General features: G+C 47.4%; 4 protein-coding genes across 21 annotated transcripts in view; 2 read left to right on the top strand and 2 right to left on the bottom strand.

Annotated features, from left to right (window-relative positions):
* lmo7a (LIM domain 7a) overlaps positions 1 to 7,804 on the bottom strand; it is a 66,364-nt gene extending 58,560 nt beyond the window's left edge. For 2 of the 12 annotated variants that reach the window (XM_035393341.1, XM_035393340.1), the window contains exons 1-2: positions 7,494 to 7,802; positions 6,634 to 6,737 (exon numbers count right to left, since the gene is read on the bottom strand). In XM_035393341.1, the coding sequence (XP_035249232.1) occupies positions 6,634 to 6,702 (69 nt within the window). In that variant the 5' untranslated portion in view covers positions 6,703 to 6,737; positions 7,494 to 7,802. Of the gene's footprint in view, positions 1 to 6,633; positions 6,738 to 7,236; positions 7,402 to 7,493 lie in introns of those variants that run through there. The other 10 variants (XM_035393344.1, XM_035393345.1, XM_035393343.1 and 7 more) reach the window with 8 other exon arrangements.
* Positions 7,805 to 8,282: 478 nt separating this feature from the next.
* Positions 8,283 to 15,116, bottom strand: uchl3 (ubiquitin carboxyl-terminal esterase L3 (ubiquitin thiolesterase)). The gene is made up of 9 exons (XM_035393352.1): positions 14,950 to 15,116; positions 14,781 to 14,792; positions 13,815 to 13,943; positions 13,216 to 13,372; positions 12,955 to 13,040; positions 12,317 to 12,364; positions 10,141 to 10,216; positions 9,667 to 9,725; positions 8,283 to 8,949 (listed from the first exon to the last, which is right to left on the bottom strand). The coding sequence occupies exons 1-9, from the start codon at positions 14,989 to 14,991 to the stop codon at positions 8,866 to 8,868; spliced, it is 693 nt and encodes a 230-aa protein (XP_035249243.1). The 5' UTR covers positions 14,992 to 15,116; the 3' UTR covers positions 8,283 to 8,865.
* Positions 15,117 to 16,016: 900 nt separating this feature from the next.
* Positions 16,017 to 19,755, top strand: commd6 (COMM domain containing 6). The gene is made up of 7 exons (XM_035392635.1): positions 16,017 to 16,151; positions 16,583 to 16,641; positions 17,241 to 17,306; positions 17,454 to 17,530; positions 17,647 to 17,815; positions 18,533 to 18,685; positions 18,799 to 19,755. The coding sequence occupies exons 1-7, from the start codon at positions 16,127 to 16,129 to the stop codon at positions 18,847 to 18,849; spliced, it is 600 nt and encodes a 199-aa protein (XP_035248526.1). The 5' UTR covers positions 16,017 to 16,126; the 3' UTR covers positions 18,850 to 19,755.
* A 2,096-nt stretch (positions 19,756 to 21,851) lies between these two features.
* tbc1d4 (TBC1 domain family, member 4) lies at positions 21,852 to 62,867 on the top strand. Of its 7 annotated transcripts, none has more exons than XM_035393132.1 (22): positions 21,852 to 23,037; positions 39,287 to 39,723; positions 40,461 to 40,599; positions 41,786 to 41,875; positions 42,436 to 42,540; positions 43,821 to 43,953; positions 44,283 to 44,374; positions 44,587 to 44,697; positions 45,684 to 45,809; positions 46,283 to 46,333; positions 48,489 to 48,700; positions 49,557 to 49,703; positions 54,331 to 54,488; positions 55,289 to 55,498; positions 56,483 to 56,485; positions 56,879 to 57,040; positions 57,768 to 57,926; positions 58,551 to 58,795; positions 59,334 to 59,493; positions 59,987 to 60,156; positions 60,585 to 60,761; positions 62,132 to 62,867. In XM_035393132.1, the coding sequence occupies exons 1-22, from the start codon at positions 22,627 to 22,629 to the stop codon at positions 62,357 to 62,359; spliced, it is 3,726 nt and encodes a 1,241-aa protein (XP_035249023.1). In that variant the 5' UTR covers positions 21,852 to 22,626; the 3' UTR covers positions 62,360 to 62,867. The 7 variants fall into 7 exon arrangements, with proteins under 7 accessions (XP_035249023.1, XP_035249021.1, XP_035249026.1 ...); XM_035393130.1 differs by having other exon boundaries at positions 54,328 to 54,488; XM_035393135.1 differs by lacking the exon at positions 49,557 to 49,703 and having other exon boundaries at positions 21,853 to 23,037.
* Positions 62,868 to 69,683: the final 6,816 nt, after the last annotated feature.

The following is a 69,683-nucleotide window of genomic DNA, read 5'->3' as shown; positions in this document are numbered from 1 at the left end:
AGTGTACCTGTTCGGACTGCAGGTGAAGCACAACCTACTGCAGCTTCGCCCAGGGAGGGCAGCCTTTCAGTGGACCGGGAGGGAAGTGCCATGCGACCCTATTTTCAAAAATACTTTTTACAAAAAACACCCCGTTTTAAATAATCTAGCAGGAATGAGCCTAATACCAACAGGGAACCAATCCACAGTGGGAACCAGTGCATTCTTTTGGGCACGTAACCACTGTTTAGTATTATAAAAGAACCTGAATCACTCAGACTTGACCTCAGCACAATATGGGCCACAACTCACTTCTGTACAAAACATACCACAGGGATAATGGGGGGTTTCTGATTTCACGGAAACATTCCTCCTTCTCATGAGACTACATCATAGCAGCCATCAGTCCAAATTATATTTTTACATGAAACCAACTTGAATGACAAGAAGTCCATAAAACGCAATATGTTAACCATTTGCTCCTTTTACTTCAGAAAAAAAGTAATCCTTTGGTCTTTAAAAACAGACCTGAGAGAATCTAACAGACCTCATGCATCTTGGCCCGAGGCTTCGGTCTGAAAAGGTCACAGGTTAACACAACACGGCTAGGATCCAACCCCCGGCTCCTTCAATCAGGAAGAGAGAACATCCTCTCGTCTTCCGTCTGTGTGCACATTCAGAACACAGCCTGCCGCTGACTGCACCTCCAGTATGACTGAATCCATGGGGATTTTGAGGGATTGAAAAACATTCAAATTATAGTGACATATAGTAAATAAATAAATAATTCAAGTAAAAAAATAAAAACAGTAACTACTGAGTGCAGAAACCGATACCCCACAGGCTTTCCACAAATAGCCTGGAATGAAATATTTGAAAACATAAACGGTCTTGTTGCTGCCCAGGAAACGCGGTTATGATTTAGTAAGCTTTATTATAGTGCACCATATTTTTCCATGAAGCCACAGAGGACGATTTAGTCTGTTTGTTTCTGCTCTACCATGAAGACATAAAATGGATCACAGATGGAATGTTCTGATTGGTGCCTTGTTCAGTTATCCACACAGACGATGTGTAAATGCTGAATTTCCCAAATGAAACAGGCCTACAGCACATCATTACAAATTCACTCAGTTCTCAGTATGAACCCATATCAGTGTAAAAGCCAAATAAATGCTGCTTCACGTGACAGATCATGTTTAAAGCTACAGACTTATAAGAACAATAACTCACAGATCACATGATTTAATCACATGCTGTAAATAAGGTCATGGAAGACAATGAACTGACCGTTACCAAGTAAATAACCTGAAGAAAGAAAAAAAAAAAACATTTCCTCTACACTCATAACATTCCTGGGGCAAGCCACTCAGTCACACTTCCTGTTGTGTTCGTGGTCTTAAAATGATGGAACAACAGCTGACGTAGAGCGCAAGTATATTTTACATCCAACAGGGCTGATGGACACTGAACAAAATCCATACCAAATAACATTGTTGTTAAGTAACTCAAAAGATTATGTCTACCAATAATATCTCCTCCTCCCCCTCAAAGTTTCACATAAACTTTAAGAAGAGCTCTTTCCTTACCTTTGCATTCACTTGTCAGAACACCAGGCAGGCTGTTCAAGGTTATTTATTTTTGTGGTGACCAAACTCCTGTTACGTCCTTCAGCAGCAGGTAAAATGAACTACAGCATCCAGGCACAAGCCTCTCCTCAGGTTCCGGCTGCCAACCGCAAACACGTTTAAATGGCCACAGCCGGCAAATCACCCGACACATGCCTTCATGCCCTTTGGCCCGCTCGTTAAGTAGCGAGCTCGCTAATGCTCAGAGAAAGACAACAATTGTTTATCATGGTATGCTAACTATTTGAGATTAAGCGTTTCTAAATGTGCGCAGGGCCAGGGGTGGGGCGGGGCCGGAAGCCCATTAACGGGCCGTTTCCCCCCCTCTAACGCAGCCGAGCCGAATCTCAGCCCGCACCGGACGCGGGGTTTTAAAACCCCCCCCCCCCCCCGAGTCCCGTCTCCTCGTTAAGGGTAAGGAACACGACACCATCGGCGTCAGCGGAAACGAGCCCAGAGGACCTCAGTAAGCGCGATTCTGTTCCAGGCGCTGGAGCTGATGCTGATTGATCCCCTGCACCCTGAGGCAGCACCTGCCTGGAAACACTTCTGGAGCTACTGGTCCTCAAACCTTTCAACATCAAGACCCAAATTAAAAATATTTCTTAATATCGTTACCCAAATTTTTACATTTTTTTTTACCTTTCAGGAACCTATCAAATACACATACCAGCATAGCCTAGTGGACTACAGACTCACTCTGGGACCCACCTCACACACTCCCACAACCCATTGTTGGTATCAACCCAAAGTTTAAGAAACACTGCTGTACGCAATGTAAATGGACACTATCATAAGCACCAGGCCACTTCACAGACAGCACAGCAGAGCTCCTGTTAATGATCAACAGTCCGGCACCTGCCCAACACGCAGTGGCACTGAACAGAGGGGGTGCAGAGAACCAGCACCCCCAACACAAAATAAATCATTAACCCTTTCCCGGGGCCTCTCACTTCAGTGTGACTGGGGGGCGCGAGATTTGGGAGGAGAAGTCACCCCAAAGACAGGCCCGTGGCAGGTTCGCTGCGGAAAGTGGATTTACACACACCATGCATGCGGTTAAAAGGGCTTAGCCGCTCGTGCTGGGAGCGGCACTGGGCAGCCCCCACTGTGAGCGCTCCAGTGGGGCCCGCTCACAAGCGACGGACCGCTTTAAGAGGCTGTCAGGGCCCTGGCCGGGGGGCATCAGGAGCAGCTCATCCCAGAGCAAAGGAATCCAACGCAGGAATGTCTCAACCAGAGCGTTTCCTCGGTTTTAACACCCCCCCCCCCCCCCAGCAGTGCGTCCATCATTCGGAGGCGGGGTCAGTGCTTGCGGGGGACCACGCAGCGCAGGCCTGCCCCTCCATGCCCCTGCCAAGATCCGCGGGGGCCACTACAATGCCCCAGTGTCCCCGCGCGAGAGGCCAGCGTTCACGTTCACCCCTCATGAAATAAGAACAATATTTGTTTAGTTACAGTCCGCGTTCCGCCTCTCCAGTGCCCTGCGGGGAGCGATGGGGGGGGAGGGGGGGGTGATTCATGGGGGCGAGGAAAATCCTTGCCATTCCGCCCTTTCAGGGGATAAAATTACGAGCCGTTCTGGGCGGGGGTTGGGGGGAGGGGGGGGGCTTTTTATGGAACACATTGGCTCCAAATCCACTGCGCTATAAATCGTTCGGCTGGACACACCCGCATTGTTCACTCGTGCACCTGGCAGAAGGGAAAAGGGTGAAATCCAAGACTGCACCCCAAAAGAGCCCCCCGTCTGGGGAACCCAAAACTGCATCCCAAAGAGCCCCCCCGTCTGGAGAACCCAAGACTGCACCCCAAAAGATTCCCCCGTCTGGGGAACCCAAGACTGCACCCCAAAAGATTCCCCCGTCTGGGGAACGCAAAACTTTCCTTCGCCCTGCCGGGAGGCAGCGCAGCTCAAACATTGTGAGTTTGAGGCACCAACATTGTACCCTTGAGCAAGGCAATTAACTGAAATTGCTTAAAATGTCCAGCTGTGGGAAAATGGTTTGTATGTAAAAACGTAATCTGTGCAAACAGCTCTGGATAAAAATGTCTTCTAAACGCCAAAAATGTAAATTTAATGGATAGCGCTGCGAAACCTGGTAGGAGGTCTGGTTTTAGGGGGACTTTCGTTAGCAAGCCTACATTCACTCACAGCGATAAATGCATGAGTGATTTTTCCACTTTCGTTAACTGTGCAAAATAAAAACTAATTTAAGACAGCTGAGCTAACAAAGTCAACCAGGCCAAACCAATGAAAAGGCAGGAAAATATTCAGTCATATTTCCATGACTCAGGATTAGAACTGCAGCTTGCCATTTAAGAAGATTATTCTGTCAGAATTCTTGAAAGGCGTATCTTGAACAGGCATGCAGGCATAATGGCATTACAGCACAGACACGGCTCGTTCCAGCCCCGGGAACAAGGCTGCTCAAACACAAGCATTAATTTGTCCACTGCACTTATGAAAATATAAGTCCAGGCATGCAGCACATAAGTACTTAAGCCTACTAATCGCCTGATCATGTACCGAATTACCTTCCCGTATAAAAGCAGCTGCCTATGGGCTCAGTAGTGCTGCTGGAAGTCATCCCCACGGGGAATACTGTCCCCGTCCACCTAACCGCTATGTGCGAGACATGAGCTGGGGGAGGGGGGGTGAGCTGGGGGGGTGAGTGTGGCACAAAATACCCGAGACCAGAGTACAGCACCAAATAACCAACTGGTCAAAACTAACCCAAGACCCAACGCTGCGGCCAGGACTGGGGATCCCGTCAAACAAGTCTGTAAGGATGTCTGTGAGGAACCTTCTCACGACAACCCTGAATGTGAGGAACCTTCTCATGTCAACCATGTCTGTGAGGAACATTCTCAGATCAACCATGTCTGTGAGGAACCTTCTCAGATCAACCATGTCTGTGAGGAACCTTCTCAGATCAACCATGTCTGTGAGGAACCTTCTCATGTCAACCATGTCTGTGAGGAACCTTCTCAGATCAACCATGCCTGTGAGGAACCTTCTCATGTCAACCATGTCTGTGAGGAACCTCCTCACATCAACCATGTCTGTGAGGAACCTTTCCAAGTACGTGTCTTAAGGGCACAATGACAGCACCCAGCCGGGAACCGAAGCGTAAATCTTCCAGTTAGAAGACCAGCTTCATAACCATTATGGTACAGAAACCATTATGATACAGAACTGAGAAGACATGAGATTAGAGGTTCATGGGAGACAACAGGTTCAATGTGATGAGACTGTTATTGACTAGTTCAGGGAAAAGCTGGTTTGGTGTGAAACAAAGATGTAGACTCATGAAGTAGATTTAACTTTCCCATGGGTACTTTTTCACAACAAAAAAAACAGCATATTATGGCTTGAAATCACGTTTCATTACAAATGTACAATGAAGTGCAAATAATTCTTATAAGAACAGCCCTACAGCAAACTGATAAATTATTTTACCGGAAACCCTGCCATCCCACTGCGTTCCACAGAACTGTCACTGTAAAAACATGCAAGAAAGAGCTCACTGTGAAAAGAGGTCATCTTCAAGCGCTCATTTCCAACCAGGGCCATAAGGTTATGATAAAAAATTATCGTAACACAAATGATGAAAGGGAACAGCTTGTCTGAGCCAGGTCAGCCGAGCTGATACTACAAGGAACGCACCTCCCACAGCCAGCTCATCGAGAAAACAGCTGATGGGCCCCACCCTAAATCATTCTAAACTCACTGGAATCCAAGTGCTCTAAAAATGTGTATTTGACCAAGCACACAGGATACGCAACAAAGAGCAAAACTCCCCCACTGGAATAAACAATCCAGACAATATGCACTACTGTGGGTAATGCAGGCTGTCCAGTCCGCACGGTTCCTTCAGCATGTTTCTATAAAGTCACAAGGGAGTAACTGAACCTGGAGTTCTTTTCATTCCAATGCAACAAAAGAAAACAAAGAAATGTTTTGCTATTCTATTCCTGTGCACAGAATTGATTAAATAAAGAAGCCTGACAAGAAGCATCAAAGAATTTAAATCAACTATTGCCAAGGAGAATACCGTAGTCATGCCAGAATCTTTTCCAAAGATACACACGATTGCAGCCAGCAGTGTAGTGTAGCTTGTCTCTGGGTTTGAAACAGACACAAGACACACCCACGCAGAAGAACCAACTACTTTTAAGCTCTTTTCCCTCTGCTCTGGACCTCTCGGAAAGTAGCCAGCAGCTCTACTCGACCTGATGTGCGAAATCAGAGGAGCGGAACATTAGGTCTGAGGAACAAATCTTTAAGTTTAATTAAAGGAATTTGACAATTTTTTCTCTGCTGTCCAAAGATCCCCGTCCCCCCGCTTAATTTAGAGAGAAAACCGACCCCCCTCGGGTAAATTGTCGGACATGTACGAGTCCAAACATGCGACTCTCACCGGAAAACTCTGAACAAATAAGAACAAACAAGAAACACGACGTTTTTCTCAATTAGGCTAATGTTCGTTGTGACTGATCGATGCATAATTAACACTTATACGCTGGCATTAATTGGATTCCAATATTTTAAGGATTGAAGAAAAGAAAACACCGCAATTGCTATATTACGTCCAGCATTCCGCTACCTGGATAAGTAATAGGCGCTGAATTCCAAATGCAAGTCAAGTAGCAAGCACACTCAAATGCAGACTGTAAAGAACAGCGCGTGCATCTTTCTGACTCTGCACCCCGAATTTAAAGAGAAGGGCTTAAGACATGCCCCGCAGATAATAACTAGGCTATGGAAACAATCTGTTTAAAGGAAACAGGAAACGACGCGTTAACGTAAATACCCATTTATATCAAGTCAATACACGAAATGCTGCGCGTTGTTGTGAAACTGAAAAACAGCAGCAGCAGCAGAAACAACAACAAACAAAACAACAAAAACTAATGAAATCGAAGGGAAAATGAGGAAACAAGCAACCGAGATGACAGTCCAGTTCACACGACAGGAAGTTATGAAAACAGGGTACATGAATGCATTTAGTGGAAACAATTTTACCTCAACCCATCTTTGGGCTTCCAAGAAGGCGTCCTCGCAGCTGACCGTGGACTGTTCACGCCACTCCATCCCGAAATCATGCAAACAGTCTGCGCTCCTTCGTCCTAATAAAGAAACGGTGTAAATGACCCATGACACTTCTTTCGGCAACAAATTAACGAGCTATTATAATACAGAGGAGCTATTTGTATACACACAACGTGAAAAGAGGCGATTCGCCAGAACTAAACGTGGCCCCTGTTGATATGTCCTGGCTACAAAACTTTCAATAAATATGGAAACACTGGGCTAATGAAACTTGTTTTCTTCCACGAAACACAAGAAACCAGCTTGTTAACGTTCCATCGTCAAATACCCAGTTAGTTTGTTAGCAAACAACCGATGCTGAAAGCAACCTAGGCGGCTTAACGTAACATTTTTTCCCATTAATGCACCTCAGAGATTTAACTGATTACCGACTATACAACAGGTGTTGAAAGAGCAAATGTAATGCAGTCCGCTGGCAATCCGCCTTGGCTACTTCATACAGGTCTGCTAGCTAACGTTAGGCAGGTAGGTACAGACAGGTTCACCTGCAAAATTCGGTACAGTTAGCAAACTAACCGGCTTCGATGTAAGAGCAGCAGAGAAATAAGTGTTCAACCTCTCGCTGACAAGACCAGATGCCTATACTCCAGGCCCGTTATCTGCTTTCTCTTTTATACAGCTTCTCATCTGCCTGTTCATCTCCGCTTCTCACACCTTCACATCGGCGAACTCGCTTTATCCTACCCCCCATCTGGTACCTCTAGCCGACTAGCGAGCTCTGCCTAGCTACCGTAGCGTTAGCTACCTGCCCAAAGACAGTAAACTGTTGATACCTTTTTCCTGTGGATCTCAGACGAAAACGTACAGCAGCAAGGCACGGTGGAAAACAAAACAGAACTGATAATTAAAAACTCTTAATGCTGACTTCGGCACCATCAACTCCGCGGTAAAAGTTAGGCGCTGCAAGTTTTGTGAAAACACTGGCGGCAAGCCTGTGAAAAGTCGAGAGTATCAAGGAAGTCACGCCCTCTAGTGATCCAAACCCCAAGGCGGCTTTTAAATCTTACGGACATTGTCTACTACTAGACATTCAATGCGGTTGTCTGACCCATAACAGAGAATAACGTAAGCTAATATAAATGATAATGTAAAGATATCACCATAACTTTCTAGCTCGGGTTTTCGCTCATCGTTCTTATGTTGGACATTGCAGCTCGTGGAGGGACTGGTAGCCCAGTGAACATAAAAAAATGCAGAGGTCGTTTGTTTCCTTTTTGTCCCAGACACACCTTTTAAAACTATTCTAACTTAAAACATTTGTTCCGTTCACATGTTGTTTAAATGCACCATTCCTTCTCCATTTCTGTTTTTGAACTTACAGCATTTGTTTTGACAGAACATTTTTTATGTCAATCAGGTTTTTCTGAAATTGATACTGATGTATATTTTTTCCCCTGAAATGGAACGCCAGAAAGTCAGCCTACACGGTTGTCTTTTCCTTGTATGGTGTTTGTTTGTTTTTTTTGTAACATTCACGTGACAGCACATTCAAATCTGTCAGGTCATGGCATTTTATCAGTTTACTGTAGTTATATACAATCAGACATGGCTGTCCACAGCAGTGTCAACAAGAGATCAAGAAAATTTATTCATTTTGTTGAGAAAAATCACAATTGTTCTTTTGTGGCACACATGGAAATTAGTCATATAAATAATAGCACACATGCATCAATTCTCTGTCAGTTTTTACCCTCTGATTATGTTTAAGGTTCTTCACAACCTACGCTTTAAACGAGAACCGTTAGTTTAGTGTAGGGGCAGTCTGACTGCAAGCAGAACTACATTAATACTGAAGGGCTGGCAGCCAAATATAAACAGTTATGTTCAGTAATGTACACCCATAATTTTAGTCATAATCCCACAGCACACACCATTATTTTATTCCGGTAGAAAGTTGTTGGAAGAATTATTATTAGAATTATTATGATTTTTTTAAATCCATTTTTGTAAAGCTGGCCACCAAAATCTTGAGGAAAAATCAGTTGCAGACTTGCATACATATAACCCGGTCTATGTTCCTCGCCATAGCGACCGTAACTCAGTAGAAATGCTAATAAGCTAATACTCTGAGCACTTGGGCAGGTTGGCAGTAATGTGTAGATGGGGGGCGGGGTGGGTCAGCGGGCTGGGGGGCGGCGGCTCGCTTCACGCTTTGGAGAGAGCGACGACAGTGAAGCGCAGCTCGTCCGGGTCCCGGGCCATGAACCTCCGACACACCTCTGTGGCGTCCTGCAAGGTAACAACAAAGCACAGCACCACACCAAGTTACGCATTTAACAGGTTCATACACCCTCCCCACCCCCCACGAATCTCCGACAGACCTGTGTGGCGTCCTGCAAGGTAACAACACAACACAGCACCACACCAAGTTATGCGTTTAACAACTTTACCCCCCCCCCCACCCCCAAATCTCTGACAGACCTCTGTGGCGTCCTGCAAGGTAACACAACACACCACCACACCAAGTCACGCATTTACAGGTTTAGAAGGTTTAGAAACCCCGTCCCCTTCCTAAGATGATTATAGTGCAATTACACCGGGGGGGGGGGGGGGGGGGGGGGGGGGCAGGTGGTAGGACTGCGAAAACAACCCAGAAATGCATCATCAGTCACTCAGCACAAGTTCATGTGTAATAGCTCTTAATTACATAACTGCCTTTAGTACATTGTGTTTGCATTTTTTAAAATCTCTTGGTCAAGAACCGATAAGAATGAGAGTCGCATGACTGTACTACCACAAAAAACTACAAGACATACATTTTCAGCATCTACTTCTGTAAACAAGCTCAAAACAAGAGGCACAGGAATGAGGCTGCACATTGTAATTCAAGATAAATATCACAGAACAGTCCCCATCAACCAATGCTCTCAGCACAACCTTCAAATTCCATTTAACTCTCTGGACTTCCCAAGATAATAACAGAAGAAGAGTTAATCAATGTTTTACCTCAAGGAAAGTGTCCTCTGTGGTTTTCCCATGGGCAATTGGGAAAGGCTTACGTCCGTCTGCGTAGAAACGAATGGCAGTAGTGGTTAGAGTGTTACTGTGCTTCTGTATTGTTTGTGTTTCATATTAAACAGGCACCTTATTCCCATGCACCTCGGGTGATAATTGAAGGATGAACTGAGATGGCTGCCACAGTTCCTCTAAACGGCTGCTTAATAGAGGGTTTAAAGGAGAGGCTGTGACTGACCTCTGGGTGCTTTAGGACTGAAAGACATGCAGGACACCATCCAGAGCGAGCTTTTCTCTGGGCCCTAATCATCCAAGAACCATCCTTAAAGTGGCCCACAATTTAGCAACAAACTCTTATGAATTCTTATTGAAATTTTCCTTTTGAGCTGCTCAGCTCACGCTAAAAATCACCTGTGTGTGCGGCCCAGTGAAGTAGCAGCAGATATAAGGGATGAACCCACTTACCCAACTCGTACAGACTCCCTCCAACATTCACAAACGCAATAAAATGCAAGTCCACTTTCTCGTCTAAGCTCGGGGCCTGAGTACGGAAATAAACAGCAGATTAGATACTCAACAGCAGCAAACACCACATTCACACGAGTCATAACTATGTTCCTCTTACAAACTATAGCCCCTCAAAAGTATTATTATGACTGTCAGGGTATGTACTGTGCAGTAATGTACAGGGCAATCTACACAGGGAACAAGAAGTCAAGAAAACAATACTACTGAAAAGGAAACTGTAGCTTCCCTATAATTTCTATAAGCACAGAAGGTGAATTAGCATTTGGCATAGGTGCTACATATCTAAAGGGCCACCTGGGCAGCTGGTCAGGCATGCCTGAGGTAATTCTGAGGTAACTCCACAGAAAGCTGAGCTGGGCTGAAACCATACTGACTGACTCCATACTCCAGTCGTGTTCAGGCAGACGCAGGCATGCTTAACCTCTGCTCCAAGTGACATCAGCCCACTGACACTCAAAACACAGCTCGTTTTACGAGCTGGCGGTTACAAGAGCTATCATATTTTAAATTTAAACTAGCGGTGCCACACACAGCGGGCAGGAGGGTAATTTATCGAGAGGCGCTGGCGATAGCAGCTCTTATTGCCCCTGCACACGAGCCGGGTGCCGCCGTATCTGGAGAGATATGCAAAAACAGACGGCCGTCGGACAGAAAGGGAGATGGAGGCAGGGACCGGAAACAAGGACACAGCCTTTCCCAAAAGGCAAACCTTAAAACGAAAGCAGATCACTGAGCAGAACGAGGGGGCTGGGATCTGTCCGTTATTTACACCCCCATATGAAGGGGGGGGGGGGGGGGGGGGGGGGGGGGGGGGTCACGGTGCTGTCAGTTCACTGCAGAGAGTACATTTCTTGAGTTTTTTTTTTTTTTTGTTGTGAATGAGCCATAGGCCTCCAAATCACATTTCACTACAAAGCATTCCACAGTTATTGACCAGTCCACTGTAAAGGTTTACAGCCTGACAGTAGATATGAACAGCCTAACAGAGGGCTAAGAATAGAACCCATTATTATTACACATTCTGAGAACCACGTATTGTCAGTAAATATTGAATAGAAAACAAAAACGGATGAGTCACGAGTTGGGACTACAGACTTTAAACTTCAGAAGAGATACTACCGACAGCCTGTCCTTTAGGGTCAGGGATTATTTTTGGGGATGCAGCAGGGACCGCTATGGGGGATGAAGAAGGAAGAGAACAGCTGTCCATCTGTCTGTCAAACACCGTTTTCTGAGATTCTGCCTCCTGACATGACCTGCCTGCATCAGTGCGACGTCAGTTTCGTGAGAACATACAAGGTTTTTATTTCTTTGGCTCATTTACGCTATTCCTCCAAAATTACTTCGGAGAAAAAAACAGCGTTTATGACACAAAAAAATTGGGTATTCCAAACTATAGTCACTAATACGCGAGTTTTATTTTATGATTTTGAAGCAATTAAGTTTACTGCCTCAGACTCATGCAATAACTGTACAGGACCCTGAGCAACACCGTGCGAATACTGAACTGCGGTGCCAACACTGCCACAAGGCTAACTGCAGCCGCGGCTAACGGCTCACATCCAAACGGGCTGTGTGTGAAGTTCTTTAATTACACTTTGGCCTACTCCTGTTTGAGCACCAGCATCCCGACCTGCCATCAATGGCTCACACGAGGAACTGAACGACTGTATCGTTTAACTCCAGCGCTGTGCACCAGACCAAAATAAATAATCAGATCAATGCTAATCGCTTAAATATTTTTGGTGCTGTATTAGTCCCTTCATAACAGGAATAACAGGGCAGCACGAATATGAAGATTAATACTTCAATCACGAGGAAGGGGGAAACAGCCTGTACTGGTCAGAGGAAATCTGGCCTAGCTGGAGCTCAAAATGGGAAAAAAAGAATAACAAAAATCTACAAGTCAATATGTAGGCTTCCAAACAAAAATAATCTTCAGAGGAAAGTTTTTTTTATGGTATTGAGCACAAAAAGCTAAATTAGCCAGACACTGTATTTTAAACACACACTGCATCGCAAACACATCCAGCAAACACTGTCCCACTTTTACTTTATCCGATCGGTTGTGAGAAAACTTTCATGCACTCTGATTGGCTGCAAGAAAACTCACCTCTGTCTGTCCTTCCTGGGCACTGGACTCGTGAGTCACACGGATACTCTGCAATCATTTCACAGAGAAACAGCTTCAGATTAGTGCTGCCCCTTACCACCACTAGGAATGTCAAATTATGCTGAGACTGCTCTACAGCAGTGCCCATAAAGTACATTTCACAGCGTGTGATACCGTTTCATACAAGTGCAACTGGTCAAATGACATTAAGTGTGATGCTACCAAGAGAACACACAGAGCATGCCTCCATAATGTCTGACACAGGACGTACTGGTGAAGAACAAGGGGAACTCTGTCCTGCTGTACCTCGGCACTTGTGATGAGATTTAATCTGGGACATGTCCTACTAGTGAAATAATTACTCGTCTTCACCTTCTGTTTGTTTTGCTTGTTAAAAAATTTAAAATGCACTTATCCAAAATCGTTTAGATCACTCTTTGAATGCCTTCTGAACAATTCCTGAACCTCTGACTTTAACTCACGGCTGGGGATGAGGGTCTTTACTGACTGCATTCACTCACAAGCATGCAGGACTCAAACTGACCTTTCAAAACCTCAATGACCAATGATAGCTATCCCATGGAAGGAAACAGATAATACCGGCATGAATGCTTTCCTCCACTGTCTCACACCCTTACCTCGTCTTTTTCCAGGAAAGACGCCTTGTCCTCTGGACTCAAGGAGCTGGACTGCATCAGGAACTTTTTCAGAGCAGAGGCTGGTTCTGAAAACACAGATTGAGGGCATCAGTTTTCCATGGATGAGCGAGCCCGGACCAACCCGTTCCAGAGTAGCACACAGTGCTTCTGCCGCATCGGTCAACTCGGCTGTACAGGAAGCGCCCCTGCGTGACGCCGCTGACCCAGCATGCAGTGGGGGAGGGGGGGAGCGGAGCCTACCGAAGTCGAGCCGGGCCTGGTTATTCGCCACGGCGTGGATCAGTCCGATGGTCCCGCAGGCGTTCCCTATCGTCTGCCTCATGAAGTACACGTCCGGGCGGACCTGTGGCCCCTGGGCCTTAATCTTCGCCTCCTCCTCCAGTCTGAAGGACTCATACTGCACAGAAAAACCAGGGGGCGGGGGAGGCACAGCACATCTGTTATTGGGGGGGCCAAGAGGGGCCAAGTTGGTACCAAGTCACTCACAGCAGATCATCCATCCATCCATTATCCACTTATCCTGGGCAGAGTCATGGGGGGTGCTTATTATTTTAAGCTATGTTTCCATTGTAAAATGAAATTGCAATATATCAATATTTTAATATTAGAGGACAATAGGAAGGACAAATTATCATTATAAACTACATCATTACAGACATACAGTCCTGTCATGTCTTGTAACTGTGAGAGAGCGGTTAAACAAACTAAAGTCAACATTTCGATATTGCAGGTCACTACCTCAGAGAAAGCAATGGGACGAACGGGGCCTTTAATGGCTTGTGTCAGATAATAAGGTGGTGAAGATGGGTTTATGGAGGCTATGTGGGGTGAAGGGATACCTTATCTGTCACAGGGAACAGGAGAAGGACCGCGCACACGGGCCGGGGAACCAGGCTGAGCAGCTCTGGGTCCAGGCCGTAAACGTCTCCAAACTGCCAGCTCGGCTGCAGACCCAGCTGCCGCAGGAACTTTACAAATCACAGGTAAACGACATCATCATTTATCACACATGCAATGCACACAAGTATACTGTATAATGTATAAGGCAATGTATGTTTCAATACAAATTTGCAATTTAATTCGCTTATCAGTTAGTAAATATCACTTAACTACAGTTTCTTTCACACTACAGCCATATTTTAACACTATAATCAAGCGATGACGTTAAAAAGCTCAAAGAATAGTGCTGCATTCACTTTCGAGTGCTCAGACAGAACGTCAGTGTCACTGTGACTCGGCTTGTATTTGATGCCCAGATTTGCAATTACGTCATAACTCTGTTGTTACAAATACTGCGCAGATACAATTATTTTACTGAGAGGTACATCATTACAACTACTACTACTACTACTAATAATAATAATAATAATAATGATTATTATTATTACTACTACTACTATCAAGCTGCCTAACCGAAATACGTCAAATGAATAACTGATTCATAAATTCAAATGTCTGGGGTACTTAATATTTAGTTCACTCTACATTTTGTAAAACGTGGAAAATAAAATCAGAAAAAAAATCTCTTTGTGGAAATGTACGCTTCCAGTCACTTAACATACAAGCAGTATTTTCATTTCAATATGCAACCGGTCACAAGAGTCTTTAGCTGTAGTTAGCTATAGTTGTCAAGGCTGAGATATGGTTTCACGCCCTGGAATTAGACGTAGGCTATAGCCTTCATTTTAAACCGTTGCACTCAGTTCTAGCTCGACATGTTAGCTACACAAAGAAAAATACAAGAAGGTTTTGTCTGTTCACCCCTACATCCGAGATCTGTGTTGATTGACAAGGCCAACACTCACTTGGTTCATTACCTGAAAGAAAGAATAGAAGAGAAATCGTTTGCCAATGTTCCCCGTGCAAACCACGGCTATCCAGCTAGCTAGCTACTACAGATAGCTAGCGAGTCCATTGTTTTCTAAAATGAATGACCATGTGATTGTAATATGAAAGCAAACTTTCAATACATACATCGGGGTTCGCTTCCAAAGGCAACCAGCGCTGGCCTTCCATTTTTAACTATATTGAAAAGTATTCACTGAATCAATTAAGCAAGTCCTTGCACTTGAGCTAAACTTCACCGCTTAGTCGGTGTGGCTGGCTTGACAGATGAGAGGCGCTTCCGCCTATGCACATTGAACTTAAAACGCGATTAAAGGGGAGACAACGTTTATGGTGTTCCGGCGTCCTATAAACAATTTCTTCAGCGTGACATTCCGAACAAAAATCTCACAATAATTTTACACTACCGAGCTGCAATCTATGTGTTTAGTTGTGATTTTAGATATTATATGCGGATCTGAATGTTGCCATTTTTTGGAATAAAAAGTATCCTCCCCTCTAAAGGCGAATGGACTATTCCATGTCAGAGGGTATGGGTGAAAGAGGCTCCGCGTGGGGAGGAGTGAATCAGCACGTAGGAGGGTGGGTACTGGACATTTCTCCTGGACAGTTAACTCATATTTGGTGTCTAGCTTTGTACGGAGGGGTGAGAAACGACCTGGACGTACACTTGTTATCAAAGAACAAGTGGACTGCTGTTTCCAGTGGCTTGGCATTTTAAACCGAAAACAAAAAAGTTTGTAATTCACCCTGCGTCTTTTTTTCCAAGGAAAGAGCTGGATTTGGTCATTCAATTATACGTATGCCTAAGTGCTATCATTTATCAAATGAATGCACTTGTGACGCCAGATGAGGGCGTAGTTGTACAAGACAAGAGTATTCACGCGTCAAATGGGTTTATACTTTTAAAGGTCCTATTTTCAAATGTGAATTTAATTATTTTTGGCATAAACAATCTTTGCTAACTCCCCCTGCATACGATTCTTTAAAGCGTATATTGAATTAAAACTGTACACTCGCTGCATATTATTTTGATAATCTGTTATCAGTGCAGCCAGTTATCACATGGATCGGTCTGCTTCGGTAGGCTACTGTTGAATTTGAATCGACGCGTCACACCGAGTTTTAGTGAAATAAAGAAATATTAAAAAACCCTCCCTTGTATTGAATTTTTTTTTTTTTTTGCGTGTCTTCAGTGGATGCTTGAAGTGTGGAGTCATTGACCAATCGTTTGTGACTGAAAAACAAGAACTCCAATCAACGTTCAGAATCTTCCACACCCGGAAACTGAAGTACCTTTTCAGAGATGTTGGGAGTGGAATCAGCTGGCGGTGGGTTTTGTTTGATGAAATGTTAACTTACTGTTTCTTCCTCGTGTTTTTATGTCGACATTGAGTATTTAGCTAATAGACGTCCCTGTTTATTTATTCAATATATCTGTAGCTTGTATGCAACTTGGTTACCTTTATCACTGTTGCTAGCAAGCTAACCGTTTGCTATACAAAGGGAATCCAACGTTGATTCAACATATTTCTCACGTGTGCTTTGATCCCCGATTTCATTTAGGCACGTCGTGCCGCTGTTTAATTCTGTTTGATATCTGTGTCAAGTTACGATATAAAGTTAATGGAACCATGTCTTTAATGTAATTGTTTTCTATGTACGGTCGTCGAAATTAAGAGTAGCTAGCTATGATATATGCGTAACACGTTTTTAGTCGTTGTTTGTACACAGTACACTGTTATTTTGTTTTTGTTTTCAGGCGTGGACAAAATTGTCGAAAACATTGGAAGTCTGCCAACAGATTTGTTCGCAGAAACAGTAAGAATATCTACACATCCCCTCTTATATGAGCACTCATTTTCATCTCCTGTCGGCTTAAACCACAGTTAATTTGTATTCTTTAGATTTAGTTGCCCAGTTAAAGTGTCTGTACAGAGAGCTAGTGTTCAGATTTTTATCTTTAGAAAATCATCACACCAGTTATTTTAGTGATTACATGCACAATTCACGGTGAACTGGCTGCAAATGGAATAATGTACATTTGTATTGTGCGTACAAATACAGTAAGGCGGATGCATGCAGTTGTGCTTTTAAGGCATGCATCACAATATGGCGGGAGACTTGTTTATGCTGTGTACTTAAACCTGCAGGGGGAACAAAACGTGTCAGTGATGATAGTCGTCGTTTTCCAGTTGCATACGTAATACTGTCTGAACAAGTCATAGCCTGACTCGGGCAAAAAGAGCAGGATACTACATGAGCTGCCGTTTGACGTGTCTGTAGTCTGCACGCACGTCAGGGGAAAACGGTAGTTTCCTGTCTCTCCTGTATGGAATATGGAAACCGCAGCGTCTCAAATACTCGGGCTGTACATGACTTGCCAGTTTTCATCACCTGTAATATTTTAATTCCCGCAGTGTCAGCAGATTCTGAGCCAGCTTCAAGGGCAGTCCCAGGCCATAGACGTGGCGGAGATCTGTGAAGTGAGTGGATGTGCCCACATTCGCCCTTTCATGCTTGGCACACAGATATATGTCCTAAAACTGTCTACCACGAGTCTCATGGTGATGTCATATGCATATGTAATGCCTTCTATTTTCTGCCTTTTTGTTTTATTTCTTTCTTTTCAGAGATTTCAGAAGGCTGGAGTAAGACTGGACCTGGGGGCCGCTCAGGAGATAACTAAGCTGCTCTCATTCAGTTTCAGGTACGGCACCTGTGTGTTAATCACCCCTAATAATCCTGCTCTTGCCTGGTGGTTTCACTGATCCGATCCAGCCTGAGTACTTCCTGTCAGCGTTTGGCTGTGGTGTGTGTCTGCAGATCAGCGGCGAAGAGCAGCCTGTCGGCAGAGCAGCTGATCTCCCGGCTCTGTGAGAGCAGCAGCCGGTGGGGTAAACCTGCCCTGCAGGTGCTGCACAAGCTGTGGAGCGAACAGGGCAGTCTCGTCTGCAGCCACCAGGAGGTGCAGTCCATGATCACCGTGGGACAGGTGAGACCAGGAAGTGGTCAGTCTTATCAGAAAAAGGGCCGGTGTGGGTGCAGGTTTTTGTTTTGGCCCAGCACTGCAACAACTGATTTGACTATTTAACCAGTCATGGTCTTCAGCCAAGACCTTGATAAGCAGAATCAGGTTTCTTAGTGCTGAGCTAAAACAAAAACTTGCACCCACACCAATCCTCTTTCCAGATAAAAATTGGAGTCCCCTGTGTAAGACCATCTCATCCCTCAGCTGCTGGTAGGCAGTCTCACAGAGCTGACAATCAAAGTAGACTTTAACATTTTTGGCATGTTGCAGATCCTCTTATCCAGAAGGACTTAAACCAAGCACACACACAGTCTACACACAATCCATTTATACTGCTGGATATTTGCGGATGTATTTCAGGTTAAACACCGCGCTCAAGGCTACAACAGTAGTACTGAACATACAACCTTGGGAGTTACAAGTCCAGTAAATACGCTGCATGTCCTTAGACTGGGGACGCAAAACAACCTTTGTGCTTCATGTGAGGATAGCCATGATGACCCTGAGTTACTGCAGTTGGGCCGGAAGAGAACCTGATTTAACCCGCGTCACCCTGTGTGTGTGTGTGTGTGTGTGTGTGTGCCTGTGCGTGTGCTCACACGTGTGTGTGTCTGTGTGTGCGCGTGTGCATGGGTGTGTGTGCGTGCGTGTGTGCGCATGCGTGTGTGTGCGTGTCTGCAGCTGGTGGATCTACAGTGGAAGCTGGGAATATCGATCAGCTCGGACTCCTGCCGATCCCTGAACTCCCCGTACGTCACCTTACTGCTGAAAACCGCAGACACCTCCGGGCAGGTGTCCTGCAAGTCCTTTGAAATGACAATCTCACAATTCCAGGTCAGTCTTTCTTTTGTTGCTCTCCGTAGTTTCTTTGTCTATTTCAGGCTTCAACATTTTGTTTTTCTAATAATAGACAGGATGATCATGATGATGCCTTTCTCTCTTTACAGAATTTCTTCAAACAGTTCAAGGAAATGGCGGCCGTCTTAGAGACGATATGATGTTCAAAGAGACTTCATAAAGTCCGTAATTGTGCCTGATGCCTGATCAGTTCTGGCCGTTGAGTGACAGAAGGGTTTCATAAGAGTGGTAAACTGTGTCATTACTCTGGAACAGGCCAGAGGTGTCAATTCCTGTACAGAGAGAGTGTTTTGTTTGTTTTCTCCAACTCCACACAGAAAATATTTGGTGAAACTGATGGAGTACTTAGCTTTAATAGGGTATATGTGGTCCTGACGAGACTAATATAAGCACTCTTAAAGTTGATTAAATACTTAGAATATTGCTGTTTCTCTCATTATTAAATGTACTGCATGTTTACATGACCTACAGTCCAGTATATACGTGCAGGATAAAATGTATTTTTGTCCAGAACTCATCATTCCTGATGTCCGACAATAAAAACACAAGTGGCTGGTTTAACAAAAAAAAAAAAAGCTTCAGAAAATGGTAGCCACTAACCTGAGTTCAACAACACAGAGTAAACCCATACTTTAGATGGTTGTAGGGTATGCTGAAGGTTTGAACTGTTTAAAAGCAGCTTTACTGTGTGCATGACTAATGGTAATGGATAAATTAAAACTATAACTGTGCCTGACTAAAAACCGAAAAAAACTGTGGTAAGCTGTTTTTGTATGATGTTTTTACTGAGTAGTGATCTCCTGTCAAAAAGATGTTGTGGCCATATTTGTAACCAACAATTAACTGGTTACAGTAATATTTGTGGCATGTTCAACAGCATTAACAAATGTAGGCCTCTAGAGCATTGATCCAAATATCTGTTATGCAAATACAGATTACAGGCTGTCAGAGACGGACTTTGTTACTGAACCTAACAATCACAGCATTGTAAATTCCAGTGATGCCGTATCATTTAACTATCAAATAAAACCTATTTTGGCATTCTGGTCGGCATCATATCACATTCTGTTTTATAGTGCTTATTGATGGCAAACTACAGCTTATGTAGTAAAACAAAATATGCTCTACAGCCTCTGGGCTTCACCTCCCATAAGGACACATCTGACGCTTTTTTGCTTTTCAAGTTAACCTGCATCTGTATCTTCAAAATAAAATCCACATGCATTCCAATAAAACAATGAGGGTTAAATTTAAGAGCAAAATTTAGAGCCCTGAGATTTTTTGCTTAAATGTGAAATCCACAGTTTCCCCAATTTTCATTTACCTGCCCCTGCTGCAAACAACTTTTTGCCCTCCACCTCCTCAAAGTAAACAATTTTGCATATTCTTGGTGTATATTTCAGTCGATCACCCATTTTGCCAAATACTGCTACCCAAGATTAGTGTCACCGGACGTAAGAAAGACGCTCTCGTTCGTCTCACGTCCCCGGTGAAATGGTCATTTTAACGGTTCAACCGAGATGATCGACACAATTCATCGAATAATTTTTGGCTGGACCGCGACAGCGGGGGCCAGCCCTACAAACGCAAATGTCTGTGACTGAGTGAGTGATGAAGTTACACCATTGGTCGGCCGAGTTACGAAGTTACCCCATTGGTCGGCCAGATCACGTGTGTTAGCTCCAGCCATATACTAGGTTTTAACCTGGCCTTGTTGGAAATTTGGGCTTAAAATAGAGGCCCCCCGTTGCCCCCGTGCTGTCGGAGGACTGAAATGCATGCAAGGCGACAGCCGCGTGGGTTTCTCCTCCCCAGGCCCTTACTACGTGGCATTAAATCGAGCTTCTAAAATAACCTTTAATGGACTGATGTCGCATGTGTGCGGACCCGGATCCAGAAAGCGGGTGTTCTTGGGAACCCGTGGGGCACGGCGTGCCCGGGGAGTGCCTCTGATGGGGTTACATGCGCTGCATATTTGATCTATTTCTGGGAGACTCTCCGCTGCCCGGGCGTCCTGTTACAGGCCTCCGCAGACTCCCAGCAACGCGCAGACTTGGCCCCTGACACACGCAGCGGGCAGGCGCTCTGTCTCGCAGGCCTGGACGAGGATCGCAGGTCTCTCTGACACTCCAGGCTATTTGCTCTTTCGCTGGGGCTCTCAGAGTAGATTAGGACATCACGGTTCATTTTAAGGTCTCAAAGGCGTATTTGCTGTTGTCAGTGGCTCTGTGCAGTGTCATGAGTTTGTGACCGTTCTGCTTGGCAGTTACTGAACTCTTCAGCTTTTTTTCTTTTTTCTTTTTTTTTTGCCCAAGGCCTAACCACTGTGGGCTAACCGTGTCCTTAACCTTGAAAGTAAACCAACATTAACCCACTTATTTTCTCATTTAAAAAGCAGTATGTGTCTGGAGGTCACTGAAATTAAAAATAAATGTGTAACTACAGCACTGAAAAAGTAATGCCTCTTTAACTTGATTAAAAATTAAAGCACCAGGTAGTAACATGGAATCGTGCCAAGTGTTCTTGGCTGTGCATCACTGCCTTTGGAGTTCAGTGAATACTGGTAATAAACATACTTGTGTAAACAATGCGTTGATGCCACTTAATTAAAATTCTCACACATCCACTGCTCACAAATATCCAAAACAAGTGGTGTGTAGTGAACATAATCAAATAGGGCCAGCACAGCGTCTTGCCTGAGGATTGGAAAGGAATGCTATTATGTGCGGTGGTCTGGTTCTCCTCTCACCAAACAGATATTTGGCAAGGATATCAGTCAACTCTGTTTTACACAAATCTCTTGTGCTTCCCCATTGTTAGGCCTACTTTCCAATAACCAAATCACCAGCCATGATGAAACCATAAGTAATGTAACGTATTGATGAATGAAGGGCAATCCAAATCCCCCAATCAATATTTCCATCTTTAAAACGAATGCATTGTGAACAATATTTAGGAAACAAAAGTTAACATGACATTTAAAACAGATCGGTTACAAGCTTTTGTGCATCAAAAGCTTGATGTAAAGTTTGTACATCGGCTTTTACCAGGCTTTAGCCTCGACCACAAGCACAGTTGCGTGGTCTACAAGGACCCACCCACACCATTTGACGGGAACAGGCGAAAGTGTGTGCGGTCACGTGTAGCTTCTCCTCCTAGCGTAAGGACGCAGCGGTGCCTGTTCTCTGCACATGCGATAGGAAACCTGTCACGTACAGCCACTCCTCCCGGAGCAACCCGACCCAGCTCCTTAGGAATCAGTACAACAAAGCGGAGGCAAACATTGCTAGCTGGCTGGGTTGGCTGTAGCAGGGACGTGGGGACAACAAGGGGCACCAGGTCCAATGCAAATCTGAGAGGACACGCGATTGATCGAGTGTTGGGTATAACCGAAGTGGGGAAAAGTCGTTTTAACTGTGTTGTTTTGCTTACAACAAGGGTAGTGTTCGCTCAGCTGTCTTGGAGCGCCACGTTTTAGGACGGCGCGTGCAGGAGTAAAAGCGTCCCATGCAAGTAAAAAGGGACTCGTGCCTTCGGACGGACATCGCCAAGTGTCTAATTGATGGATTCAGGGAGAAAGGAACAAACACACTCCCAGCCTCGACAGGAGCACATTTGCGCCCAAGCTTTTTAGCACTGCTGCACGAGGAGCGTGTGTACTACCTTCGCGGTCGTTGCGATAACTTTTTTTTTTCCATAGAAAAGAGGAAGTTTCCAGTCTGTAATGGAATATGAAGGTTGCCAGCTAGCTTGCAAGTTAGAGGCTACTTCACTTCTAAGCAGTGACTGTTAAGGCTGTTTTATTTCGCCAATCGAATGCACTAGCCTGGCTAGGTGGCACTCGGATATTGCTGAAATTCAGCAACAGTAGGTTTTTTTTTATACGCGCATTCGCTTGCCCTCAGATTAACATCCAGATGGAGGTCAGGCCCTCTGATATTCAGGATGACAAAGGGAATAATCCATCGAAAGTGGAGAAAAGATTTGCCCTTTGTTACATGGGCTGGTCACCGCTGGACAGGCGCACCACCCTGCCCATGCTCCCTTGGCTGGTGGCAGAGATTCGCAGGAAGAGTGAAAAGAACGAGACGGGACCCGTCCAGGCCAGGGAAGTTGAGCTGATCCTAATGCCTCCACTCATCCGATGCGTCCCGGCGAATAACAGCAACGCGTCCATTTTCATCTTCGAACACAAAGCGCAGTTCATTTCACGATTCATTCACAACAGCCACGACCTCACCTATTTTGCCTACCTGATCAGGAGCCAGCCTGACAACCCAGAGTCGGAAATGGCATGCCATGTTTTCCGAGCGAGCGATCCCAACAAGGTATTTGAGGGACACGTGTCACAAATACAGCATGCGCTAATGTATATGACAACCAAACTAGTTCGTGTAAATGTGAACGGCCACCTCAGCGTATGGATTATTCCTATACTTGAGTCACGGTGTAAGTGCACCAGTTGAGACTGTGGACCCGCATATTATGATGTAGCCTACTACAGCTAAATGTCCGGATGGCTTTACCTACGCTCTTATGCCTAGTTCATGTGCATTGAATATTTGGAATTTAGTGCCGAACACCGTTTGGGTAGTGAAGCGAGGAACATCCACGTGACAGTCAATCTTTTGAAGTTTAGCGAAAGTTCAGAAGATTATTGCAAAGAAAAAAAAAAAAAAAAGATGGTGTGTTTTTGCTGTGTTGTAAAACCACTGAAAAGGAATGGAAAATAGAGTTTAAGTATACTGTTCTTTGACAGTCATACTGTGATATTCCCCGTATAGGCTACATTCTCTCTCGGTGGCGTTAACAGAATATTAACATTATTTGATATTCATAGCTGTGGTTCAGAATGCACAATTATGTGTAAATCGAATAAATTCCCAAGAGCTGGATTTATCACTGTAAACTTACCAGTGGCCCTAATATCACAACCAATTGATACCGTGTAAAAGTTTTGTACAAATTTAGCTTTATTTTTTATTTTTGGTTGTCTTGGTTATTTACCAAAAGAAGTGGATTATTTCTTGAGGTCAGCTTTTGAGTTCAGACTTATAGTTATAGTTGAGTTTTCCCTCCCTCTAGTTCAAAATTGGGCAAGGAGAGCCGAGTCTGTTTCTGGTTTTTATGCCAACTTCTGGCCTGAAATTACTTAATTAGCCTGAACATTTATACCACCTGACATTTTGGTGGTATAAATGAACACTGTTCTTGTGCCCCTATATGAACCGTTTCACTGTGATCAAATCTACCAGTGAACCAGTGTTAGTGTAAACAGCCAGGTAGCTAATTTAGCCAGGCTAATTGGTGGAAACAAAAACCTGCATAGTTGCATACACGCTGGCCCTCCAGGACCGGAAGTGCCCAACCTTGCTCAGGTTGGTGAATGTGTTTTTATGGGGCCCACAGGCTGGACTAGCGTGAACTGCATTGATTGTTTTTACAGCATAATTATCAATATATTGAGTGTGTGTACCCTGCATGCACAGTGTGTTTACACTGCAGGGCATTTCCAGAGCGTACACGGTTTTGGGAGTGTTTACACTGCAGGGCATTTCCAGAGCGTAGACGGTGTTGGGAGTGTTTACACTGCAGGGCATTTCCAGAGCGTAGACGGTGTTGGGAGTGTTTACACTGCAGGGCATTTCCAGAGCGTAGACGGTGTTGGGAGTGTTTACACTGCAGGGCATTTCCAGAGCGTAGACGGTGTTGGGAGCATTGACACTATCCGGGGCCTCCCGCCTCACATTTGAACCTGCAGTCAGAAATGGCGCTTTGAAAAGTTTCTGTGAGCACATCACTAAATTATGAATGCTGCACAGCTTTCCAAATTTAGACCAGCGTCAGTCAGGAAGACATGCTGCATTTTTTAATTGCCGCTGGTATATCGCCCATGACCCGGAAACCAAGCCCGGAGGACTGTTATTGTATGGTAATCACGTGCAACCACAATGGGGTTTTTTTTTGTTTGTTTAAAATCAGTCTTTATTTACCAGTAATTCTCTTTATTTCTGAGGTTTTTGGTTGCCTTTGTATTGAGTTGTGTGTATGAGTGTTTGTGCGTTTGTGTGTGTTAGTGTGTGTGTGTGTGTGTTATCTGTGTTAGTGTGTGTGTGCTTGTGTGTGTGTTATCGGTGTTAGTGTGTGTGTGTGTGTGTACATTCTGATAGAACACTCCACACCATAGTCTGCAAAAATAAGATATGACTGCATGTGCTGCATTGCTGTTGTTGTATTACTTATTATGCTAATTGCATAATACAGCATTGCATTAATTTAGAATACACTCTTATCCAGAGTTACTCTTATCCATTGTTCGTTTTTTAAATTTGGTTTTAACTAGTTATGTACTGTAAATGTTAACTGTTAATGCAGCAGTGTTTGCTGTGGTGTGGCAAATCATCTTTTGTAAATTTGATGAATTATTAAAGTGCCATAAATTATCCACCGATGCTGACGCAGCAAAGGTGAGTGTTCGTAACCTGAACACCTCGCACATTAAAGGTTGCTGGCGTGCTGTCTGGGGCCTGGGTGTTTGTTGAGATCCACACGGAGATCAATGTGTAATAAGATCATTTGCTTGATGTAGCAAAGCAGTGCTGTATTGGTAGCGCTCTCTTTGTGTGCAGTACGCCAGTTTTTTTTTCTTCAGTTTGGCTGTCTTTTGTGAAAGCTTTCAGGGAAGTGAATTGTTCCACATTTGTACACCACACTGTAATCCTTTTGAGGAACCCCCCCCCCCCCCCATAATTATCACTGTCTGCTCTAATCCTTCTCCATCTCCGTAGATACCGCACTGTTGTATTAGCCTACATGATGAACAAAATGAAAATAACTTCTCAACCAAACTAATAATTTTTATGATTTCAGTCATTTTTTCAGCATAATGCAGATGTGATAAGGACATTCGTGACAGAAGATTATCATTTAGCACTCTGTGCAACAGATACTTTCTCACTTCATCACACTGTTAGTGTGATTTGGTGCAGGGCTTCGAGGGAATCAAATGGATGTCATTTATTTTGCAAAGTCAAGTGGTGTAACCTGGCGATGTGATGTTTTTTGACAGATGGACAAAGTTCTTGCCATTTAACAGCTTTAACACTGGTCTGATGGCTCTGTCCTTTCACGGTTCACATGGAGAATCAAAACTGTATTTATGGAAGTGCGTACCTAAACAGGATAAATACATCAAAACTAAAATGTGGACTTGAATAGATCAAATAAGTTCAAACGTCCTAGAAGCCTTTGAACAAGGTTCTCCTGGAGTCTGCACGTAAGGGCTTCTTCCCAGTTTGAGGCTGGCTCCTGTGTTTATAAAAGTTTGTGGCATTTTAAGAGTTTATATGGCTCATTTAGGTATTTTCAGGTGTACAAAAAGATCATTAGAATCCAATTTGCACTCAGTTTGCAAATTGCACTGTCCTAGAAAGCGAGTCATTTCCTCAATCTAAAACATGTTAATGCCAGCAAAGTGTGTGGAAGTCAGTTATGCATAGGATGCCAGTTTGCAAAGGGAGGATGTGGAAGAAGGCTGTGGTCTTTGTTAAGATTAAATGCTCTCCAATCTCAGCTGGTCTGTTTTGGCTGCCATAGCTTATTATGCCATTGCCACTGTTCCCGGTGGCTTCCTGAGTCAGGGCCTTAGTGAGCATTATTGCTGCATTGAGACCAGCCTGCAAAAAAGGGAAAAAAGAAACAGGATTTCCAATATAAGAAATGGCTACATTATCATTGGAAGTAGACTAAGTTGAGCGGTTATGCAGTTTTAAACATCCATCCTTGGAGTGCCTAGCTCAAAGGATCTCTCTGTGAAAGGGCTTTACAGCACTGCCACTGAAGTGCAAGCCCATTGATTGCATGTTTGTTGCAGTTTTCTTTGTCAAGAATTAGGCTTTTGTGTGTCTCCTATTTTATTCCCCTCTCCCAGAGGCTCAGAGGTTCGGAGAATTGGGACTGGCAGCCTGGAGCATGTGTGTGTGCTTGGTACATACAGGCACCTGCACTCAGAGAAGCTGTTTTGGAAACCAGCGTTTGTTTTGTGTACTGAAGGCATTTTTTGGAGGAGAGCTCACGGGATTGTCTGGCTGTTGCAGGCGTAATGCCCCACACGCAGGCCGAAACGCTGGGCTTTATCTCAGGCCTGCGCTCCTCGGTGTGCAGAAGCGACAGGAAGTGCAGTTTGAAGGGCGCGCGCATTGCGCTCGGGATAAGGCTGCAGTGGGGGACAGGTTTCAGAGCGATAATGAGCCAGACGGGAGATTGCAGCTCTGCTCAGTCTGTTCTGTAATGAGAGGTGAAAGGATCAGTCTGTTCTGTAGTGGGGGGTGAAAGGATCAGTCTGTTCTGTAGTGGGGGGTGAAAGGATCAGTCTGTTCTATAGTGGGGGGTGAAAGGATCAGTCTGTTCTGTAGTGGGGGGTGAAAGGATCAGTCTGTTCTGTAATGAGGGGTGAAAGGATCAGTCTGTTCTGTAGTGGGGGGTGAAAGGATCAGTCTGTTCTGTAGTGGGGGGTGCAGGTCCCTGATACTCTCTGATGAGGTTACGCATGACAGAAGGGCAGCACTTCCTGCTTCATTTCCTGTTTTGAAGTGATTGTGGCTGTGATAGCGGCCTCAGTTCTATACCAGGTAACAGACATTACTGGCCTTAAAAAACAATACCTATCTTTTAAATTGGGGATTTATCAGTCTTTTGCTCGCGTCTGGCTGACGTGCTCATTATAGAGCGAGCCGTGCGGGCTCTCCCCGCGCGTGTTTGTGTTCTCCTGCGGTGTTTTGACTCCCGCGGCGGCGGTGATGAATTGCGGTGTGAACATTGCTGGAATGCTTGGTGTGGGAGTGAGAGTGGCGTCTCTGCGGTTGGGCTGCGGCAGCGGGGGCTGAAGGGCCTGGGGGCGGGGCCTGAAGGGCCTGGGGGCGGGGGCTGAAGGGCGGGGGCGGAGCCTGAAGGGCCTGGGGGCGGGAGCCGGGGCTGAAGGGCGTAAACACCTGCAGCGCTTCGCCGTCGCCCCGTCAGGCTAGAAAAACCGGCCGAGTGCCATGCGGTTCGGCCAGTCGGCCTCGTCTGTAATCCCTGTGCTGCCAGGATGCTGGCTTTCCAGTGTTGAATGTCCTTGTGTGTGTGCATGTCTGTGCGTGTGTGTGCGTGCACGTGTGTCTGTGTGTGTCTGTGCGTGTGTGCATGTGCATGAGTGTGCACGCATGTGTGTGTCTGTGCCTGTGTGTTTGTGTGTGTGTGTCTGTGCGTGTGTCTGTGTGTGTGTGCGTGCATGCATGTCTGTCTGTGTGTGTGTGTGTGTGTGTGTGTGGGCGCGCGCGCAAGTGTGTGTGTGTCTGTGCATGCGCGCATGTATGTGTGTGTGTATGTATGCACAAATGTAAGTAAATATTATCTCCTCTATACTCCTTGGGCGAAAGTTGTGAAGGTTATTTGTAACTTCCTGGGTCCCGGGTTTGGCAGTTTTCAGTGTCTGCAGCAGCACAGTTTCCTGAGGGCTTTGCAGCCCATTAAACGTGTGCAGTTTGGGCTGAAGTGTTTGTGCAGGGCAGAAGGCCGGAGCATGCTCTCGTGCTATATTTAGAACGCGTTCTGAAGCTGCAGCTCTCCACGCTGCTAAAGAATGCTGCTCTTCTGGGCCCAGTCAGCACATGCATCCGCTTCCATCTCTCACTTTTCTTTTTTGGACAGTCACTTCTGCTGCTGTTGATCACGCTCAGTCTTTACATTGTTTTTGTTTGTTGTTTTTTTCCCCTCATTGCTATGCATGTTGTTTCCAGATACCGATCATGGACCTCTCGACATTAAGGGCATAAATGATCATGTTCAGCTTTTTTGGGCATAGTCATCTGTCTGTTTCTCTGTTTTCTCTGAAGTTCAGACGCAGGACCTGACTTCCTAAGACCTTTAGCACGAACAGAACCTTTTAGCACACGCAGAAGCAATAACATGGCCAGTGACTGGTTACGGTATTACGGTTGTGCTATTGTTTTGCCTGTGCTAAAGGTCTTTGTAGATTTGAGGGCGACTCGGGTTAGAACAGGGTAGTGACCCTTTGCATGGATTCCAGTGTGTTGCCTCGGCCTGGTTTTATTCTGAAGGCTCGTGTGACCCGTTTGACCCCACGGTGCGTTGTGATCCAAGTGGGAGTAGGAGTTAGGAGGTAAGGCAGCCCCTGGACGCGTGCCCAGCAGGCTAGCCTGCCCCACTTCACGCTAGTCCTGTGCAGGGGAGGTTCTCTGCCACGGCGGTTATGTTCACAGCCAGCGTTCTCTTCCACAGCGCGGCACAGGACTGTTAGAGCTGGTTACCAATCCGCAGATACATACAGTCACTCAGCCCACGGCCACTGAAGCCTACAGCTGCCTCTCTGAAGTGCTTCTGGAGTTCGTATCCCCTTCCAGTAATTGGCTCAAATATTTAGCAGTGCAGTTGGGAGTGTTGTGTCAGTCCAGTTAGCAGCGTAGGTGGAAATGTGACAGTGTAGTGTAACGGTTCCAGGTTTTTCGCTAGGTTGTTGGTTCGATTCCCAGGTGTGGACTTGAGCCAGGTGTCTAATATGAATCCCTAAAATATGCAGCCTTATAAATGGACAGCATGTAAAAGAATGGAAGCTGTTTCTGATGCCCGAAATGTGGATGTAATTAAGATGAGCTGTTCACAGTTGGTGAGGTGTCAACCCTTATATCCGTAATGGTGGGGTTTATCTTTGGCAAAGCTAAATAGTTTTTTGTGCTGCAGATTATTTTATGATGGCCTCGGTCTGTCTGAACCTGTCTCTTGTAAAGCTGTGTTGGAGCGTGTGCACACAGGCTGGCCCTGTGCACACTGATGCATTTCTCCTGCAGGAGAAAGAAGGCAGACATCACAAGGCGATCGCAGAGTTGAGTAGTCACATGATCAGAGTGGAGGAGGTACAGAAAATGGCACTGGTTAAAGTGCCATGCAGATTTATTTAATTTTCCTTAATAAAATAATGTTATGGAGACCTGTCTACTTGTGTGAAAGGCATGTGACTTTGGATGTGAAGGTAAACGGGCAGGTCAAAGCGTTAAAGCTGTGTTAGTGTTGGATATCTGGTGTGGACAGGCCAGCTTGTTTACGGTCCTCAGGTGCTATACTTACTCTCGCTCTCCTTTTGTAATCTGGGGCAGTGTCTCATATTACCTGGTCAGTAAGATGCAGAATGTAATAAATAGCTTTCTGGGAAATACAGGGCTGTTCCAATGAATTCATAAATAATATATGCAGTTTTACAGCCAAGAGATGTCATCCTACAGCGTATAAATGTTTGCTATTCAGCATTCAAGATTCAGACATTCAAATAGACTCGTCACTTTAGTCCATCAGAAAAGAGTGTCAGTGTTGTAGGTGTCATAGGTTTGCAGTCATAAACTGACAATAATATGTGACTTGTATATGTCAAATTGCAACAATATTTGTATGATATTAACAAGGTTTTTAATATTGATTTCATTTTACAAACGATAAGTGTGCTTGAAAGGTTATTTCTGTGGTCTTATAGCGTTATCATGTTCAGGTGTTGCAGGCAATTTCACAATGGAAAGCTCGTTGGTGTTAATTGTGTTTGGTTAGTTGCATAGCGCCTACAGACCTTGCTTAAGTACCTTGAAAAAACAATTTAATTTTCCTGCCACTTGCACGACTTCAAATGTTGTAAATGAAGGACACACAACAGAACATAGGCCCTGTATTGTGAATCATTAATTGTTTGGCATGGAATGGAAGCCATATTGTGCATGCTAAAATATGCAAACATGCTTATTTCTTTAATTATTTGATGAAAGATCATTTTGGCATTTTTGCAGATAAGATATTTAGCATTTATCCACTCACATCCTTTAGTGTTTAGTTTTTTTTAATGCATATTACAGAAGGCAGGATGTGCTTGAAGCATTTTAATAAACGAAGAGATTCCTTTTTTTGAGGGCTGAGAATCTTGCAGTTCAAAAGTCAGTTTGCACAGTATTGGTGGATTGGGCCTCTAAGGTCTGTTAATGGCGTTGAGTCTAACGATGTGCTCAGTTATGGTGTTGAGTCCAACGATGTGCTCAGTTATGGTGTTGAGTCCAACGATGTGCTCAGTTATGGTGTTGAGTCTAACGATGTGCTCAGTTATGGTGTTGAGTCTAACGATGTGCTCAGTTTCCACGCGTCCAGGACTGTAAGCTTTTAAGCGTCCGGCTCGTTGTCGGGTGCCGAGGGTGCTTTGGATGTTTGTACAGATGGCGTGGGGCAATATAGCTGCCCGGCCCTGCAGAACTGCATGCGTCGGTGGAACAGGTGCTGCTGAACGCACAACAAAAATAGGCCAATCACAAAGCAGTATTGTGGTGATGTAGGGTCGCTTTTAAGCGTGCCGTGATTGGCTGAGTGCAGAATCGCATCATTACAGGGTGATTTACCAGAGCTGGTGCCACATCCTCTGTGTTCACCTGCACCATTCCACACCTGTATGGATTCTTATGCCTCTTTTAATCTCTGATAGTCGACCGAGCCCTGCCTTTTCATCACAGACAGAAGTTCCTAAGGCTGCAGTAAATCGAGTTTCTCATTTCAGAGTAGTTGAAAGATCAGTAATATCGAACAGGTCTCAAAGCGGTCAATGAAAGGTCAGCGGTAAGAAGCGTGCTGGAGTAATGCCAGGCTATTGATGGCTGAGGTGATCTAAATTAAAATTATGATTTCACTCTATTTTCTCTTGAAGTTAAGGCACTGCACACTGTTGTGTTTGTGCCTCTTTGAAGCAAGTTTTTTTTTTTTTAAACAAAGGGGTTCCAGTTCCTTCCACGGTATTGAACGTTTGAAATCGTAGACTCTGAAAACATCTTCAGAAATGGTGGTGGCAGGGAGATGAGAGACGTTTATACGCACAAGTGAGAGAGGCGTCTGAAATGAGAAACTGCTTTGCCTGCCAGCCGAATACTGATCAATCGGATTAGTGCCAGTGGGGTTGTTTTCAGGCTCTTATCTGATTGCAGGAAATTCTCTCTCAAAGTGTAACTTCCCTTTCCGGACGCTGCACGAGAGCGAGCAAATCTGGAGCTGTGATTGGTCACCTTTGTTTCAGTTAGCGGTGCTGGTAATGATATTAAGTGGCTTAACCCAGAAACTCGCAGGGGCCTGTGACCTAACAGAACAACGTCTGTTGAAATGGATTCAATAAAAGGAAAGTGGAGAAAATGAAGTCGGGATGGTTTTGAATGTTGAATGTTATGTCAGCTTTAATTTGAAGATATTTGAATCCTTATGGTGGCGGTGGGGGGGGGGGGGGGGGTCTGTGTATGAATTTCAGCCCTTTTTATACATAGTTCCCCTGTTTAATTTTTCTCTTGATAGTTACAGGGTGCACGGTATGTGGTCTGTGCTGTGGCTCTGTTGTGTGGTGTGGAGCTGTATATTCTGCTGTAGGTCATGTGACACAGGTATGTGGTTCCAGAATGGCATGTCTGTGGAGGATGACCTTGGCGTTCTTCCTCTTGACGGCTGTCAGTCGGCTTGGTCAGTGTTCTGCCTGTCTGTCAGTCGGCTCGCTCGGTGTTTTGTCTGTCTGTCAGCCGGTTTGGTCAGTGTTCTGCCTGTCAGTCGGCTCGGTCAGTGTTCAGTCTGTCAGCCGGCTCGATCAGTGTTCAGTCTGTCAGCCGGCTCGGTCAATGTGTTCTGTCAGTCAGTCGGCTCGGTCAGTGTTCTGTCTGTCAGTCAGCTCGGTCAGTGTTCTGTCAGTCATCCGGGTTGGTCAGTGTTCAGTCTGTCTGTCAGTCGGCTCGGTCAGTGTTCTGTCTGTCAGTCATCTGGCTCGGTCAGTGTTCTGTCAGTCATTCGGGTCGGTCAGTGTTCAGTCTGTCTGTCAGTCGGCTCGGTCAGTGTTCTGTCTGTCAGTCAGTCGGCTCGGTCAGTGTTCTGTCAGTCATCCGGGTCGGGCAGTGTTCAGTCTGCCTGTCAGCCGGCTTGGTCAGTGTGTTCTGTCCGTCAGCCGGCTCGGTCAGTGTCCAGTCTGTCTGTCAGTCGGCTCGGTCAGTGTTCTGTCTGTCAGTTGGATGGGTCACTGTTCTGTCTGCAGGACGCAGTTGGAAGCGTGAGGTGGTTCCTAATCTGCATCATCTGTCACTAACGCCGTTCAGCTCTGAGCGGTTGCTGGCTAGGAAGTGCTAGGCCTGTCATTATAATTCAGCAATCTGGACGACAGAAATCAATGACGCACAGAGGCTCACCCCCTGTCATCCTTCATTAATAACGCGTTTCATATTTCTTCTCTTTGAGATCGTGACCTTTTTTTCCATCCATCCATTATTTATACCTGCTAATTCCTGGTCAGGTTCATGTGAGAGTCAGATAGTTTGCAAGTCTATCACAGGGCACACACACCATTCACTCACACACTCATACCTACGGGAAATACCCAGAGAAAACCCACATGGACATGCAAACTCCACACACAACAGCTCCATCTGTACTATTATAGATGACCATGTTGGCAGAGCTTGCAAGAGCATTATTTAACATATACACGCAGGCAAATGCTTTGTTTAGAAGCACACCTAGAGTTGCTGTAATATTTATGTAGGCTTTTGGACGTTAAGCTTCCACATAGGAAGCTTAGCCACTTTTTCCACATAGCCAATCTAGACATCTTTCTTTTTTTTTGTTTAAAAGGAGAGTGGACAGTCAACCCTTCTTTCATACAGACGCTTGTTTTGCTTTATTCAGACAGGGCAACTGGGGAAATAATTGAGGGCCGCAGATAGAGAAGGGGCCGCGGGTCAGAAGGACCCATGGTGGGTTATTTGCGTGTGTGGATGGAGACCGCGGCCTGTGCCTCTGCCCTGCACAGTGTCTTTTATTCATTGCTAAGAGAGAGGCTTTCCATCGCGCTAGCTACATGGGTTGAGCTGTATCGCTAATGGTTTCTAAGAACGAGGCTTTCCATTGCGCTAGCTACACGGGTTGAGCTGTATCGCTAACGGTTGCTAAGAGCGAGGCTTTCCATCGCGCTAGCTACACGGGTTGAGCTGTATCGCTAAGGGTTGCTAAGAGAGTGGCTTTCCATCGCGCTAGCTACATGGGTTGAGCTGTATCGCTAAGGGTTGCTAAGAGCGAGGCTTTCCATCGCGCTAGCTACACGGGTTGAGCTGTATCGCTAACGGTTGCTAAGAGAGAGGCTTTCCATCGCGCTAGCTACACGGGTTGAGCTGTATCGCTAACGGTTGCTAAGAGAGAGGCTTTCCATCGCGCTAGCTACACGGGTTGAGCTGTATCGCTAACGGTTGCTAAGAGCGAGGCTTTCCATCGTGCTAGCTACACGGGTTGAGCTGTATCGCTAACGGTTGCTAAGAGAGAGGCTTTCCATCGTGCTAGCTACACGGGTTGAGCTGTATCGCTAACGGTTGCTAAGAGAGAGGCTTTCCATCGCGCTAGCTACACGGGTTGAACTGTATCGCTAATGTCAACAGCTGTGCGACGAGCCGAGCCCAGTCTTTATCGCGCTCAAAGCAAACTGACTTATTGCACGTCGCGGAATGAGAAAGGGTGTTTTTATTAAAGCAAAAGTAATTATTTACTGACCTTTCCTGACAAGTAAGTTTCTATTCAGCTCTTAATATGCTTGTTGGCATGTCCTGTTGGACCCTGGGTGACTGTGTTTACATGGGGAGCTGAGCACGGGTAATACTGAAGCAGTTTAAATTAAAATCCTCGCCACTCTCTGGTTTTTCCACAGTGACGGGCGGCTTCTGTTTTCCACTTTTGTGACATGACAAAAGGGTCATTTCACAGTGTTATTTGCTTTTAGAAAATACTTTTGAAGCAGAAGGCCCCAAAAGCACAGGCTCTGTCTCTCATAACCAAACATGGGTGTGCTCTTCTTTTCCTTACATGATGTCACGTTTGTTGAATGCTAGAATTAACCAAAAATGTTTTTAAACAAATGGAAACTCAACAGCACGTTCCTGGGAAAATAAACTCTTTTGCGGCCAAGTGTCACTGTGTTTATAAATGCGATGGAACAATTTTGAGATATTCAGATGTTTACAGGATCCGGGTAAATTCATAAACATATTTTCAGATATAAGCGCATTGTGTTCTATGGTAGTGTGTTAACCCTAATGTTGGGAACTCCACATGTGTGGTGATCCTACTGGGAACAAATGCACAAATTTGAGCCCATGACGTAGATTAAGTTGGTGAGAAACGCACTGGTAAGCGTTCCAAATTGCAACACATTTTCTGTTTGTTTGTTTTTATTGTTTTAATTATTTTTTTAAATTTTATTTTATGTAGAAAGCTGTGATGTGGACATACTAATTAGTGATCCCTAGAGCTGATTGACAGTTTAGAAGGAGGAAGGTGGAGCTACACCACCTCCTGCCCCATGTGACCACAAGCTCTGAGAGAGAAACGGTCACATGGTGTGTTTTCTGTGCGTTGATTGGCTGAAGCTGCACAGAGCTGTGTGTGTGTGCTGGTGTAGGAGGAACACAGCCTTCCTTGTATGACTGACTGCTCGGTTCTCCTGACGCTCCCTGGCAAACAGTGGTTTTCCCTGCCGCAGCGCGTCAGGGGCGGCCGGATGAGCCTCTCCTGGCCCTGGCCGCCTGATGTTATGTCTGAACACGCAGTTCCTGTCTTCCCTGACGCTAACCGTCTCTGCAACGGCGCCGTAAGAGCACACTTTGCTCGTCTGTTTGAGAGCCAGCTGAACGAGCTCACGTAACCTCACACTCTTTTTTTTAAGACAATATAAACAGATTTCCGTCAGTGTTTGTCTGGGAGTGATTGCGACAGTCGGAGCGTTTGAGTTCAGTGACTGGCTGGGCTGGTGTCTCTGCTCTGCTGCTAACACTGCCTCAGTGTTGCCTGTGCTAGGGCAGTTAATAGCAGTTAATAATTGAAATAATGCTTTTTTTTAATGCGAAATATTAATGTCACTGAATTGTCCCTCGGCTTTTTGAATACCGAACCATATGTTTGGGCCCATTCCTTCGGCGGAACAACCTTTATGTGCAGCTCGTGCGGGTCGAACGCAAGGCCACGCAACTCGTGGGCAGTGACACAGGGGACCAACTGTACCCACTGGCCATTTGGAGTCTTTGGCCAACTGTATCGTCCCGTGGGACAGTAGGCCTCGTTAGGCGCAGGAAGAGCGAGGACCTCAATTCAAAGAGCTGCATTTTTAATGATGGTAAAGTCTAAAATGGTTGCATGTGGGACAGGGAGCGAGTTGGCACGTCTCCTCTGGGAAATGTCCGGGTGGAGCAGCGTGTTTGCAGAAGGCGACAAAACAGTCCATTTATAGCCACACAGAGGCACAGCCAATGGGCTGAATAGGATTGTTTTTTTTAAGAGAAAACATTTCATTGGCAATTTGAGCATTTGGTAGATGCAAAGCATGCATTAAGAAGGCTTACTGAGACTGATTATGAGGGGGTTTGATTTTGCATTTTGTGGAGACCATTAAAATGACTGTTGTGAAACTTGAATTGAGTAGAAATCCTGGGAAGTTGGCCAACAGACGGTTATAAAGAGGTGACCACAGCCTGTCTGTTATTTGTGAAAGTCAGTTGTTTTGTCAGGTTGATAAGCCTAGGGAGGGTGCCTTTGGCCTCATTTCAGTCTGAATGGACATTTGTATGTCCTCTCTTTTGGAGGATTTCCATGGACCTCCGCTCGGGTGACAGAATGGATTTTGTGCAAAGATGACTTTTAGCCTGGATTTTATGTCTTCATGTCGACTGAAGTTACTGAGTTGGGCGTTCCAATCTGGACCAATCGGTCGCCCTACATTCAGCCTCCCGTCCGAATTCCACATGCAGTGCTTACGGCCTGCCTATGAGCGACTGGAGAAATTTCAGCCTCTGTGGCACAAAAAAACTTTAAGGCTATGTAAACGCGTGTCTTGACCCTGGCTTAACAGACTGAGCGATCACTCGAGCTTAAAGTGATGGATCAGGAGGTTAAACTGTCGGCTTAAAGCGCTAATGAATGCAGTTTAGCTGCAAACAGAGCAGCCCGTCAGTTGCTTTAGTGCTTCAATATCAGTACGGAAAACACAGAACAATGGCTCATGTTATTGATAGGTTCTTCAAAAAATGAATACTGTAACAACAGGGTTCTAGCGGGGCCCAATAATAATAATAATAATAATAATAATAATAATAACAATAATGACAATAATAATGATAAATGCTACACAGGGTTATAGAAACTTTGAATGACAGAGGACCGTGAACATCACAGTGATTTTTATGCTCTTTTTCAAATGTTTTCTCGACCGAACGGGAATGTGTTTGTTTTGTCTGCAAATAACCTGTAGTTCTTATGGAGGTGGTGCGTAGGCTAGTATGTACACAGAGTGCTGGCTTATTTGTTTTTCATTTCCAATGGTGCTGTGAACAAGTAATCCATTCGACCTTGGCTCGTAATCTCTTCCTCACTCTTTCATAAAGGTCATATTCGGCTGCCGTCGGTCCCCTGGTGTTCGGTCTGATTTACAGCGGAAGGTGCATCGATTGGCTTGTTTTTCACTTTCTCCAGCGCCTTGCTGTAAATGTGTCAGAGACAGGCCGGTGGCATTACCTTCGTATGTCACGGCTCAGAGCTGGGAATCTCGGGCCTGGAGCTGAACCGGCTGAATGGGATCGCCCGCTTTCAGGCGAACATTCTCCAGGCTTTTCCCGGGAATGTGGGGATCATGTAGAAAACGGCGTGATCATTGCAAAAGCGTGCAAGCAGCTCCGTTAAATGGAGGAGCCCCTCAATTTTGTTTTTCTTGCTGTGCACACAAGTGGTAATTCATTATTTAAACTTTCTTTTTTAAAAATAACTGTTTGACAGAAGAAAGCCTGTGTTTTGTAAGCCCGGGCTCAGGAGCTCATGAGTGCTCAGTAGACAGACCGTGTTCGGTCCCAGATTTACTCCTTTCTCAGGAGAGAGTCCAGGCCGGGGGAAACAGATGCACCAGTGTCTCCAGAAATGGGCTGGGGCTCAGCTGACTGAGTAGTGCATTATCTTGCAAATCATTCGCATAATCTTTTTTCAGAAAAGGAGAAAAATGTCTAGTTATCAGGAGGTTTGAGGTGGAAAATGAATATACATTGGAGAGGCAATTTTTTGTTACTCAGAAATGGCAGAAACTGAAAAATAATAGCCATGGTGGTTTGTATTATGATGCCAGTAGGATATAACTGTGAAATTTTGCCTTTGGGTTCATGGTGTATAACAGGGGCACTTCAGAAAAACGTGCTTCCAGATGTGTGGAACTATTTTCTTCACTGCGTTGCATTGCATTACAGTCACCTGGCAGACACTCATAGCCAGACCAACTGATGAACTTAGAACTGTTGGTCTAAGAAGTACAAAAGTGGGATATTCCCAGGACACAGAAGACCCATTTACTATCAGTATGTGTAAAGTTCACCAAACAAACGAGCAATTAATGCTGGTAAACAAAAGTACACAATGGCGCTAACATCTGCACGCATATCTACAAGCACAACAGCCACCGGGGATTGTGGGCCCCATGAAAAGATCTCGCATCAGACCCCACCGTCCCTGGAAAATGTGTTCTAACATTTTTTGGGGGCCCCTGTCAGTCAGGGCCCTTGGAATTGTCCTAAATACCCCCCCCCCCCCACCACCACCACCACCAGTTATGGCACCTCTGCCTGCTATTAATACTAATGATGCCTTTCACTCAGTTGTCTTATTCCTGTGCCAGAAAGCAAATATGTCTTCAAGTGGAAAGTTTTCTGTGTTTGACATTGCCTTTGGGTGCAGAGCACTGTATGTTTTGTTAAGTTGTGTTTATTCCCTGATATTTGACTGATTAAGAGGTCAGAGCCCTTTACGCTAATAAGACTGACATTTCTCAAGGATACATTCGGACCGCCTGCGTTGCTAATGCATCATTTAGAGTCGATCGGCTGTTGAGTGGGTCAGGGTTAGGGTGAGCGTGGGTTGTGCTCAGATTTTCATTTCGTCAGAGACGACGGGAGTTTTGGGAGGCACACAGAGACGGAGCTGAAAAGCTACCTTCAGCTTTTGTAGTGCTATAAAAGTAGTTGTTATATAGGCTAAATTGTAAATAGCAAAGGTCCAAGTATGGAGCCCTGTGGTACGCCTTTGTTTATTTCCAGGAAGTTGCACTGTGTTTCAGCTTCCTCACTGTCGTGTGCTTTTCAGCACTTTCTGCCAGAAAAGAAAATAAACGTTAAAATCATGTCATGTTTATTACCGCCTTTGAGTTGGAATGTGTTTCCTGAGGTAATGGCATGGTTGCTCAGGTTGATTGGCACATGAATGTTCACTAAGTATTGCTCTTAGTGGGGAAGCTTCCCTTCCTACCTGTGCACATGGAAATGTGTCCTATTTATTTATTCCGAAGGTGCAAACATTGCATTTTGGCATTGTCAGTGACCCTTGTGCAGTTACCATTATCCTTCATTTGGAGTTAGTGTTAATTTCCCCTTCGTGGCTAATGATTGAGCCCGGCGATAGAGCTGCACAGTGGGGTGGAAACAGAGCGTTAAACGGGCCTAATTAATTCTGTGGCTTTTCCCCCAGGTGCCCGAGGTGATCAGCAGCATCAGGCAGGTGTCCAAGTCGGCGCTGAAGGAGGATTCCAAGCCCAAGCAGGAGGCCGAGGAGGCCTTCTACAACTCGCAGAAGTACGAGGTGCTGTACTGCGGAAAGGTGACCGTGGCGCACAAGCGGGTGCCGTCCACCCTGGTGGACGACTGCATCGACAAGTTCCGGCAGCACGAGGCGGAGCAGAGGCGGCCGCGCCCGCTCAACGGCCAGCGAGGCTCCGCCCACACGCCCGTCGACTTCCTCCTGGGGGACGACCCCCTCAGCCCCGTCCTAGCGACCTGCCTGGAGCCCGAGATCCTGGGACCGGTGGAGAGCGCTGACGGCCCGAGCCTGGGGAGCATCCGGGCGGGTTTCCCAGAATGCATCCTGGAGGACTCCGGGTTCGAGGAGCAGCAGGAGTTTCGCACCAGGTTCGTTTTTACTCAAGTTTTTTTTAAGCAAGGGGTCCTACTGATACCTGCGGTCTTTAGCACATTAGCCCTGCAGACCACATAGCTTTACACAAGCCTTGTACAAAGATGTACAAGTTTAAGGTTTGCCAGTGAAATCTGTATAGCATTGAAAGCAGCCTGCATGTATGACATTGATTGAGGGGGCAGAGGTGTAAAGGACTGTGTCATCAACATTGAAATTACTCATTTTTCTAGCAATTTAATTTATATTATTATATTAATTTATATAAATTGTAAATACCAATGGTCCAAGCATGGAGCCCTGTGGTACGCCTTTGTTTATTTCCAGAAACTTAGACTGTGTTCCTTCTGCCACTATGGCTTGCATTCTGTCCAATAAGTAATTGTAAAACCAATTTAGTTCCTCGTCATCAAAACCAGCGTATTTAATAAGATTTTGGAGCGCTTGAGATAAATGGAAGCTGTGAAATGCTGTTCCCCGGGACGGAGTGTGGCACAGTGGGTAAGGAACTGCGCTCGTAACCGAAAGGTCGCAGGTTCGAATCCCGGGTAAGGACACTGCCGTTGTACCCTTGAGCAAGGTACTTAACCTGCGTTGCTTCAGTATATATCCAGCTGTATAAATGGATACAATGTAAAGTGCTATGTAAAAAGTTGTGTAAGTCGCTCTGGATAAGAGCGTCTGCTAAATGCCTATAATGTAATGTATAATGTAATGTAATGTAATGTTTCAGGTGCAACAGCCTGGCGGGCGGGCTGCAGCGGAGGCAGCGGGAGGGGCCGCTGAAGGCCCCCCCCCGGAGGAGGCACGCCAGCGCTCCCAGCCACGTCCAGCCCACCGACGCGGATAAAAACCGCACCATGCTCTTCCAGGTACCGCCTCGCACGCCTCCCCTCCCGCCATCAGTCAGGGGTTTGGGGAAAGCTCTGCGTCGGCCTGTGGAGACATTGGCTGTAAAAAGTTCATTAATCTGACGAGACGTGTGGCACGGTCTGTAGGGCAGCCGCATGCAAGACCACCCCCCCCCCCCCCTTGACTTTGGATGGAGGTTTCATTCCATGGCATGTTCTGTGCTGTAAAAATGGTAAAATGGACTGCATTTATATAGCGCTTTTATCCAAAGCGCTTTACAATTGATGCCTCTCATTCACCAGAGCAGTTAGGGGTTAGGTATCTTGCTCAAGGACACTTCGACATGCCCAGGGCGGGGTTTGAACCGGCAACCTTCCGACTGCCAGACAATCGCTGGATAAAGCAACACATGAAATAAGGACAGCCTGTCTGCGGACCATTTATTTGGTATGCATGGGTGTTCTCTGCGATTCATTTTCAAACTTCAAGGTCTCGTCAAAGGCTTATAAACAAACTACTTTGTAAACTCTGAGAATGACCTATGGTTCCTGTGTAACTCCATGTCCAATTACTGTGGAATAAAATACTGTAGATTTATGAAGCGGTTTTTCTTGGCACGCAGTTAGAGGTAGTTTGACGAAGGAAGGCACTGTCATTTGCGTTAGCCATGATTGTGCAGATGGAATGTTTCTATGGCGATGTTGGGCATTTGTTATTGAAGCATCTCTTTCCCGTGGAATTTACGTTGGCTCTGACTCGTTGGCACGTCTCATGGCAATCTTTGGAAGCTGTCGTTCTGCAAGCTTCTGCTGTTTGTGTGGTTTCCCGCTGCAGAAAAGGCATTCCACAAACTGAGTACCATGACCATCGAGCCCCCGCTCTGTGTCGATTCCTATTCTCAGTAATAAGAATAGCCTTGTAAGAAGTGTGCTATGGAGCTAATGAGCCGTGTTCCAGTTGCAGCACCGTTGGTGTTATTATGTGTGCTCACGGAGCTAACTTAGCAAGGCTGCCGTTGGCAGAGATGGTTTCCCTGTAGTTACCAGAGAACTCTTCTGTCCAGCTTTCGTAACCATGATTATGTTTGTGTGTTTGGACAGAAAGGAGCTGCAGAAAGAGCTGGGAGATGTTTTTTTTTTTCTTCTCTGGTCTTCCTTGTGATCAGTGGTTAGTAGAGCTGCTAACGATCTCCATTTTGTGTCGTAGGTTGGGCGCTTTGAAGTCAACCTCATTAGCCCCGACTCCAAGTCGGTGGTGCTGGAGAAGAATTTCAAGGACATTTCTTCCTGCTCGCAGGTACGTGTCGGTGCTGTGCGGCGTGTTTTCTTTCCTGCGCTGTGTAAAGTCGCTGGGCCTCGTCCCAGTTCCCCGCGGCACGGCTTCCCGCAGGTTTAATGTTTAATGCTGTGACCTTCCTGACTTAAGGAGTGGTGTTCTGGGCCTTTTGTCAAAATTGGTTGTGCAACATTTCCAAGCGCTCGCTATTTAACTATGAGTCGCAGCGAGAGGGAGAGAGCGCAAACAAGCTTAACAAGCACACACAAGCAAACAGTCGCCTGGCAAAGAGAAACATCTCATTCAGAGTTTTTTTAAATTATTATTATTTTTTTTTTTTAAATCCAGCTAGTCAATATTTTCTCGATTGAAAATGCGTGAATCATGTACAGTTCTAGTGCTGCATCTGATTGGTTCTCCTTGCAGCGGGTTGGTTCTTTCACCCTGTCTGCAGTTTCTATGCAGCTGCCTGTATGAGTAGACCCCCCCAACCCTAACCCCAACCCCCCCCCCCCCCACTCCCCACACCTTCCTCCAGAGTCTTACGGTCGTTTCCCGGTCCTCTTTCCTCTGATGCTCAGGGCATTAAGCAGACGGACCATTTCGGGTTTGTCTGTCGCGACCCCGCAGAGACGGGGTCCAGCCAGTACGTGTGCTACGTGTTCCAGTGCGCTAGTGAGTCCCTGGTGAGTATGCCCCCCCCCCGGCAGGTAAACCCCCCACCCCAGCGTTCTGCTCGCATCGCGGCTGAGGTGGAAAAAATCAGTTGGTTTTTTCATAAATATCTTATTGCTGTCCATTTATGTGACCATATATTATTCAGAGCCATGTTTTAGCAGTGACATTGGGAACATGTCTTTCTATCATTTCATTTGGGTAAGCATCGTAATGAAGTGAAACAGATTTTTAATGCTATATTGAAGACGATGTTAGTGGCCTGTCTCTTGGTGATGTTGCGAATAGCACATGCGTGGCTCGTGCTGGTATCCTGCACAGTTGTTTGCAAGGTGTCCCATTTGAGTTTTAGCTATGGCTGGTCATTAAGGATGACATACTTTTGCCATTGGTTGAATGTCACCCCGGTGACCTCAGCAAACAGTAAAGCTCTTTGGGGGGTAAGGCTGTGTTTAAAATGAGCTCTTTCAACCTTGAATCACCTGCGAGATGCCCACTCAGCATTAATGTACTCAACTATGGCAATCTGGAAATCAGTATGTGACGTTGAGGCAGAGGGAAGAGTCTCGTCAGTAGGTGTGGCGGCTGTTTTTATCGTTCTCTCCAAACTGGTTTTGTCTGTTGTGCAGTTTCCGTGTTAGCAGGCTGTCTGCTACGTCCCTCATCTGTCTGAACAACCCATCATTTCGGCTGCTGCTGTCACAGGAATTCCACCGCTGCTCTGTTCAAATCCGTTTTATTTATTAAGTGCATATCCCCCAGGGTATTTCAGTAGTTATGGAGAATGTGAAATATATGTGCATATCGTCAATTTGACTGCAGTTGTACAAATGGTGTTTTGAGGACAGCGAGAGATATTCAAATTTGCAGAGCAATGACTATGTGAATGCTTTCATTTTATGACAGCGAGTAGTTTGAATGAGGGGAAAATTTTTTATATGATATTTTTAAATGATGTGATTTGAAGAACAGGTGATGTCTGAGTGAATTGGTTTGATGAAGAAGACATGGTTGAATAATGCGGTTTTAGGACGAGGAGGTGTTTGAATGATGTGTTTGAAGAGGAGAGAGGTTTACTCTTGTTGTGTTTGGGCAGGTGGATGAGGTGATGCTCACTCTTAGTGTCTCTGTACAGGTGGATGAGGTGATGCTCACTCTTAGTGTCTCTGTACAGGTGGATGAGGGGATGCTGACTCTTAGTGTCTCTGTACAGGTGGATGAGGTGATGCTCACTCTTAGTGTCTCTGTACAGGTGGATGAGGGGATGCTGACTCTTAGTGTCTCTGTACAGGTGGATGAGGTGATGCTCACTCTGAAACAGGCCTTCAGCACAGCAGCAGCTCTGCAGAGCGCTAAGACTCAGGTGAAGCTGTGTGAGGCCTGCCCCATGCACGACCTGCACAAGCTGTGTGAGCGTATCGAAGGTACGCCCCCCCCCCCCCCCGGTGCACCCCCACCGGCCCGCCCCCCCCCCAAGCAAAACGCTCATCTTACAACTCTACAGCCACTCAGCCAACACTTCTATCCACACATTTACAGCGTATCATATTATACACCTGGATATTCTGCATACCGAATAAATTCAGGTTAACTACCCTACGCAGGGTTACAACAACAGTGTATGAGCCCAGTTCCCTACCCATTATACTGCACTGCCAACCCTTACAGGCTATCACAGCCCAGCCACTGGACAGTTTATGAAAAGCTGCCCCCCCCCCTTATGACTGATCAGAACTTGTGTGTTTGCCCTCAGGCCTCTACCCCCCCAGGGCAAAGCTCTCGATCCAGCGGCATCTCTCCCAGCTGTCTGACAACGAGCAGGCGGACATTTTTGAGCGGGTTCAGGTGAGGTCACCTCCTCTGGCAGAACGTGCGGCTCGTGCCAAGAACAGCAACACAAAGGTGTGGCGAAGAGAACGCGGTGTTCTGAACCGCTCGCTTCCCTAGCGACCGTCAGCTGCCCCGGAGAGGGACTGCAGCGGGATGAGTCCTAAGATAAATAATAATGAAGAAAAGAAACCAGGCCTTGCTGACAGTCTTTCTTCCGCGTTTTTTAGAGAATGAAGCCGGGCTCGGACCAGGAGGAGAACGAGCTGGTCATCCTGCAGCTGAGGCAGCTGTGCGAGAGCAAACAGAAAACACACCTGCACATCGGGGAGATGCCACAGGTAACGCTTACCTGGGTGGGACCCGTCTGTGTCCCCGTGTGAATGAATTAACGAATGAATGAATGAATGAATTAATCCTTGCATTTATATAGCACTTTCCCAAAAGCTCAAAGTGCTTTACAGTGATGAGTGGGAACTCCCCTCACCCACCACCAATGTGTAGCACCCACCTGGGTGATGCACGGCAGCCATTTTGCGCCAGAACTCTCACCACCCATTAGCTAAGGTGGAGAGGGAGAGAACATTTTTAGCCAATTAAATCAGGGGATGATTAGGTGGCAAGTTTGAGAGAGCCAGGTTGGGAATGTAGCCAGGACACCGGGGATCCCCTTACCCGTGTACCCCCACGCCCCCCCCAGTGGTGTCGTTATTCAGAAGAGGCAGAAGGGCCCAGCTGAAGAGTGTGTAACGCCAGGGGGCAGCGTAGTGGGGGGATGTTTGGGTACGCCCATCGCGGTTTGAGCTGAAGGAGGTGCGGTGAGACCACGCCCCTCTCGCCAGCGAACGCTACGGGGACATGGTGACAGTCACAAGGCCTCGTGCTGCGACTCCGGAGAGCATCTAAAGAGGGAGAGCCTGGAGAGATAGCCCTTGGCCTCCCTCCTCCCTTTGAAGCACATCCAGACTCATTCATGCTTATCTCAACTGATAAAGTTGACACGGAGGGACCATCAGAATAAGATTATCGTACTTCAGGAAAGAGATTGTAGCAAAACCTCTGTGTGTGTGTGTGTGTGTGTGTGCACGCACGCACGTGTGTGTCTGTGCGCCTGTGCGTGTGTGTGTGTGTGTGAGTGTGTATGTGTGCTTGTGTGCATGCTTGTGTGAAAATCTGCAGGACTGTTTTCATATGTATTGTAAGTACTGTAATGTCTCAGAGGAATTTGCTACATTGTGTTAGAATTAACCTGCCACCCCTCCCCCCCGTCTGCCCGTTCCCGCCCCCACTCCCCACCCCCCCCGTCTGTTCATTACGCCCCCCCCAGACGCACAGCGTCCCGAATAACAGCACTTCAGAGAGCAGCACGAGCGCGGGCCGCTTCACGCTGGACGTCCTGAAGAACAAGGCCAGGAGCTCCCTCACCAGCTCCCTGGAGAACATCTTCTCTAGGGTCAGTCTGCCCGTCAGCGTGTCCTCACAGGGACCTCCTGTTTATGATCCCGATGAGTCAATAATGCCACACAGTCTTTAAGAATATCAGAGACCCCCCCCCCCCCCCCCGAGCCGCCTGTGTGTGTTTGTGAATAATATCCGTCAGTGGAGAAGGTTAAAGCTCTTAAGAGTACATGTAAAAACAGGACCTCCTGTGTTTTAGTTTAGTGCGGTCCTCCCACAGACCCTCCACATTTAAAGAACTGCACTTGTGTTCATTAGGGGCACAGAGAAGCACAAATTACTGTCACTGAGTAAATATTTTAGAATGCATTATTGTGATTTACTTAGTGATCTGTTGATTCCATAACTGTGCATACTTAAGGTGTAGCTCTTGGAGTGGTGTCTGCGTACGACCTCCAGGTAGTGGTATGTTCCTGGAAAGCAGCCTTGCGGGGCGGGGTGTGTTTTAACAGCGGGCTCTGTTTGCAGGGGGCCAGCCGGATGCGGGGCCGTTTGGGGAGCATGGGCAGCGCTGAGAGGGTGAGTATGAGGGCGACTCGTTCCCCCGACGGGCCCCCGACAGGACCCCGAAAGAGTTACGCCTGTGTCACCAGAGTGTGAACGCGGGGCCTGCCCAGAACCGGGCGGTGTGTGTGTGTGTGTGTGTGTGTGTGTGTGTGTGTGTACTGTCACTGCACGTGACTGTGCTGCGTGTCCCGGGCAGTGTGTGTGTGTGTGTACTGTCACTGCACGTGACTGTGCTGTGTGTCCCGGGCGGTGTGTGTGCGTGTGTGTGTGTGTACTGTCACTGCACGTGACTGTGCTGTGTGTCCCGGGCGGTGTGTGTGTGTGTGTGTGTACTGTCACTGCACGCGACTGCTGTGTGTCCCGGTTTTCTGCGAAATCGCACGGCGCGGATCACGCGGACGAGCGGCGTTCTCTCGCGGTGGGGGTCCAGCTCTCTCCCGTCCTCGTGGTTGGGCAAACGCGCGGTGGCACTGGGGGTTGGCAGACGGGCCGGGCCGTTGTGTGTGCCCCCTGGGAGCCGCGGTCACCCTCACTAGGGTGCGGAATGTGGGGGGCGAGTGAGATGGGAGGCCTCTGTCCCGGGCTCCCGAGGGACGGGGTCGGGGGGGGGGTCGGGGGGGGTCAGAAATCAGCACTGCGCTCCTGACAGGCATTTCACACGGCCCTGCTACTACCCCCAGAGTCTGTCTGCTCTCCTTCTAAAGGGACACATACACATGAAGGCTCTCCTGCTCTCACCTCTGGGGGTACGCTGCTTAATCACAGTCTCTTCTGCGGGCTGAAATCTGTGGTGACTGGTGGTCATAAAAGTTTGTTTTCACACTCCAGATACCTTTCGGAGTGTGAAAACCAGTTCCTTTTGAAACGAAGTTATTACTAGGAAGCACAATGAGCACTTATTTTTCTTATGAGATAACCCAGCAGTAGCATATTTTGGAGAAGGAATGCTGCCTAGAGACGACCAATAATATTGTCTGACGTGGCAATATTGAGCCACATATCAAACCTAATTTTAAAGATGCTTTTTGGATTTTAGACACTCGCTCTTCCGCATTTGGTATGCAAGTTCCTGTGCGTGTGTTTATTTACCAACACTTTGTGGTGCGGTCTACATACGTAAGTGTTGCATTTTCTTCCTCCATAAGCACTAAATAACATCCAAAGCGGTTTGTTTATGTTTGAGATCACACTATTGCATGAAGCATTGTTGTTGTTAATTCTCTGTAATCAGTGCCATGCTGGTCTGGCCCGGGCAGTGCTGACTGTGTTGGCGGGATGCTGTCTGAGGCTGCCACAGGAAGTGTGCGTTTGCTTCTTCCTGTGGCAGTTTGGAGCTGACTAATGAAAACAGCGCACCAGGGCATTGTCCACGGGACAGGAAACGGTTCGCAGGGGGGACAGGAAACAGGGCTCTGGGATGGCGGAGAAACGGCTCTTCCTATTGGCCGTTGGGTAAACAGCCGGAGTGGCAGGAGGGTCCGTACCCACAGCGCGTGCCGACGACAGTCACGGGACACAGCCATTAGCACACAAACGCCTGAGCAGCCCGAGCGCAGCGGGGCTGGGGTTACTGCAGGGTCTGCTCTGTGCACAATGCGGACACACGGCCTGTGCTTTTGAAGGTAGCGCAATTTGCAGTTAAATCTGGAGCTAGATTTGGATTGGGTTCGGAGTTACATCGGGATTGGGTTTGGAGTTAGGTCTGGTTTAGGCGTTGAGTTAGATGTGGAATGGGTTCAGAGTTAGATCTGGATTGGGTTTAGAGTTAGATCTGGATTGGGTTTAGAGTTAGATCTGGATTGGGTTTAGAGTTAGATCTGGATTGGGTTTAGAGTTAGATCTGGATTGGGTTTAGAGTTAGATCTGGATTGGGTTTAGAGTTAGATCTGCATTGGGTTTAGAGTTAGATCTGGATTGGGTTTAGAGTTAGATCTGCATTGGGTTTAGAGTTAGATCTGGATTGGGTTTGGAGATGAATCTGTTTAGGAGTTGGAATTGGAAGTGAGTTAAGTGTTGAGTTTGATCTGGTTAGAGTTTGAGGGTTGTGTGTGGATGTGTTTGTGACGCTGGGTGACTACAGCGTTGTCTCTGTTAATAAATAGTTGAAAGTGCGGACGTGACTGAGTCGTGCGGTCGGCTCTAAAGCTGCGCGCGTTTGCGTCCGCAGCACGACTACTCTCCCGGGGACTCCCCGCCGGGCACGCCCCCGAGCTCCTTCGCCGAGGAAGACTCCGACGTTCCACAGTTCCGCCGCCGGGCGCACACCTTCAGCCACCTGCCGGTGAAGAAGCGCATCTCCTTCAGCGAGCCGCAGACCCACGGCACCAAGGCCCCGCTGCGCAGGCAGCAGTCTGTGGCCCCCGAGCTGCTGCAGAGCAGGTACTGCCCTACGACATCACTTCCTGTCGCTGAGCCGTCGCCCTGTCGCGCTGTAAATCTGTTTGTGTTGTATGGAGTTATCACGCCTGTCGGTCACCAGAGTCTTCTGGGCGTACTTGTTCCTTAAGGAAGCGAGAATAGTTTAATGAATAGTGCGCGGCCCCAGATCCTGGCTGGGGAAGGTCTAGGTGGAAGTGTTAAGTGTGTTGAGTCATGACTGCGTTCAGATTATTTAACAAGAGCCGTGACATCTTTTATTTAAATGATAAAATTGCATTTTCTTTTAATTCTATTGATTGCATGACAACGCATTAAATAAAAGTTTGTGAAAGAGCACGTAAGCTTTGAAACGTTAAAAATTGTGAGGTCTGACAGTTAGTAGCATGTAAACTAACACTGATACTGAATATAAATCATGGCATGCTCTGTATTTTAAACTAACTGAGAGATTATGTGCGTAAAAAAGTTAAATCACATCATCAGCCAATACATACAGACGTGTTTTTGTGCACTACGTAAAAGGCAACCTGTAAATCAAACTGACTGATTACAAAGGTAGCCTGTGTTCATCAGGAATATATTTCTCTCGTGTTGTTCTTTCGAAAAAGCATGGATATACCTCAGCATTACACTGATCTGCTTTTTATTTCCCCAAGATTCCCATTTCTCTTCAAAGTGACTGTGACACTTCCTGTTCATCGCCGCTCGACTGCTGTCACTGCTCAATGTCCCGGCCTTGTGTTTGCACTTAAAAGAAAAGAAAATCCTGTGTTTATTTTGTTGTGGAACTGTGTGCGTGCGTGTTTGTGCGTGTGCGTGTGTGTGTGTGTGTGTGTTTTGGGTCACCTCCACCCAGCCCCGTCTTCTCGAGAGCACGCAGTGTTTCAGTGAGCGAGACCGTCAGCCTCCCCTCCTCCTTCTCAACTCCCAATTTCCTGAAAAACTTTTACCAGGGGTCCCTGGGGTCCCTGAGCTCGCTAGCCGACAGCGGGACCCTCAAGAGGTGAGAGGGGGTTCCCCAAACCCCCGCCCCCGCCCTTGGGCCCATTTCCCCCCGTCCCGCTGAAATTTCAGAACGACGTCGATGAGACGCCAGCAATGCTCAGCGTGTTTTGTGTCACGACTTCTAATTCCAAACTAAAGTCCTCCTAATGCGCAGCGTTTATCGGCTTTCATAGTGGAAAACAAAACCTCCCTTTTTTATTTACCCTTTTCTTGTTGTTTTTTTTTTTTGTGTGAGCCAAAGGGAGCGCCAAAACTTCCTTTTCCTCTCGTATGACTTCCTTTAACTCTGGAGGAGGAGCCTGTAAATCTGCTGCTTGTCCCTGTAATCTCCACAGGACTAAATCTGCTGCTCATCCCTGTAATCCCCACAGGACTAAATCTGCTGCTTGTCCCTGTAATCTCCACAGGACTAAATCTGATGCTTGTCCCTGTAATCTCCACAGGACTAAATCTGATGCTTGTCCCTGTAATCTCCACAGGACTAAATCTGATGCTTGTCCCTGTAATCTCCACAGGACTAAATCTGCTGCTTGTCCCTGTAATCTACACAGGACTAAATCTGCTGTTCATCCCTGTAATCCCCACAGGACTAAATCTGCTGCTTGTCCCTGTAATCCCCACAGGACTAAATCTGCAGCTTGTCCCTGTAATCCCCACAGGACTAAATCTGCTGCTTGTCCCTGTAATCCCCACAGGACTAAATCTGCAGCTCATCCCTGTAATCCCCACTGGGCGCAGGGAACTTCCTTAACATGAACATTCCACTATGAAAAGGCAACATGCTTCGCTTCTGATCTAATGTTAGGATGTTTGGACTAACTTTCATCAAACGGCTTCTGAAATCTTCACACGTCCTTTCATTTGGTCATAACAACGTACTTATTCTTGTGCGGTAGAGCAGTATTGACTGTCTGAACGCTTATATACTAATGTTCATATTAATCCTTTTAGTGAGATGTAACTAAAGTAGCCCCTACCTCTTGGGCTGAAGATGGACCGGGTACTGGTAGCGTTCCGCTCTGTGAAGTGGCCCAGGGACTATTTTGTGTCGAGTCAAAGCTGGCGGGACAGAATCTGGGGCGCCGCACCTCGAGGGACGGAGACAGACGGAGGTGCCCCCGTGAGGCGTGTCTCCCTGGAGCCGCGGGAAAGGTCAAGCGGGACGAATGCGCGTCTCTCTGAGCCAGAATGCTCCCGCTCACAGTGCCCTTTCCCACAGCCCGGGACACCTGGGTAGCAGGGTTGCCCGGGGGCCTGTCGGGGAATCGGGGGAGGGGGCAAACCCGAAAAAGCACCGTGTGGGACCCTGAGGGGGCCCAGAGCAGCGGGAGCGAAACCGCAGGCCCGTCTGGGCTCTTTGTGTCAGCGATCCTTGTGATTTACTCCTCTCAATTACTCACTGAGAGGGAAGCTTGGTCCGGCAGCAATGCAGAGGGTGTGTGTTTCAGCCCCGGACGGATTTGGCTGTATTTCATTCCAAGAGCCAACAGTGATGCAATAGAACCTTGAAGATCTGTAATTCATTCCACCTTTGCAGCCACAGTGAGGCAATAGAACCTTAAAGTTCTTTAATTCATTCCACCTTAAGAGCGAACAGTGATGCAATAGAACCTTAAAGTTCTTTAATTAATTCCACCTTAAGAGCCAACAGTGATGCAATAGAACCTTAACGTTCTGTAATTCATTCCACCTTTAGAGCCAACAGTGAGGCAATAGAACCTTAGTTCTGTAATTCATTCCACCTTAAGAGCGAACAGTGATGCAATAGAACCTTAGTTCTGTAATTCATTCCACCTTAAGAGACAGCAGTGATGCAGTAGAACCTCAAAGTTGCACTAGAGCAAAGCACTGTGCGATTGCAGGGAATAGACCCAAATCCCATGCTTGCAGCAAACTTGAACTCGAGCACAACTGAAATACTTCTTATTAGCCACATACATTACAGAAGGGCAGCTTCTTTCTCCTTATTTTTTTCCATGTAAGTCATCCAAGCATATAGTTCTGTGCTGCAGCTTAGTATTAGATGAGTATTAGACGCCTAAGTTAAATCTATGTGGTGTGTGCCAGTGTCCAGAGGTAGCCATTTTGAAGTGAGTTACCTGAGGAATGTTCTCCTTGGGTGAAGTGGCCCTTGCTGCACATTGACAGTGAGTGAAATTATGAAATTCCTGCCGTCTTTAAACCCTCTGTGCTGATCTCCTCCCAGGCCCTGCGATGCACACAGAACATAAACAGGATTACTGGTTTGCTTTTATTGAGTTGGTGTAGACGACCCAAGGCGCCCATTAACACAGACACTGTGTTTGTACCGCAGTCTGTGAAAAGGAGCCCCACAGCACAGTTCCTGCTCCAGCTGCTGGGGCAGTTAGATAAAGCCTGACTCAGCCCTCTGCAGGCCTGGCCGGTGGAGTGGAGATGCCGGGGTCGAGTTGTGACAGTCCTGTTAATTATTCTTGTCGGGGCTTTTTGGACACGGGCAGCGCCGTGTTATCAGTGTGTCAGAGTCGCCGCAGCGCGTCAGAGTTGCCGCAGCGCGTCCGCGCCGAGCTGGACGTGCGTCACCAGCAGAAACGGGGCTAATTGAGGTTAGCGACAGACGTGAGGTCATAAGGAAAAGCGTGCGGGAGCCGGATGGCTGAGAGAGAGAGAGAGAGAGAGAGAGAGAGAGAGATGCTCCAGCATTCCGTCCTCAGGGCACCCTCTACCCCCAGGAATTGATCTGGGATCGGCCCACTTAGACGCGCTCCACAAGCCAATCACGTCAGGGGTCAGGGGTCAGGGGTCAGGACAGCACATACTGTTGATTTTCATTTGTTATATTTCGGTTTATTGACTCACCAGCTTCGTATGGTTTTAAGTCAAGCCCAATTTCAACAGCAGTGATATTTACTGTTTCGTCACCGCTGTTTTTCCACACGAAAGGGAATTTAATACAAAAAACACCCCACCAATGTTTGTTTAGTCGAGTCATGGATTTCCTGTCCATAACCTTTCTACTTCTGTCATGTAATGTTGCTGTTTGACCCAATGCATGCGTGCGTGCACGTTTCACCTCACGGTGTGCTTTAAATGTGCTTAATGTCACTAGACCATATTCCATGTGATGTACAATATCTGTAAGTATGATGTCACACACATGCTTTCTAATGCTAATCACATTCTGTTCACACTCAAGCACAGAAGTTATACAAATAATGCTTATTTCTTCTTCTGTGATCTGAAATGTGTTCGAGTACTTGTCAACACTAATCCTTGAATGACTTATTCAGTTTATTAATTGGTCACAGTGGTCATTTTAGTTCGTAAAGATGTACTTTATATTTGGAATACTGCTCATTTTGACGCTGAGGCTAACGAATAAGCCATTCTTCAGACAGTAGCAGTGTAGCGCTAATGTAGCTTCTGCAGTAGATTCATGCTAATGCTAATACAACATTATCAAACCAACACTGCTTAATGAAAACAAAGGGATTTTGGCTTTGTAATATTTTTGTTAGTATCAGAGCTTAGATGGTTCAGACTAGGGTTTGGCGATATGGCCTTTAAAACAAAAAAAACAAAACAAATATTTATATCACAGTATACATCTGTTTTGTGCCAATGATTATGACATGTCTTGCATGCTTTTTAATACTATGTACACTCAGAAGTGTACCTAAAATGTACATAAATATGTATTTCAAAGGCTAACAAACAGAAATAATTGAGAAGTTAATTAAGGTAATTCCTTTTGATCTTATTGCGGTTAGCAGCCAGACTGGAAGCACAGTGGATGCGGTGCTTTCATTAACATGCTTAGTGAAGCAGTGTGTTGTGTTGTGATATCCTCAGTAGTGCTAATATCAGTAATGAGCCAGAAAACAGCACCATGGTCTTTATCATTACCATCATATCGCCCAGCCCTAGCCCCCCTTTCTAAGGGAATTTACATGCGTTTGTGCGTACACGTGTTTGTGTGCATGTGTTTGTGTGTATGTGTGTTTATGCTTGTGTGTGCTTGTGTGTGTTTGAGTGACAGAGAGAGAATGAGTGTGTCTGTGCGTTCATGTGTTTGTGTTTTTGAGTGTGTATGTGCGTTCATGTGTTTGTGTTTATGAGTGTGTATGTGCGTTCATTCAAGCATGCATGTGTGTGCTTGTGTGTGTGAGAGAATGCGTATGTACGTGTGTTCATGGGTGTGTGCATGTGTGTAAATTAGTGTGTATGTATTGATGTGCTTATTTTGTCCTGTCTGACTGCTCTGTGTGTAAATGTGTGTGTGTGTGCGTGTGTGTATGTGAGTGTCTGTATGTATTGATGTGCGTGTCCTGTCCTGTCTGACTGCTCTGTGTGTAAATGTGAGTGTGAGTGTGTGTATGCGTGCGTGCGCATGCGTGTGAGCGTGAGTGAGTGTGTGTGTGCATGCATACGTGTGAGTGTGTGTGTGTGAGTGTCTGTATGTATTCCTGTGTGTCTGTGAGTGTCTGTATGTATTGATGTGCGTGTCCTGTCCTGTCTGACTGCTCTGTGTGTAAATGTGTGTGTGTGTGTGTGTGTGTGTGTGTGTGTGTGTGAGAGAGTGTCTGTATTTATTCCTGTGCGTGTCCTGTCCTGTCTGACTGCTCTGTGGATGGGTCTCTCAGCAGTAATGGAGACAGCAGAAAGAAGTCCTTCTCGGGGGGCAGCAGTGAGACTCTAATTTCTGGGCCCCCCTTCACCCCCCGCCGGGTCTCCTGGCGTCAGAAGATCTTCCTGCGGGTGGCCTCCCCCATGAACAAGGCCCCAGCGTCCATGCAGGACCCAGGTGTGTGTTCCTAATGCCACCTGCTACACCTTCACTGGTCACCAGCACACGTGTTCACTCATCACCAACACGCTGACCCACTAATCACCAACACGCTGACCCACTCATCACCAACACGTGTTCACTGATCACCAACACGCTGACCCACTCATCACCAATACGTGCTCACTGATCACCAACACGCTGACCCACTCAACACCAACACGTGCTCACTGATCACCAACACACTGACCCACTGATCACCAACACGCTGACCCACTCAACACCAACACGTGCTCACTGATCACCAACACACTGATCCACTCAACACCAACACGTGCTGACTGATCACCAACACACTGACCCACTCAACACCAACACGTGCTCACTGAACACCAGCGCACCAATCATCAGCACTAACACCAACCTACTGAGCACCGATATTAACCCACAGCACACCAACACTGTTTATTGAGCACCATCATGCTAACCCAGGTAGAACTAGCATACGGCTATGTTAGGGTCAGTTATGAGTGATTTTAATCTTGAAAGTTTATCTGCGAAAAAACCTATATCCCAAGATGGGTCAAAAGTTTGGTTATAATGTCATAAACACGATCCAGGAAATTTTTTGTCAGGTTTTTGAGTCGTTTCCAAGATATCATTACTTATCTGAGATGGCATCGCATCACTCATTCCTCACAGTGTTGTTGAACATGATCAGTGCTGACAGACATAGTCAGACACAGCTTCCCTGCAGTCCCGAGTGCAGTGTAATTTCTCACACGCTTTCCTTCACTGTGGGGGTGTTGGGATAACAGAGGACCAGGATGGCAGCGAGCTGCTGCCCCTCTCCCCACGCGCTTCGTTTCCGGACCAGCACCCCCTGGCCAGCCTGCTGTCCCCGGACCAGCCCCCCTCCGGGGATCGGCCCCGGCGCACCGGGCCGGAGTACCGGGCCCTGTGGAAGAAGGCCATCCACCAGCAGATCCTGCTCCTGCGCATGGACAAGGAGAACCAGCGCCTGGAGGGTCCGTTTCCCGCCTTTTCCCTGTCGCTCATCACCGCGGTGTCTGGACCCACCACTCAGCCCTGAACCACATAGTCTGTAGGGTGGCTTAGATGCCCAGGCAGGAGGCCACAAAGCCTGTAGGCTGTTTTTAACCGCCTCACTCTGCCAAGCACTGTCTGGTTTGATGGACTCTTTGCTTCTCTTTCCCCAGCACTATGAGTTTTAGGGCTCTTTAAAAAGAAACTGATGGCCTCCAGTCCCCTAGGGGCAGCATTGAGTTGCCCAGGTCCAGACACTAGCGGTATTCTCTCAAACAGCACACTGGATTCACTCCAGCTTTAGCTACTGTTTCCTGTTTATAATTCCCCACCGGCTTCTGAGGTCCTACACATTTTATTTGTCGAAATGCAGTAAATTAGACGTTGTTGTACTGGTGTGAATTTGTATGATGCTAAAAGACAGCTATTTTAAAGAGGTTTTACGGAAGTATATAGCCATGTTAGAGATTGTCAGCCTCAGGAAAGGGGCTGTACTGGGTAGCTATTTAGCCAGAGTAGAGTTGCTCTTCAGAACTGCGTTTAACACCAGTTCTCTGGGTGCTCTGTCTGCTCGCCACCCTTTCCGCCAAAATCTCAGCCGAGTAGCTCTCGCTGAGCCAACGACCTGACGCTGATCTTGATGTGGCATGCCTAGCTTTGATAGGCTCATACATTATTTGTGGATGGAATGCGCTGTGGGGTCTTTATAAATGCACAGTTTCCTATTCAGGACCATAGCAAGGCTAAAAATCCTGCATAGTGTGCCTTTCAAGTAGCAGGCCAATCAAGGTGAAGGAACTGTGAACGCAAGCCCAGTCTTCACTTCTATAGGGCATTTTCATTTTTGCTTAAATTTACACAAGCGTCTTTGCTTCAAACTCCCAATTTTGTCTTTCTCGGTGCGTTCTGCTGCCGTTGTCTGCTGCGATGAAGATGTGAATATTGTGAATATTCACTTTGTGTAGAAGGTAAGAGAAGTGCTGACCTTCAGGGGTGAAAGGTCACCGTGGCATGTTCTGACGTCTTTCGAGGGACAGCTAACAGATCCACACCTGCTTCGCTGCGAGCGGCCGATTAGCACTGGCTAAGCGTAACACGGGGGAGTAAAGGATGCTGGGCCTGTTGCAGTCACTCCGTGGGCCGTCACGCTTGTGGCCTTTAGAAGTGCTGATACATGTAACACGCGAGGGAGTTCGGCACGGGAAGAGGTGACGGTTCTTTGCGCTTTGGTTGGCATGGAGATGGAGGGCTTCGGTTGGCATGGAGATGTCGTAAGGGCTACTTGACTGCAGTGTCCTTGACACAAGAACAGACGGTGACTCATCCGGCCACCCCCCCCCCCCTCCCCGTCTGTCTGGCAGCCAGCAGAGATGAGCTTCACATCCGGAAGATGAAGCTGGACTACCAGGAGGTGGGCCAGTGTCCCGCGGACACCCTGGCCCAGTGGGAGAAGAAGCTGAGCGTCCCAGGATGGGCCAAAGCCCAGTGGGAGAAAGAGGAGCTTCAGAGCACCCTGTACCAGGGTAAGAGCACCTCACATCTCCCCAGCTCAGAGACCCTGTACCAGGGTAAGAGCACCTCACATCTCCCCAGCTCAGAGACCCTGTACCAGGGTAAGAGCACCTCACATCTCTAGCAGCTCAGAGACCCTGTACCAGGGTAAGAGCACCTCATATCTCCCCAGCTCAGAGACCCTGTACCAAGGTAAGAGCACCTCACATCTCTAGCAGCTCAGAGACCCTGTACCAGGGTAAGAGCACCTCACATCTCCCCAGCTCAGAGACCCTGTACCAGGGTAAGAGCACCTCACATCTCCCCAGCTCAGAGACCCTGTACCAGGGTAAGAGCACCTCACATCTCTAGCAGCTCAGAGACCCTGTACCAGGGTAAGAGCACCTCATATCTCCCCAGCTCAGAGACCCTGTACCAAGGTAAGAGCACCTCACATCTCTAGCAGCTCAGAGACCCTGTACCAGGGTAAGAGCACCTCACATCTCCCCAGCTCAGAGACCCTGTACCAAGGTAAGAGCACCTCACATCTCTACCAGTCCTGACTGCTTAGAGACCCTGTACCAGGGTAAGAGTACCTCACATCTCTAGCAGCTCAGAGACCCCTGCTTAGATACTAACCCTGACATTTACTGTCTTTCAACTCCCTTTGCTTTGTTCTCTTGTTCTCTTTCTCTCCGCCTTTCTCCCTTTCTCCCACTCTCATTCTCTACCTCCCACTCTGTCTCTGTCCCCCCCCAGGCGTGCCTAAGACGCGCCGTGGGGAGGTGTGGCAGCTCACTGCACAGCAGCACCGACAGCAGCACCGGCTCCCCAGCAGGCAGCAGCCGCCGGACACGCCCTACCAGGCCCTGCTCAAGCAGCTGACTGCGCAGCAGCACGCCATACTGGTGGACCTGGGTGTGTGTGGAGCGGGGCAGGGCAGGGGCAGGGGCGGGGCAGGGGCGGACAGCAGCACGCCATACTGGTGGACCTGGGTGTGTGTGGGGCGGGGCAGGCCGGGGTTTGGTCGGGGTGGGGCGGGGTGCGGGGCTGGGTCCCCAGTTTCATTTCAGGATGAGTCATTTGGACCAGCTCGACAGACTGAGTTTGAAGCGCACATGCTCCACTGCCTTTCGCCGCCCACGCTGCCCCTCCTTTCGGCTTCACTGTGAGACATAGAACACTTCCCACTGTCAGCATCCCAGATCGCCCCCCAGAAGAACAATGGCTAACTGTGAAAGCGGGGGACTGTGATGTGTTTGTGGTCAGCGCTGAGGGCTGGGTGTGCCTCATTACGTTACATTACAGGCATCCAGCAGCCCTTCTTCCCCAGAGTGTCTTCAGAGTGACTACTTCACCGTTTTTCTTTTCAAAGTACCCATGTATACAGCGGTATGTATACTGTATATATACTCAGGTACATTGCTCACGGGTACAACGGCAGTGTTCTACCTGGGAATCGAACCTGCAACCTTTAGGTTACTTTAGCCCCCCTCCCTACCCGCCGCAGTGCTGACCCCTCCCCCCCCCTCCCTCTTGCAGGGCGTACCTTCCCCACGCACCCGTACTTCTCTGCGCAGCTGGGCCCGGGGCAGCTGTCCCTGTACAACCTGCTGAAGGCGTACTCCCTGCTGGACACGGAGGTGGGCTACTGCCAGGGCCTGAGCTTCATCGCCGGGGTGCTGCTGCTGCACATGAGCGAGGAGCAGGCCTTCGACATGCTCCTCTTCCTCATGTACGACCTGGGGCTCCGCCGCCAGTACCGGCCCGACATGGTCTCTCTGCAGGTGAGCGCCCGCACCCTTACCTTCAGCTCCGCTTCTTTCTGATTGGGCGGCACGGTGGTGCAGTGGGTAGCACTGTCACCTCACAGCAAGAAGGGCGTGGGTTCTGATCCCGACCCTGCACACAGATCTTTGTGGGGGATTAGGGGTGTGTCTGTGAGCTTGACTTTGCGTTTAGACTGTTGGCTAACATTCTCATCAAGGCAGATAGCTTCGGTAGTTCTGGGTAATGTAGGAAAATAACACACTGGAGCAGATCCAAAAGAAGCCTGACAGCATAGCTAGTGAAAAATTGGATATGGCGATAAAGTCAAATATAATGCAAATATCAGATAACAAACCCTGGAATGAATTTCACATCAGTTCTGCGTGTTTACTGAAGATATGAGTGTTTAGCCCAGTGTTTTCCTTTAAGCGCGGCCTGCTAATGTTTAATCCAGCCGTGTGATGTAACGCGCCAGCCATCTGCCACTTTATAACGTTAGCACGTTAGCCGTCACAACATCCTGCCCACAGTTCACCCCCTGCCCCCCCCCCGTAGATCCAGATGTACCAGCTGTCCCGGCTGCTGCATGACTACCACCGCAGCCTGTACTGCCACCTGGAGGTGCACGAGGTGGGCCCCAGCCTGTACGCCGCGCCCTGGTTCCTCACCGTCTTCGCCTCGCAGTTCCCCCTGGGGTTCGTGGCCCGCATCTTCGGTACGTACTGTGCCCCCATCCCATGCCCCGCTTCCCCCCCATGCCCCACTGCCCCCATCCTGCACCCCACTGCCCCCATCCTGCACCCTACTGCCCCCGTCCCTCACCCCACTGCCCCCGTCCCTCACCCCACTGCCCCCGTTCCGCACCCCACTGCCCCCGTCCCTCACCCCACTGCCCCCGTCCCTCACCCCACTGCCCCCGTCCCTCACCTCACTGCCCCCGTCCCGCACCCCACTGCCCCCGTTCCGCACCCCACTGCCCCAGTACCCCACCACACTGCCCCCGTCCCTCACCCCACTGCCCCCGTCCCGCACCCCACTGCCCCCGTCCCGCACCCCTTCATAGTGTGTGAACTGTGCTCAGACCAGCAGGGACACACATTAAAGGTCACAATGACCAATGAGCTCGTCCTTAAGGGACACGACAGGAAATGTGTGTTGTTGTGCGCCTCGTACGCTGAACAGCTCGGTCTCCCCGCTCCTCCCTGCAGACCTCCTGTTTGCTCAGGGGCCGGAGGTGGTCTTTAAAGTGGCCCTGAGCCTGCTCAGCAGCCACGAGGGCGAGATCCTGGAGTGCGACAGCTTCGAGACGGTGGTGGACTTCATGAAGATCACCATCCCCTCCCTTACCCAGGCCCAGATGGAGCACGTCATCGCCCAGGTATGAAATGAGAGGCGGGATTCATTTCTGTATGAGTGCTGTCAGCAACTGGTCAGATTGAGAGGATGTGGCACTGAAACTATTGTTTTTTTTTCATTTTTAGAACTCTCATTTTTCTTACTCTTACTCTTCCTTGTCTTACCCCATAGACAGGGTCCTATTGTCTTATTTAGCTTGATTGACGGCTTAGCCGCCTGTAAGAATGTTTTGGGATGGAATGGAATGTGGTCGGAAGTCTAGAATCCCTGCTGCTTGTCATACTGTCATCGGTGAGACAGTCCATAGAAAGTATGAAACGAATCGGATAACTGTGTACGTGTATGTGTGCTTGCATGTGTGTATGTGTGTGTGTATGTGCGTCTGTGCATGCTTGCATGCATGTGTGTGTCTGTGTGTGCATGCATGTCTGTCTGTCAATGCTGTACCAGGTGCTGGAGATGGACATCTCTAAGCAGCTCCATGCCTATGAGGTGGAGTACCACGTTCTGCAGGACGAGATGCTGGAGGCCATGCCAGCATCTGATGACTCAGACCGCTTGGACAAGCTGGAGAGGACCAATGCCCAGCTGAAGAAGCAGAACATGGACCTTCTGGAGAAGCTCCAGGTGTGTGTGTGTGTGTGCTTTTGGGTGCACATGTTTTGAGGTTTCTGTCTTCTTGTACAAAAATGAAAAATAAGTAGCAGTAGCAATATTAGGAAGAAAATCCATTCAGCAGAACACATTAGCATCCCTGCTTTTCAGCCCTGATATTCTTCGCATTTGCCATGTTATGCCACCAGGGGGCACCAGAGCACAGCTCCACATTTATGAACAGACAAAGGAAGAATGAATTACTGGGGTCAGTTTTTCTGTGAACCAGAACATCCTGCCTCTTGGTCAAGGGTCGTATGCATATCTAGTCCAGTGTTGGAGATCAGTAGAGAGTAGGAGGGTAAACCGGTAAAAACAGGGTGTTTTATAAGGGAGTTACAGCAGCACTGTGCGGCACATCGAGTCCTCTGATAAAACAATGGCAGGCTGATTGTCTTCAGTCACCACTGGTGGTCGCGCTTGATAGAGGATTACTCACAACGACTCCTCTGATGTGAGGGGGAACTGAGGGGTGATGTAATGCTGTATCAGGCAGTCTGGAGCATCCCTCAGCAGGCACATTGTGTGAGTGTGAGTGAGGGGTGGGTGCAAATGGACTTATGTCTCTAATGCACATGCTACATTTCAGACTTTAGAGAAGCACAGGCTAAGTGTGCGTGTGTGCTTGTGCGTGTGTGTGTGTGCTGTGCGTGTGCGTGTGTGTTTCTGTGCGCTTGTGCCTGTGTGTGCGTGTGTGTGTGTGCGCGTGTGTATGTATGTATGTTCGTGTGTGCGTGCGTGTGTGTGCGGGCGTGTGTGCTTGTGCGTGTGTATGTTTGTGTGTGTGTGCGTGTGTATGTGTGCGTGCGTGTGTGTGTGTGCGCGTGTGTGTGTGTGTGTGCTGTGCGTGTGTGTGTGTGCTGTGCGTGTGTGTGTTTCTGTGCGCTTGTGCGTGTGTGTGTATGTTTGTGTGTGCGTGCGTGCGTGTGCGTGCGTGTGTATGTGTGTGTGTGTGTGTGTGTGCATGCGTGTGTGTGTGTGCGTGTGTGCGTGTGTTTCTGTGCGCTTGTGCGTGTGTGTGTACGTGTGTATGTTTGTGTGTGTGTGCGTGCGTGTGTGCGCGTGTGTGTGTATGTGTGTGCGTGTGTGTGTGTGTGCGTGTGTGTGCGCGTGTGTGTGTGTGCGTGTGTGTGCGCGTGTGTGCATGTGTGTATGTGTGCGTGTGTGTGCGCGTGTGTGCATGTGTGTATGTGTGCGTGTGTGTGTTTCTGTGCGCTTGTGCGTGTGTATGTATGTGTGTTTGTGTGTGCGTGTGCGTGTGTGTATGTGTGCGTGTGTGTATGTGTGCGTGTGTGTGCGCGTGTGTGCATGTGTGTGTGGGCGTGTGTGTGTTCCTCCCACAGGCTGCGCGGGGTAAGATCCAGAGCCTGGAGCAGAGTGTGGAGAGCTTCGTGTCGCGCGAGAGCCAGATGAAGCACACGATCCGCGCGCTGGAGCAGGAGAAGGCCTCGTTTCAGAAGACCGTGGAGCGCATGCGCGGCTGCCAGCCCGAGGACGCCGTGTGCGACGTCGAGCTCACGCACATCAAGCCCGGCTCTGACGGGAAACCCAAAGCCGCCAAAAAGCCCTGATGCGCCGTGGAGCCGGGCCGGGGGCGGGTGGACAGATCTCCCCCCCCCCTTTCATTGTAAAAAGTTGACTTGTGATCACTGGTGTTTATTTTGAGTGGCCTTAACATTGTGGACCCGGGATATTGTGAAAGTGCCCTGGAGTGGGGCAGTGTTCCTCTCCATCGGTGTAAATGTGTGAGAGAGGAGCTCTAGGCCTCTCTGTGTGCTCTGTCTGCTGCCCTCCTATTGGAGCAGAGTCAGCGGCTTGGCTCTGCTATCGGGAGATTTCTGATAAACGCGTAATCGCCACCGATGTCGCCTTTCTTCTAGACACGCCTATATTCCCCCCCTGCTTCGCTGGAGTCTGCAGTCCTATTCAGTCAGTAATTCACCTGTGCGTTAGCGATTCACCAGTAAGCTATTCAATCTAATCATTCTGCGTGTTCACATACGTCCCCGTGCGACGAGGGTAAAAATCTAAACAAAAACAAATGTGTGCTTTGGAAGAAAAAAAAATACTTGAAATGAAGATGAATGTATTCTCTTTCCAAAGAAACTGTGAGATTGTAGTCTGCTGTTGTGGGTTGAAACGCAGCGGAAGATATTTCTGCGTATGAATATTCACGCGCGCGTCTGAATCGCACAAAGGCTTCTCGTGACGGCGAACGTTCCGTCCGTCGGACTGCCGTCGCCAGCAGCGGAACCAGACCGAGCGGCGGTTCACAGGAAGTGCTCCTGCGCCCCGAGCCGGAGCAGGATGTGAGGCTGTCTGCGTCTGCCAGCGGTTTCCTGTGTGACTGACCGCAGTGTCTGCCGACTCCGCCCGCTCACCGTTAACCTGCTCCAGACAGAGCCCCAGCCCCCGCCCGTCTGCCCCAGCGCTCTGCAGAAGCTCCTTTAAGGGAAAATGCCGTTGCCGAGGTGAAAGGGGGGGCAGGGGGGGTTTCGTAGCGCTTGTTTTGCGTTGCCGAGGTGAAAGGGGGGGCAGGGGGGGTTTCGTAGCCCTTGTTTTGCAGGGGGGGTTTCGTAGCGCTTGTTTTGCTGGTGGCTTCTCTCTCGCTAGCTTCCTCGGCGAATGTTTTGAGTGGGTCTGAGTGAAGGAGTAACAGGAAGTGACTGAGCGCGAGAGCCCTGTCTGCTGTCGCTGTGGCGTCAGCGCCCAGACACGGCGCAGTTCTGCAGCCTGCTCTTCCTCAAACCCATCGTCTCACAAAAGCACCGCCCCTCACTTCTCCCCCGATGCCTTTATACTTTCAATATTCATGTTTTTTTGTTTTTCTCGTAGATAGTCGATTTGAACCAAGACAGGCACTCCTTCCTAATTTCTGTAGCATTTATTGTGAGCTGTTTTCAGGTTTGTTACCAAAAATGTGGCATAGAGCCACTGCTGTTGCAGATGAATGGTGTAATATCTTCATGTTTTATTCTACTGTAAAACTTAAATCTTTTGCTGAAACATGGGGTCAAAGTACAGTAATATCTATATATAAAGGGCAGTACTTTTGATTAGTCCATGTACACTTTAAATCATTTAAACAGATTGCATCCAATTTTAAGTTGAATTGAAACATTGCCTGTAGAATTCTTGCAGGCAGTATAGCAATGCATTGTTTGTGACGTCCAATCATAACTGAGATGAATATCAGGTGACACACAAAAGGATCTAGTGGTGCTCATTCCCCTTCAATAAAACACAGCTGACCCTGTGATCAGCACATTCAAAAACAAAAACAACCTCGGGTGCCAGTAGGGTGGGTGTATAGCTCTTCCACCCTTCAGTTTTTTAGTCCTGAAATGAAATAACTTCATTCGTGGACCATAATAACTAATTTCACTGAGCTGTGTCTATTTTCATCCAGCTTATGGAGTCATTTGAGACAGACAGCCACTAAGTTGTAAAACTTGCATAACCTCTGCTTCACACAACGCTTGTGTACAGTACATCAGCAGGTCAGTTAGGCTAATTATGATGGATAATTGTCTTGTGTATATACACAGTTTGCATACACATGGTTACAGAGAGCTTTTTAAACTTCTCTTTGAACAGCTGTTATTGAAAAAGATGCACTGTCATTACATGACCACAACAGACGTTGTTACAAAGTGTATTTTTAGTGTTATGTTATTTTGTTTATTTTAAGTTTTTGAGGGACCTGCAAAGTCGTGCTGTTTTTTTCTTCCACTGTTAGGTCTGGAGAGACGGAGGCTGAGCTGACGCTAGGTTATCTGAAGGGCAGCTCTGGGCTGTCTCTGCAGAATACTGATGCCATTACTTCATGGTGAATTGTGTAACATGGGCTTTACACAAAAACAGTTTTTCAGAATTAAAAAAATGCAGCGTAATTTTGCGTTGCGCAATAACCTCTCGCAGGAAACGATAGCGTGCGCATCGGTCACAGAAACAGAATGAGAACGCTGCTTGAGCCTTCAGCTTTTCTGTGTGCTCATGACGCGAGTACAACTTTACAAACATGCACATCTGAAAGCGTATGTCCTGCACATACAGCATGGCATTCTTCTCTGTCACAAAAAAAGAAGAAAAAAAGCCTGTTGTTTAAGCATGTTTTTCCGCCCACCAAGTTCAACATTTTTTTTTGTTTGCCGACTAAGTGCCAAAACCAGCGGACAGCGGGCTTTCTGCCCCGAGCGAAAGCTTCAGAAGTCGCGCGTCTGTTTGGAGACGGGAGAACGAGCCTCGTTCTCTCTCTGTGCATCTCTTCTGCTGTGTCTCGCACACTATATTTTGCAACAAATCAATGGTGTATGATATCATAACTATTGGCTAATTGTACAGATTCTGCCGTTCAATTTCAGTACGTAATGCACAGGAAACATTGGTAGACACTGTCTGTCTCTCTCTCTCTCTCTCTCTCTCTCTCTTAACCCACACACACACACACAGATATACCAAAATAAAAGCGCATTTCACTGCCTTTTTGTAATTCACGGGTGTTCCTGTTTCTTTGCTTTGTTTGTGATCAAATTAGGAATTCTCTTTTATGTCCTTACACTTTCAAGGTAGTGAATAGGGAGGAACTGGGTTCTGGCCCAAGGAGGAACGAGGGGGGGGGGGATTGGGGGGTGTATTCGCACACGAGGGACGTGTCTCACAGAGAAGGAAATGCTGGGATACAGCGAGGCCCCCTGGGGTGGGGGGGTGGGGGGGGTCGCTGTTGACTACGTTTCCTGTCCCAGCCCTTATCGCTGGCGCTTGTATTAAACTCTGTGTTTTTTTCCCCCATAATCCCCTTCTGCAGTGCTGTGCTTATATAACACTGCACTGGGCGGTGTGGCCACCACCACAGGGAGAGAGGGAGGGGTGGAGCAAGTCGAACGGGAGGGGTGGGTGTGCCTGTTTTTTGGGGAGGGGGGGGGGTCTGGGAGAAGATGACTTGGAGGTGGTGCTGTGGTGGGGGGGGGGTGGGGGGTGTGGGAGAGTCAGCCTGCCTTATACGGCGATCCTGGCTGCATGGCTCGTGTCAGAGTACACAGGGGTCTAAGTGCAGAGGATGAAGCCTGGAAAATAACCTCCGCGTGTGGAATACAGCGCTGAGTGCTCTCAGGAAGCGGAGAGACATCCAAATAACCTTCAGAAAGTGTTGCCCTAGTAACCTGAGCAGATCTGCGCTCTGCCAGTAGTTAAGGGTACTGAAACTAGACTGCAGGCGGCCGCAGTGCAGAGTATGAATACTGGGGTGTGGTGGTGATTTTCAGAGATGAATACTGTAGATAAGGGTGAAATCCACCCCGGTGGATTTACTGGCTGGTAGAGGTTATTACTGAACTGTAATGCAGTTGAGAGAATTAAGACTTCATGCTTCGAATGAGAGAGTCTGTCTGTATGAATGCTTAGTTACAATGTGAGTGAACCTGGGATGTAAAGATAGAGCGCGAGATTGAAAAGCGCTTGCATGAGATTGCATGTGGAGACCATGCATAGGTAGTAGTAAATGATTTGAAATTGGGAAGTGGCTACATTGTGAGTGAGACTGATGTGTATTTACAGTGTATGGAGATTGTGACATGCAGGTTACTCACTGTGTGAGTGAAATTAATACATGGTATTAAAAGTGTGAGAAGATCCACAATATAAGCTCAATGTGTGGCTGTGTGTTCGCTGTGCTGTGTGTTTGATGCAGGCTGTGCTGTGCTGTGTGTTTGAGGCTGTGTTGTGTGCTCTCTGTGCTGTGTGTTTGAGAGGTGTGTGTTCGCTGTGCTGTGTGTTTGATGCTGGCTGTGCTGTGTGTTTGAGGAGTGTGTTCGCTGTGCTGTGTGTTTGATGCTGGCTGTGTTGTGCTGTGTGTTTGAGGGGTGTGTGTTCGCTGTGCTGTATGTTTGAGGGTGTGTTGTGTGCTCCGTTGTGCTTTTGAGGGGTGTGTGTTTGCTGTGCTGTGTGTTTGAAGGCTGTGCTGTGCTGGGCTGTGCTGTGTGTTTGAAGGCTGTGCTGGGCTGTGCTGTGTGTTTGAGGGATGAGTGCTCTCTGTGCTGTGTGTTTGAAGGCTGTGCTGTGACGGGCTGTGCTGTGTGTTTGAAGGCTGTGCTGGGCTGGGCTGTGCTGTGTGTTTGAAGGCTGTGCTCTGATGGGTTGTGCTGTGTGTTTGAGGGGTGTGCTGTGCTGGGCTGTTCTGTGTGTTTGAGGGATGAGTGTTCTCTGTGCTGTGTGTTTGAGGGGTGTGCTGTGCTGTTCTGTGTGTTTGAGGGATGAGTGCTCTCTGTGCTGTGTGTTTGAAGGCTGTGCTGTGCTGTGCTGTGCTGTGTGTTTGAAGGCTGTGCTGGGCTGTGCTGTGTGTTTGAGGGATGAGTGCTCTCTGTGCTGTGTGTTTGAGGGGTGTGCTGTGCTGTGCTGTGCTGTTCTGTGTGTTTGAGGGATGAGTGCTCTCTGTGCTGTGTTTGAGGGGTATTGAGGTGGGGGTGTGCCAGTGGAGAACGCCACACTGACACAGCTGCAGGGGCGGGGAGAGAGACCCAGGTGTGTGGAGCCGGGCCAACAGACCCGTCCCGGGGGGGTGGTGGTGGGGGAGGAGTACGTCCCTCTCCCTTCCCCTCTACCTCTCTTCCCCCTCTGCTGTACCTGCATTTCTGGCTTCACCGTAACGTTCGCGCAATATCATGACATCGCGCACACTAAAGGAAATAAAATGTTCCTGTTTACAAATGTGTTCAGTACGTCACGGCATGCGTTCTGTGAAGCTGGCACAGGCTCCGACTAATCCACTCATCCAATCGTCTACTTTCACCGTAAAATTCAGAATCAGGGTCAATGAATTGCCTGTTCCTTTGTCTTCCGAGCCACGAACAGCCAACATGCAAAACAATCTCTTCCAGTTTACAGCACACGGGCTTGTGGTCAGGCCTGCATACCTTTGCAGTGCCCACTGATTCTGAGTGATGCATTTCGGATTTGACACCAGCACTTCAATCAAATAAAACAGGAAATAGCTTCAGTGTCAGCATCTCTAAAACCACAGTGCCCAGACTATGCACAGGAAAAGCAACAAAGTCACCTTTTAACTGTTAAGGTCATGAAGCTGAATGATGATTTTAAGGCACTTTTGTAAAGTGGCCTCTTTGAGCTGGGGGTGTCCAAGTAAGTACTTTCTCTGGGTTTAATCGTTTTTTTTAATAGAACCAGTCTAAGTGCCGTTCCTGACAGTATTTTATTAGACGCATAGAACTGATCAGACCAGTGTCTGAATCACCGATGAGTCACAGCCATCAAGAATATGAGAATATAACTCTGCAGGTAGGAGAGCAGGTACACCCAGCAAAACACAGCTTCAGCTATCTGCTCTTCAGCTGCACTGTCTGCTCTTCAGCTGCCCTGTCTGCTCTTCAGCTTCACAGTCTGTTCTTTTGCCAGGTGTTGGAACTAATTAGTGAATTCAGCTGGCTGGTGGGAGAAATATGTGGCAGGACTTGTACTTTCTGACCCCTGGACTTTACACCACTGTTGTCTCTAAGCAAATTCAGGTTACTGTAGAGCAGGGGTGTCCAGTCTTATCCGAGAAGAGCTGGTGTGGGTGAAGGTTTTTGTTTTAGCTCAGTGCTAAGACACCCGTTTGGTTACCACTGCTGTAGAGGATGTGGTCTGCCATAATGACTCTAAGACCAGGGCTGCCCAACCCTGTTCCCGTAGATCTTCCAACCTCTACAGAGATCTTCCTCTCCTTTTCATTTCAACTATACTTTGGCACACCTGATTCTGCTTAATTGCAGCTCAACGAGATCTCTAGCTGTTGAATGATGTGTGCTTTGTTAGGGTTGCAGAGGAAACCTACAGGACTGTAGATCTCCAGGAACAGGGTTGGCTTGGACAGCCCTGCTCTAGCTGTTGAGTGAGGTGTGCTTTGTTAGGTTTGGAGTGAAAACCTACAGGACAGTAGATCTCCAGGAACAACTGAGCAGCCCTGCTCAGGAAAGATTTGTTTAGGAATTACTTGCCTGAAAGATGCTTTGATGACCATTGAATTATGATACCAACCACAGTGTCATATGTGCTGTGTAATATTATATCGATGACTGATAGAACCTCTCTTAATAAGCCGTAAGGAGGGCCTCCAGTCCCCCTGGGACCCAGTCAAACAGGGCGAGGAGGCGTTCCTGCAGTCCAGCGTCCCGTGTATTTATACAGCAAACAGCATTTTGGTTTACTGGCTGTTTCCCTGGGTCCTCCTCACATCCTTAGGTTGCAATTTGGTCTAAAAAAATCCGATGACTACGATAACCAGCACACTGCCTCAGGGTCTCTCAAAGTATGTCTGCACCCTGTTATCCAGCACACCCAAAATATTCTGCCTGCACTAACGTTTTGAGTCGGTTGCACATTTTAGGCCAAAAACCGTGATGTACGGACGCGCGTTTCTATGCACGGTGACCCACGTTATAAAGCTCTACAACCTAGGATTGAACTGCTCTGTTAGGGGAGGAAGATGGTTTAGACCACATAGTCCTCGGGGAGATTGTAATCTCATGTATGCATCCATAATAAAGCACAGGCCTACTTGTCAAATTTGGCCTCCATGACAAGATTGTAGTGTATAAAAAATTCAGGTTATGTACTTCTTGTACGTTATTTATTTATAAAACATTTTGTGAAATATAATTCTTGGTGTAGGTGCTTAATCTGTGCCCACTGCATGTATGACAGACAACAGAAGAGTGCAGAAAGAATGAACACTATGGTGATAAATATTTTTAAAAATTTCAATAACCCTGAAAAAGAGAAACAAATCCACAGGACAGGTGTGAAGCGCGTGCCTACTGCAGGACGATAGGTGTAACGCTTCGGCTGCACACAGAATAAACCGTGGAATTCGGGGGGGGTAACAAGAGAGCAATGTGCACT

Source organism: Anguilla anguilla, chromosome 15 (genome assembly GCF_013347855.1).
Source record: "Anguilla anguilla isolate fAngAng1 chromosome 15, fAngAng1.pri, whole genome shotgun sequence".
Taxonomy (NCBI): domain Eukaryota; kingdom Metazoa; phylum Chordata; class Actinopteri; order Anguilliformes; family Anguillidae; genus Anguilla; species Anguilla anguilla.
This window is presented reverse-complemented; position numbering and strand designations above follow the sequence as displayed.

Bases quoted from the DNA above. Each gene is read 5' to 3' on its own strand.
- uchl3 (XM_035393352.1), bottom strand. From the start codon at position 14,991: ATGGAAGGCCAGCGCTGGTTGCCTTTGGAAGCGAACCCCGAT. The intron at 13,373-13,814 runs GTATCCCTTCAC...TTTTCTGTGCAG, and splicing joins TGTTCCCTGTGACAGATAAG to TATGAGTCCTTCAGACTGGA. The intron at 10,217-12,316 runs GTGAGTTTTCTT...TTCCGTACTCAG, and splicing joins CCCAGGAAGGACAGACAGAG to GCCCCGAGCTTAGACGAGAA.
- commd6 (XM_035392635.1), top strand. From the start codon at position 16,127: ATGTTGGGAGTGGAATCAGCTGGCG. The intron at 16,642-17,240 runs GTAAGAATATCT...TAATTCCCGCAG, and splicing joins CAGATTTGTTCGCAGAAACA to TGTCAGCAGATTCTGAGCCA. The intron at 17,307-17,453 runs GTGAGTGGATGT...CTTTCTTTTCAG, and splicing joins ACGTGGCGGAGATCTGTGAA to AGATTTCAGAAGGCTGGAGT.
- tbc1d4 (XM_035393130.1), top strand. From the start codon at position 22,627: ATGGAGGTCAGGCCCTCTGATATTCAGGATGACAAAGGGAATAATCCA. The intron at 42,541-43,820 runs GTGAGTATGCCC...GTCTCTGTACAG, and splicing joins AGTGCGCTAGTGAGTCCCTG to GTGGATGAGGTGATGCTCAC. The intron at 46,334-48,488 runs GTGAGTATGAGG...TTGCGTCCGCAG, and splicing joins GCATGGGCAGCGCTGAGAGG to CACGACTACTCTCCCGGGGA.